This window comes from Haliotis cracherodii, unplaced genomic scaffold (assembly GCF_022045235.1).
Source record: "Haliotis cracherodii isolate W230 unplaced genomic scaffold, xgHalCrac1.p SCAF_11, whole genome shotgun sequence".
Lineage (NCBI taxonomy): Eukaryota > Metazoa > Mollusca > Gastropoda > Lepetellida > Haliotidae > Haliotis > Haliotis cracherodii.
Window position 1 is genome coordinate 8,074,132 of NW_027266266.1, and position 72,089 is coordinate 8,146,220.

The window sequence follows — 72,089 nt, forward strand, 5'->3', positions numbered from 1 at the left end:
TATGTCATCTTCTAAATCGCTTATCTTACTTTCTAATTCTTTTATTTGATTGATTTTGGTTCTTTTAATGAATGAAGAAAATGAAATTGTTTTCCCTCTAACTTTCATTAGGAGGGTTTCAAGAAATAAACTATCATCTATTTTAAGTTTGATGTCTAACTCACTTTGTTCACTTTGTTCACTATCACTATTCTCAGAATATTCTTTTTTAGTTTCTTCTATAAGTGTTTTAACTAAATCTGTATAATCTTTATTTAATAGAAGTGAAGTATTTAATTTCCAATATCCGCGTCCTCTTTCTTGATTAATTGTATTGGAGAAAGATAACGTTATGACTGAACGGTCGCTTTTATATCCGGGTAAAATATTTGTTTCCAATGTCATATTTCTTATATCTTCAGACACCAAAAAGAAGTCCAGCCTAGCTTGTTGTCTTGGGTTTTTCTTCCACCATGTAAACTTCTTTAAGTCTTTATTTAGTTCTCTCCATATATCTATCATATTTAACGATTCTATTTTTTTCCAATACTATCCGTCTTGCTTTAGGGTTATTTATATTTTTATAATTTTCTAAATCAACTGCAGGATTAAGAATAAGGTTCCAATCACCAACAATAACTAATGAATCATTTTCGAAGTCATCAATATTATCAAATAGATTTTTATAGAAATCAGGATCATCACTATTAGGTCCATAGAGATTAGTTAATGTTAGTCTTGTACCTTCTAGAGTTATATCAGCTATTATATAATTGCCATTTTCATCTATTTTAGTGCTATGAATTGTTATGTCCACATTATTATTAAACATTATCGCAACTCCTCTAGCATTGGATTTATATGGTGCAATTATGCTTTGTAGACCCCATTCATTCCTCATAAGAGTAACCTCATTTTTTGAAATGTGAATGTCTTGTAGGCAAACAAGAGATACCTTTCTTTTTCTCCAAATATTCAGTACTTCCTTTCTCTTATTTTTATCTGCTAAACCTCTGCAATTAGCCGAAATCACTTTTATTTTTTTAATATTAGCCATAATCTACTATTACAATTTGTACAGTAATATAATGAACTACAACGGGTACTTCATTTCCATAAACTACAGGGAACATTTCTTTTTTTGCAGAATAAAAAAAGAGAGAGATGAACAAAGAAATATAAAAGCATAAATACTGGTGTTCCATAGTGGACCAAGAGGTCCCCTCCCGTTCTCAGTGACAATTTAAATTATTGCCCAAAAGTGCAAATCTAAAGTATAACCAATACTGGTAGCCTTTTATAGAGTGATCTGAAACAGACCTATATCATATATTTAAATGTTATGTAACATTTCATTATATCTGTGTTGTCGATCTACAAGATAAATTATGTATTACAAATTATCAGGCTCTATATTGGCATAGAGGACATGAATTCAATACAAGAACAAAGAGATACACAAATTCCTCTCTGGTCTAATATTATTAACTTATCATCAGAACAATGCTGAATATAGGGGTAAGCCAAATAATATGAAACTAAAATTAAATATTTTGTGGTCAAAGGATTTCCTTACAAAGCCAACTAAATTCAAATAAGATCTACTTCCAACTGGTCGAGCTTACCCACGTGCATGTGTGACGCAGATCAATATACCGACATTGCACATGTCACGACTTCAACGTGCTATAAGTTTGTATTGATATTTTCTAGTATATCTATATTGAGTAATGTATGATTAACTCGACTATAGCATGTAAAGTTCACATTAATTTTTAGTTAATAACCATACACGTAGGTAAGTCAACACACAGAAAGGATAACACTTACGGCTGTGCAGTTCCGGATAATAACATCCGGTATATGAGCTCCGTGCTCGGTCAGCCTATAAATAGTATCGCACGTGTTATTCTTTATCAACATGCTCAGTTCATGTTGTTGCATCGAGGCTCGCCCTGAAGATATTGACAGTCAGATGTACATCGAATATTGACGATGATTTCAAAGCGTACTAACAGTACTTTTGTTTCATTATAAACATATTACCCATATCATGTAAGTTTTAACATATGACAGTTCAGCGTGTCTTCTGCACTATTTGGGCACAAACTAATCGTCCGGTTTGTCTTTGTCTCGGTACTAAATAATCGCTTCAGCTGATGTTGTCCTCTAATCCGATAGTTGTCCAGGCATCTGCGGAAGAACGTCGGTACTGCAGAGTCAAATCCATTCCCCTCTCTAAGATTCGTGTCTGCACTTTGTGTGATTTCATGAGTTCGAATGCTCGGTTTGCCATCTTTCCCCTCAGCTTTTTAATGATGACTGGCAGGTCTGTGCGGCTACTGGCCTTTATTGACCTCAACACTTGACCACTTTTCAACGCTGCTGTGTATACCCTTTGCCTATCAGATGCAACAACAAATTTGACGACGATAGGCTTCGGCATATCGGGTCTAAACTTATTCGGATCGGTACTTGTTCGAGGTAACCGAAGCACGTTAGCGAACAGGATTTTGTCGGCCTCGTTGACCCCAATACGTGTGAAGAGCTCTTTAGTTGCCTCCTCCGCATCTTTTTCGTCTGCTATACCGTAAAGAAGCAAGTTGTTTTTTCGCGAATACATCTCTTGTACCAGTAGTTTGTGTTCAAATTCCTTCTTCATTTGTGAGAGTTCGCTTTTCAACTTTTCAATTTCAGTTTTATTTTCTTTAATTTGTTCGGCGTTAAAGTCAACCGCCTCTAGAATTTCACCGGTTTTGTTGTCAAGCTCCTTAATGTCATGTTTAATAATGTTCATTTCACCCATTATTTCTTCTGTTTGAGCTTTAAGTGCATCTTTTATGAAATCCTTCATGTCAACACTACTCACAGTCACATCGTGTGTCATGGTGGTCGGGCTTGGGGTCGATGTTTTCTCCGTATTTTCCGCACTGGCTCTTGCTCTGGTCACGATAAAATCATCTAAACCTTTCGATTGAGCTCCTGTATCCTGTTTAGTTTTATTTCCTTTCTTATTACCGGACATTTTCTTAGGATTTCACTGGATTACGGGAGAGCTATTTTTTACCGACCTCTCATGAGCGCAGCGCCACCGGAAGTAATTTTTTTTTGCAAAACTTACCCGGTCTTCTATATTTTGTAAGAATTCACTTGCGCATTGAGCGATTATCTCCTTTAGCTATAGGCGTAGTATGGAGCTTTATCACGCACTGACCTTGCAATGCCCTACATCGTATCTTATTCAAGCAGTATCGCTGAGAGTGAGTGATAACCTCCCTTACCCGAATAGCTCTATTGCGCACTACCATTGCAATGTATCGTATGTTATTCAGGCAGCGAGCAAGAAAGGTTCCAGGGAGGAATTCAGGTCACGCATGTAACGCTCTCAATCTTTCGCCCTTCACACTGCTATTGTAACTTATTGCTCAACACGACTGAATACCAGGCTTCTAACATGTATCACTCTGTTCAATTAACAACACATGTAAAACAACATGGTTGGATATGAGAAATATGTTATTAGTTGTCTTCATAATCACATGTACGGTGGGTATATCAAGTAGTTCACTGTATGTTTGTTTGTTTGTTGTTTAACGCCACACTCTGCAATATTACAGCTATATGACGGCGGTCTGTAAAAAAGTCGAGTCTGGACTAGACAATCCAGGGCTTAATATCATGAGCATCGATCCATGCAATTGGGATCGATGACATGCATCAACCAAGTCAGCGAACTTGACCACCCGATCCCGTTAGTCGCCTTTTACGACAAGCATAGTCACCTTTTAAGGCAAGCGTGGGTTGCTGAAGACCTATTCTACCCCGGAATCTTCACGGGTAATTCACTGTATGTAAAGTATGATTCATACCGTTTCATGCGGCGGTTTATTGTTTTGACAGTTTTTTTAACCTCCGGCAGAGATTATACACCGGTATATGTTTGCTTCTGGATACACAGGCAATCAACAGACTGGTCTGTAATTATTTTCCTAAAACTACGGTTGCATGATGTGTTTGGTTTGAACATTGTAACATTCTCCTAAACATTCTTCAAATCTAAACCGGAAGTAATAAGGAAAAACTTAGTTAACTAAACGGAACCGTACACAAGAGTAATGAGTGAGTGAGTGAGTGAGTGAGTGAGTGAGTGAGTGAGTGAGTGAGTTGGGTTTAACGCCGATTTGAATTTTATTCCACTTGTATCACGGCGTGTCAGCTTGATGTGGGAGGAAAGCTCGATGTGATGCAGGTCTTTAGTGAAACCCACGAGCACGGGTATAGTCCAGACTATATAATCGAGGCGAACCGGGATTCGAACACTGTCATATGTTTCTGGCGTGCCCAAGGGGTACAACTCTGCATAGCGAATTGCAGCGCCTAAGGCGATTGGGTCAACCGTTCCCTCGTACACAACTGTAACAACAAAGATGTTTTAGATGAGATATGTATTGGGAAACATTCCATGAAGAAACAGTGGCAATAATACACTATCACAAAATACAAAATATAAGCACAATAAGCGCTAAACACACAGGTACATTCATCATACAAAGGAGGTACATTATAATAATTTTGTTTTAAAACAAGTGTATTTTTATGATATGAAAACAAAATGAGAGAACTGAGCAAAACTATGGTAATGTTGTACATACAAGGAATTTGTTTACAATTGTAGATATGATAACAGATCTTGGAAATTGATTCTGGATAACTGTTATAAAATATTTTTGTTCCATTTAACAGAGTGTACCAAATTCTTTATTATGAGGATTATTTGTGATTCTCTTTCTTAGTTGTATTTTGTACAAGACAGTGCATAATGTTGTTCATCTTCTAAGACATCACATGTTTCACAGAGACGTTGTTCCTAAGGGATTGGTGTTTTTTGTATATCTACCAGTTTCAGTTTTTAGTTTGTGGTAACTTAAACGAAGTTTTGAGAAATATTACCTATGAGCTTTGTTATTACGATATGTAATATAATTCTCAATATTTATAGGTGAATTGACCAACCTGTATGTTCTTAACTTGCTGTTGGATAAATGGGAATCGTTTAATGAATGCGTGAACGTATTTTTACATTTGAACTAAAGTTCATCTACAGTGGATTAATTACATTTGTTTGTGTTTACTATTTTGTGTTTTATTTAACCCAGCTAACACATTTTTACCAGAAAGATTGATATTTGCTGCCAAAGCATGTTCAAAAATGACATTTGTGGAGTTATCTATATAGGACTTATAATCAATTATTTCATATATCATTGGTACTCATAATTGGTATATACCTAGTTCTACCTGATAGACGCAGTTATTCTTCCCCGCCCTTAAGACGGGGAAGTATACGGGAAACGTTAATTTTGTAGCATGTATGTCGACATCTTGGTTTATTTGAAATTTCAAGCCACGCATTTACGGAAACAAAACGGCTGTCGGCAAATTTGCATCAAGGCTGTAGTATTTTTCAACCGTTTAAGGGTATTCAATGTACAGCCGTAGCTCTGGTCGCTATCATATATTTTGTGTCCCATGGCTCAAATCTATTTGCGTCTGCACAGTGTTCCACTGACCTCGATAATCTGTTGGATGAAGGCACAGCTGTCTACAATCACATAGTTAACACGGAAGACTATGAGGGGTATTTAGGTCATGATCAATTTTATGGCCCCGTCACATGTGCTCCCAATATTGAAGCAGGGAAAACAAATTTCATAGAATCATTTCAACAAGCAATATTGATATCCCAGTCACTTTTGGAAACTTCTGATGATGTCTCTATTGCAATTTTTACGGATTTTGATTCGTATGCATTATTTGACTCTCATCAGCGGAATGGTTTGGGTCAGACTGATCCGAATGGACAAGCAGTTTTACTTCTGTTTAGTAGTATGGATGAATTGTTATGTTACATCTTAACAGTATATCAGGCGACTATTCTTCTCGTTGGAGGCGACTAATGGGATTGGGTGGTTAGGCTTTGGTTGATGCATGGCATCGATCCCAATTGCGTGGATCGATGCTCATGATATTAATCACTGGACTGTCTGGTCAGAACGCCGTCATATAGCTGTAATATTACTGAGTGCAGCTTAAACGACAAACCAATCAAACATCATCATATGAACTCAAACCAGTAATTGTTACAAGTAAACCACATTCCACAACAGTTACGGACACTGGATAAAAAAAACAGTACATAGAAAAAGACCAAGTAACTCAACTCATCATGATCACAATTACTATTCTTTGAAAGAAAGAAATACAAAAAAGAAACTGACCAAAAAACGTAAAACAAGAGACGAGGAATCCCCGTTATTGATTAGTCCCGTTATTGAAATGTTCTCCAACTAGGTGATAATATTTTGAGTATGTGCATCTCTGGTTGTGACAAAAGGACCTTATCTAGTATGACTTTTTTGCCATATGGAGCCCTTAGTATTTTCATTTACATTATTTTAACCAAATGCCAAGTGTAAAAAGAATGTGATCTATTATATGAGTATGTGCATCTGCCAATGTTGTTGGCAGTTTTGATACTATATCCACATGTTTACATTTGTGCCAGAAATTGCTTCCATTTCCTTCGATCTACTTTTTAAATAAAGACACACGTTAGAATTGGTCTTCAGCAACCTATGCTTGCCGTAAGAGGCGGCGAACAGGATTGGGTAGTCAGGCTCGCCGATTTGGTCGATGCATAACTTCATATTCCATTTGCGTAGTTCGGTGCTCTTGGTGTCAATCACTGGATTGTCTGGTCCAGACTCACGCCGTCATATGGCTGGAATACTGCTGTGTGCGGCGTTAAACAAGAAACTAATTTTAAATAGACCTACCCTATACAAATGTATCCACTGTATTGCCCAATACTCAAAATATATATAACAAAAAATCCACAACAGCGTTGTGTTATTTGTGGTTAACATAATTATGCTCCTTCATGCCTTTCAGTAACAGAATAATTATGCGTTTGTGAGGCATCACATATGGCGGGGAACTTTGATGCTCTGCATCAATGTTATCTTGTGTATTTTCTACCCTTGGTTTTCTTTGTGCTGACCATTTAAGACACTGTTTCTTTTATTGTGCTTTCAAAAAATAACTACATTAAAAACAACCAATTTGTACTTTACACCAATCCTCTCCTCCCATAGCTTACACTTCATTCCTCTGCATGTGACATTATATGGTGGGGAACAATTGATGCACTGCAGCAATCTCTAATTGTGTTTAAACATTTAACGTCAAAAACCGGCTCTATGCAAGGCGTCCTGCGGATGCTGTGACCCTAACAGCTTATCATAGGCGGCAAAGATTGGGTTGATCAGTCAACACTGCAGGAACAGGCTGTGCGCCAATGGCGTTATACTATGTTTATAAACAGACGAATCAGCTTTTTTCTACAATCACAGATGGCGGAAAAAGTTGTTGTCGACGTAGCGGCGAACGGTATGCCAGGGCAACAATTATTGACCATGACCTGTACGGGGGCGGTAGTGTCATGGTGTGGGGCGGTATCACACATGACAGGAGAACTGATCTGGTTATTGTGAATAGACATTTGACTGGCCAACATTATGTTGACGAACTCTGTCGTTGTTTCATTCGCTGGAGTTATCGGCATAGAGTTTGTACTGCAAATTGACAGTGCAAGACCACATCGTGCCCAGGTCGTCACCGACTGGATTCGACGGTAAGGCATGCGGACATTGGACATGCCCCCAATGCATCTGTGGGATGTTCTCTGCGGAGAGTGGGCGCCAGAGACTCCGTACCCGCCAACGTGGCCAAGCTTAGGGTAGCTCTTCATGCAGGATGCCGCGCAGTACTAATGTTTTGTTGGTTTGTTGGTTGTTTAACGACGCACTCAGCAATATTCCAGCTATATGACGGCGGTCTGTAAATAATCGAGTCTGGACCAGACAATCCAGTGATTGACAACATGAGCATCGATCCAAGCAATTGGGACCGATGACATGTATCAACCAAGTCAGCGATCCTGACCACCCGATCCCGATAGTCGCCTTTTACGGCAAGCATAGTCGCCTTTTACGGCAAGCATGGATTGCTGAAGACCTATTCTACCCCGGATCTTCACGGGCCAGTACTAAGGACAACCGTCCGCAAGATATTCAACAATATGCTATAAAGGTGATCTGTATATATATATATATCTTCAGCAATCCATGCTTGCCGTAAAAGGCGACTATGCTTGCCGTAAAAGGCGACTATCGGGATCGGGTGGTCAGGATCGCTGACTTGGTTGATGCATGTCATCGGTCCCAATTGCTTGGATCGATGCTCATGTTGTCAATCACTGGATATATATATCTCCCTGCATGGTCGAAACACCAGCTATTGTTCTACACGCCCAAAATTTATTTTACAGACATTCATCGTCATTACACTATCACTATGATTTCAACAGTTCCCTTATGTTTGTCGGTGGCATACATTAACCCCAGGACTCCGTACGGCACACTCTCACGCGCACAGCACAGCGCTTTCGTTATCCCAATATGGAGCGAAATCATGTATCCATATTCTGACTGAAAAAGGTAACTGTGCTTCACATAAAGATAAAAAAAAACATGTCGGGAATCGAACCCGGGTCCTCGGCGTGACGAGCGAACGCTTTGACCAGTAGGCTACCCGACTGCCCCTATGATGTAAATTAATGCCTCTTTCTGTACATGTTCATAAAGTCATCTCCTTGACTTAAAGGTCGTGATTCACAATTTAGAAGTACATGTTAATGTACGGCGCAAAATTTGGATGTTTGCGTGTTTGTTGGGTGAGGTGAGGTGAGGTGAGGTGAAATTGGGTTTAACGTCGCGTCCAAGATTATTGCACTTATATAGCGACATGCATGTGTGAGTGTGTGGCTGCTTGTACTAGTCCGATTTATAGTGCTAGCTCACTATACCATGCCGCAGTTTAACATGAATACCCCACTCAGACACAGTGAACTGACTCCGACCAGGCCTTGTTTTAGCCCCTTAATGCCGAGTGCCAGACAGGGTAACAACAAGTACCATCTTTTAACGTCTTTTGGTATGACGCGGCCGGGGATCGAACCCCGGACCTTCCGCTCTCCGGGCGGACGCTCTACCACTGGACCACGGACGCGGTCTCCTGGCGGTGGGAATTGTTGTCGTTATATACGCAGTAATTACAAGTGGCAGCAACTGAACTACAAGTAAAACATAGCAAGTGCTTTGAACAAAAAACAACAGCAGTGAGTGGAGTTTTCCAGAATGGTTTTGTGGTGGAACTAGAGTTATCTGCCCTTGTAGTGTACATGGAGACTGTAGGACTGGTCGTTTTCTGGATGGGACAGTTTCTAAAGGGTTGGCTGTAACTATTTAAGATCCTCTTAACTAGGACTATGTAACCGTTCAGTGGACCCTGTTCAATTGAAGCACTAACACAATGTGCATATGTATATTCAGACGCGGGGGCACGGGTTTGCCCAGTCGTCTAAGGCGCCGCGATTCGCTGTGCAGAATTGCGTCCCTTGGGCACACCAGAAATCTATGATTGTGGGTTCGAATTCCGGTTCGCCCCGATTTAGTTTCTAGGTTTGTCAGCACCATGCCCGTGCTTGTGAGTTTCACCAAAGTGGTAAACGTCCGAGACCTGCATCACTTCGGGCCTTCCTCCCACATTAAGCTAACACGCCGCGATAAAACTGGAATACTGTTAAAAACGGCGTTAAATCCAACTCATTATTCAGACGCGTCCAACGAATAGCGGAACTGTAGCTTGCAGTCCGCCATCTTCTCCTGGTAGAGCTGATCAAACCACTCGTTCTGGGCCACAGTGAACCAGTTCTTCCAGTCGCCCACTTCACCTGGAAATATGTAACAAATATGCAAGAAGCGTGTCTTTCTGTGAATGAAAGAGCTGAACAATGCTTTAAAACACATGTTATGGGGTTAAACCTTAAGATATCTTACTTTCCACATATTTGTGAAACAAGTTATTTTTGTAAAAAAATATTCCAGGTCCTCCCCAGAATATTCAGTGGCTCGTCCTTATATAAAAAGCGTTCTGTATATTCCCGTCTACCCCACAAGTTTGAAAATAATATTTTCATGAATTATGCGATATAAGCATAAAGCAAATCATAGGCCTTGAAAGTTGATAAACTCTAAATATGTAAAAGTCATACATTGATACGAGGGGCGGTCGGGTAGCCTAGTGGTTAAAGCGTTAGCTCGTCACGCCGAAGACCCGGGTTCGATTCCCGACATGGGTACATTGTGTGAAGCCCATTTCTGGTGACCCCCGCCGTGATATTGCTGGAATATTGCTAAAAGCGGCGTAAAACCATACTCACTCACTCACTCACTCACTCACTACATTGATACGTTAATCCAGACGATACCGTTCCCACTGAAACGTCCGGATTGACGTTCTAAATATTGTCTGGAGGAAGGAGCTTTCAGTCTGAACCCTAACACGGCCCGACATTGAAGTGTATATGAATCAGATACCACAGACGTCAATCTCCCGTTCGGGCATTTCCGTCGAGCAGAGTGACACAGAGGTGGAATGCGGTCGTATATATTTGTTTGTTGATCAACGCCGCACTCAGCAATATTCCCGCTATATGGCGGTCTGTAAATAATCTGAACCAGACAATCCAGTGATTAACATCATGAGCATCGATCTACGCAACTGGAATACGATGACAAGCAACCAAGTCCTCGAGCCTTACCTCCCGATACTGTTAGTCGCCTCTTACGACAAGCATGGGTTGCTGAAGACCTACCCGATCCCGTTAGTCGCCACTTACGACAAGCGTGGGTTGCTGAAGACCTACTCGATCGCGTTAGTCGCCACTTACGACAAGCATGTGTTTCAGAAGACCTACCCGATCCCGTCAGTCGTCACTTACGACAAGCATGGGTTTCAGAAGACCTACCCGATCCCGTTAGTCGCCACTTACGACAAGCATGGGTTGCTGAAGACCTACCCGATCCCGTTAGTCGCCACTTACGACAAGCATGGGTTGCTGAAGACCTACCCGATCCCGTTAGTCGCCACTTACGACAAGCATGGGTTTCAGAAGACCTACCCGATCCCGTTAGTCGCCACTTACGACAAGCATGGGTTTCAGAAGACCTACCCGATCCCGTTAGTCGTCACTTACGACAAGCATGGGTTGCCGAAGACCTACCCGATCCCGTTAGTCGCCACTTACGACAAGCATGGGTTTCAGAAGACCTACCCGATCCCGTTAGTCGTCACTTACGACAAGCATGGGTTTCAGAAGACCTACCCGATCCCGTTAGTCGTCACTTACGACAAGCATGGGTTGCTGAAGACCTACCCGATCCCGTTAGTCGCCACTTACGAAAAGCATGGGTTGCTGAGGACCTACCCGATCCCGTTAGTCGCCACTTACGACAAGCATGGGTTGCCGAAGACCTACCCGATCGCGTTAGTCGCCACTTACGACAAGCATGGGTTTCAGAAGACCTACCCGATCCCGTTAGTCGCCACTTAAGACAAGCATGGGTTTCACAAGACCTACCCGATACCGTTAGACGCCACTTACGACAAGCATGGGTTACTGAGGACCAATTCGGTCGTATGTGTTCACGGGTGACTGAGGAACGTTGTAACCACAAACTGGTGAAGTGTTTTCCCCAAAATAATAAATTGTGTATTTTGTCTCCATCACACACCGGTAGCGGCTTCTCGGGCCGACATCTTGCCTTAAAGATTGATACCATTTTCATTTTCCGACAACGCTCTGTGGCGCTCTTTTGTTTATAACGGGCATCCAGGAGAACCAAGACGTGGTAACTATACTTACAACCATTCTGGTGAAGATAATTCCAAGCTACACATCACTGTTAATTCATGTTTTGTATTTAAATTTCGATTAACCAACATATCTCAACGGTCCCTTGTGCGTTAAGACAATGCTTCACTGTAGTCTTGATAGAAATGTAAATTGACCTTTTCTGTATGCTTTGGCAGCACGTGCGGATGCAGCATTTGCCTTCATGTTGTCAAAGCTGCACGTGCGACACACGTGCTCCAAGTATTCCTCGCTCCTCTCCACGCCAAGGAATACAGACAGTCTCTTCGCCTCCCGCACTGGATTCTTGGTAAGATCAAATAAATATACGTTTAATTTAAAGAATTATGTTTCATTTTAGCATAAGACGTCTTTCTGGCATTAATTATCATATAATCATGGTAAACTGTTCAAAAATCTTCTATTCCCAATCCCGCAAATAATGCGGGGATTTTATTACACTTCAAACAATATTGTCACTATCCGTCTTCTGAATGGAATTTGACACAGGATTTATAAGGTTTGTTTGGTTTTGTTTGTTGTTTAACGTCGCACTCAGCAATATTCCAGCTATATGACGGCGGTCTGTAAATAATCGAGTCTGGACCAGACAATCCAGTGATTAATATCATGAGCATCGATCCACGCCATTGGGATCGATGACATGCATCAACCAAGTCAGCGAGCCTGACCACCCGATCCCGTTAGTCGCCTTTTACGACTAGCATAGTCACTTTTTACGGCAAGCATGGGTTGCTGAAGACCTATTCTACCCCGGATCTTCAAGGGTAGGTTTACACATTGTTCAGTTACGTTGGTTGGTTGGTTGGTTGGTTTGTTGTTTTACGCCGGACTCAGCAATATTCCAGCTATATGACGGCGGTCTGTAAATAATCGAGTCTGGACCAGACAATCCAGTGATTGACATCACGAGCATCGACCTAAACAATTTTGGATACGATGACATGCATAAAAAATGTCAGCGAGCCTGCCCACTCGATCTGGTTAGTCGCCTCGTACGACAAGCATGGGTTGCTGAAGATTAATTCTAACCCGGATCTTCACGTGGGACAAGCATGGGTTGCTGAAGATTAATTCTAACCCGGATCTTCACGGGGGACAAGCATGGGTTGCTGAAGATTAATTCTAACCCGGATCTTCACGGGGGACAAGCATGGGTTGTTGAAGACCAATTCTAACCCGGATCTTCACGGGGGACAAGCATGGGTTGCTGAAGACCAATTCTAACCCGGATCTTCACGGGAGACAAGCATGGGTTGCTGAAGACCAATTCAATCCCGGATCTTCACAGGGGACAAGCATGGGTTGCTGAAGACCAATTCTAACCCGGATCTTCACGGAGGACAAGCATGGGTTGCTGAAGACCAATTCTAACCCGGATCTTCACGGGGGACAAGCATGGGTTGCTGAAGACCAATTCTAACCCGGATCTTCACGGGAGACAAGCATGGGTTGCTGAAGACCAATTCTAACCCGGATCTTCACGGGGGACAAGCATGGGTTGCTGAAGACCAATTCTAACCCGGATCTTCACGGGGGACAAGCATGGGTTGCTGAAGACCAATTCTAACCCGGATCTTCACGGGGGACAAGCATGGGTTGCTGAAGACCAGTTCTAACCCGGATCTTCACGGGGGACAAGCATGGGTTGCTGAAGACCAATTCAATCCCGGATCTACACGGGGGACAAGCATGGGTTGCTGAAGACCAATTCTAACCCGGATCTTCACGGAGGACAAGCATGGGTTGCTGAAGACCAATTTTAACCCGGGTCTTCACGGGGGACAAGCATGGGTTGCTGAAGACAATTCTAACCCGGATCTTCACGGGGGGGGGGGGGGGGGGGCAACTCTCAAAATTGTCAACCACCGCAAGTTAGTTTTATATGTCAATTAAAGAAGGTTTAGTCAGATGTAATATAATTCTGATTGTGTGAAGCCCGTTTAGGACGCGATTGTCTTCGTACAACCAGCGTGTCATATTGGGAGATCTACGATGCTTCGATCAGTAGTGAGTATTGTTTTGCGCCGAATTTGGTAGTATTACAGCTATATCACTGCGGGGGACACCAGAAATGGACTTCACGCTTTGTACCCATGTGGAGAATCGAACCCTGACATTCGGCGTGATGAGCTAATGCCTTTACCACAAGGCTACCGAGTCGGCCCCTTCGATCAGTAAATCAATGGCACAACTAAAGCATGCTTGATTGCTGTCAGACCCAAAGGATATTGATTATTTTTGTGAAACCCCGGGGAAGGTTAGAGCTGCCAGACAAGCATAATCGGCGACTCTCGGATCCTGGTACATCTAAGGGAGGCAACTCGGCACCGTGAATTGTAGCATATTAGGTCAGTAAGTGGTAAGGGTGACAGTCTGACCTCTTTGACGTCTTCATAAAACAGGGTGTGTATCTGAAGGGCCGGGTGCGTCCTTTTCACCTTCTCCCACTCCCGGACAGATTCGAACCACGACCCGTACTGGACTGAAATGTTAGGCGCCGTGTAAAATATATTATGTAATTATGTACACCCTAAGACACAATGCAGAGTCTCCTACGCTACTGGGGCGGTCGGGTAGCCTAGTGGTTAAAGAGTTCGCTCGTCACGCCGAAGACCCAGGTTCGATTCCCGGCATGGGCACAATGTGTGAAGCCAATTTCTGGTGTCCCCCGCCGTGATATTGCTGGAATATTGCTAAAAGCGGCGTAAAACCATAGACACTCACTCACTCCTACGCTACTGTTTGTTTGTTGTTTAACGCCGCACTCAGCAATATTCCAGCTATATGATGGCGGTCTGTAAATAATGGAGCCTGGACCAGACAATCCAGTGATTGACATCACGAGCATCGATACACGCAGTTGGGATACGATGACATACAACTCAGCTAACCTGAACACCCGACCCCGTTAGTCGCCTTTTACGACAAGCACGGGGTCCTTAAGACCAATTCTACCCGGGATCTTCACGGATCCCTATGCTACTGTCGAGTCACCCCCGTGCCCGGGGGACTTTCCAACCCCAGAAAACACACAGTGACTGACGGCGATACTGAATACATCAAAGACAATGATGATTATGTAAGTTACTTTCGACGACGGGGGCGCGGGTGGCCCAGTCGTCTAAGACGCCGCGATTCGCTGTGCAGAGTTGCGTCCCTTGGGCTTGCCAGAAACCTATGATTATGGGTTCGCATGTTTCTAGCTTTGTCAGCACCATATCCGTGCTCGTGGGTTTCACCGAAGTGGTAAACGTCTGAGACCTGCTTCGTTTCGGGATTTCCTCTCACATTAAGCTGTCACGCCGCGATATAACTGGAATACTGTTAAAAGCGGCGTTAAACCCAACTCACATAGTCACTACTTTCGCCAACAAAATACACAAAGCCTGCCTTTAGGTGAGTGAGGATGATTTTACGCCGCTTTTGGCAATATTCCAGCAATGTAATGACGGGGGAGACCAGAAATAGGCTTCACGCCGTGTAACAATGTGGGGAATCGAACCCGGGCCTTCGGCGCGAGGCGCGAACGCTTTAACCCCTAGGCTACCCCACCACCCCAGTGTACCTTAATACGTGTGCGTGAGTATAAAGTGGTTTTACACCGCCTGTCCTAGTTTTCAAGCAATATTATTTCGCGTTCATTGTGAGCAAGTAGGGAATCGAATCCGGTCTCTCTCTCTCTCTCTCTCTCTCTCTCTCTCTCTCTCTCTCTCTCTCTCTCTCTCTCTCTCTCTCTCTCTCTCTCTCTCTCTCGCTCTCTCTGAGAAAATGAAAAATAGTCGATCCCAAATGGGTGGGTGAGTGAGTTGGGTTCAACGGTGCTTTTAACAGTATTCCAGTGATATCACGGCGGGTCAGCTTAATGTGGGAGGAACGCCCGACGTGATGCAGGTCTCAGACGGTTACCACTTCGGTGAAACCCACGAGCACGAGTATGGTGCTGACAACCCTAGAAACATAACCCCTCTCTCTCTCTCTCTCTCTCTCTCTCTCTCTCTCTCTCTCTCTCTCTCTCTCTCGTAAAACCCAACTCACTCACTATTTCACGACCATGCTTTTTCCTAAGGGCGCGTGTCTTATTGAGGGAATTTACACAAATGCCATTTTAATCGGAAAACCCCTCCAAATTCTCTAATACTCCTCGCTTTAAGGCAAGCCGTGTGTACTCACATTTTCCCTGAGCGAAGGGCCGGAGGTAATTCGCCCATTCTCCTTTGTAAGGCACTCGCGCTGACCTATTAAAATTATAGTACGAAACTGCGACGTCCTTCGGGTTCCTCAATATATAGACGACCTTGACCTTCTTGTTAAAGACACTGGGGGGTAAGTGTTGGACTCCCACGTGGGTGTTGAGGAGTCGAGGAGATAGGAGGTCGATGTATCCAGACTCCGGCGACCTCTCCAACATTGTGAGCATCTTGTCTCTGTCATCAGCGTCCAGTCTTCCGGCCAGTACAAGCCGAGTGACCTCCCACATCCAATGACTACCTGTAGGAACAGGGACACCGCCTTTGACGATTCTATTGGTCACATCGACATACATGTAGACTTGCACAAGTCTAAGGCAATAATTATTTGTTTAAATCATAATTCCTAATGTATATAATAATAAGAACAAATTGTCCATCCAAAAATGACTGGCATATTAAAATGTCCGCTTATCTAGACTTAATTAATGGATAGAATTACTACACATCCATGGGCCTATCTTTCAGTACAGCCTTGGAGCAAGGCTAACATATACGCGAAGAGAGATACTTAGTAATCCGTGCTTCTTTTACTAGAAACGATACCGTCCGCATTAACGGGGTTTCGCTGTACACGGCTTGTACGTCATAGCGTGAAGGTTTTATTTTAAAACGACAACGTGTACACATTTTAACGTTACTGGTGTTATATATCCAGGTGAAAATATATCCATGGTTTTATAAGGGAGGTTTGAGCGCCTTAGGTAACAGCCCTGTTACGCCCAGCATTCGCAGTTTGGCGAAACCCATTTCCATTGGTCGGGCTCAGTAAGAACAGGGGTCATAATCGGCACGCACAACCAGCTGATCTTGGCAGCTAAGGGACACAACTCTGCCTCGCCTTAGACGAAGTGGACATCTGTCCTTGCTTTACATCTTCCCGAGGCAAGGGAGTTAACTGGCTACAGAAGTCCAGTTTCCATCCTTGCCGAACTAGGCTGGTATTATGGAGTTATTTTGGCTGGACTAACGAGTCTGTGCATAGTCCAATCAAAATCGCTTAACGAAATCGACATCCGGTTCGTAAACTGTCGCCAAGATTTCGGTCGATTGCGGGATTTGCATACCATGTGTTCCGCCAACTGGGCGTCTACAGATATTTTCCACATCTTTTCGTGTTTTTAATCTAGGTGCTCACCTGATTTGATGCACATCGCGAAGTAGGACCCCTTTTATCACAATATAGATTTTGATTATCGATCAGATCGTCTTCACACGGCGCCGCCATTTTGTTTGAAGCAAATGTAAGCGATATAAGAGGTGGAATCTGATAAGAGGGACATGCTGGGCTCGATCGTAGTTCGACAAGGGTCATCTTCACGAGGCAAGGGAGTTAACTGACTTTAAAAGTCCAGTTTCCACCCTTGCCGAACAAGGCTGGAGTTGCTAGGCTCGATCTTGGCGCCACCAGTGGCTATTACCAATTATGTTCCTTCTAAGCCTCTCCTACTGACCAATCAGATTCCACCTCTCGTATCACTTGCGTTTGCTTCAACAAAAATGGTGGCGCCCAGTCAGGACGATCTAATCAATGATCAAGATCTATATTGTGATAAAACGGGTCTTACATCGCGAAATGCATCAAATCACGTGAGCACCTTGATTAAAAACGTGAACAGGTTTGGAACAAATCGGCTGGCAACTAGTTGGCGGTGCACATGCTTTGTAAATCCTGCAAAAGACCGAAATCTGCCAAATCGGATTTCGATTTCGGAGCGCAATTTTGATTGGACTATGCATAGACTCGTTAGACCAGCCAAAATGTAACTCCATATTACCAGCCTAGTTCGGCAAGGGTGGAAACTCAACTTTTATAGTCAGTTAACTCTCTTGCCTCGGGAAGATGGACAAGGGTAGAAACTGGACTTTAACTGTCAGTTAACACCCTTGCTTCGGGAAGATGTTGCTTTATGTCCGTAGAATAATCACAACCATAAACTGGGGAAATGTCATAATGTTCATCACACATGTAAACGTACCTGACTTGGGGTAGGCACAAAGGATGATATCGCCGTCGCGGATGTCGATGGAACTGATGTTGCGGATGATGTCGGGGTCGAAGTTGGGGAATATGACGCCGTTGTAGTCTACAGCCGTAACAACATCTCCGCCTTCGTCGGGGATTTCAACAACTGACATCTGTGTTATCAATAGGACATAATCATCACGTAATTATCTGTTTACTCATGTTAATCAAATAGGAATTCTTTGTTCTATTCTTAAATCATTCCTTGAGAATCGGGCGAAAGTATCCGCGAATTATACCTTATAGTAATAGTTATACTAAGGGGAACTTAGGGGGTGGGGTGTTACTTTACATGATTACAAATATCTACATTCACTGGCTGATAAGCCACTGCTACCATGACAACAACTCCAAATAGAGGCTGTGCATGGTCACATGATTACAAATATTTACATATTCACTGGTTGATGGCCCAGTCGTCTGAGGCGTCGCGATTCGCTGTGCAGAGTTGCGTCCCTTGGGTTCGCCAGAAAGCTATGATTGTGGGTTCGAATCCCGGTTCGCCCCGATTATGTTTCTAGGTTTGTCAGCACCATACCCATAACATATCGTGGGTTTCACCGAAGTGATAAACGTCTGAGACCTGCAACACTTCGGGCTTTCCTCCCACATTAGACTGACACGCCGCAATATCACTGGAATACTGTTAAAAGCGGCGTTAAACACAACTCACTCACTCACTCAAAAATCTTCTATTCACAATCCTGCAAATAATGCGGGGATTTTATTACACTTCAAACAATATTGTCACTATCCGTCTTCTGAATGGAATTGACACAGGATTTATAAGGTTTGTTTGTTTTTGTTTGTTGTTTAACGCCGCACTCAGCAATATTCCAGCTATATGACGGCGGTCTGTAAATAATCGAGTCTGGACCAGACAATCCAGTTATTGAGTTTTTCTCCATCTGAAATACTGTTCAAAGCCACGTTAAACCCAACTCGCCCGCTCCCTCCCTCGCCTATAGTCGATTTAATGACAAAGGTGATGTCTCTTTAGATAAAGGATATAGCAGGACTCTGAGGTTATGGTCGAGAAAGTAAGACCGAGACAAGAAGGTATCGGCAATGTAAGACCGAGGAGCGAAGCCTCGAGGTACTACATTGCTGATACCCGAGTGGGAAAACAGAGGGTTACAAAACTTAACATGTGATGCAGGTTCGGTTCCCGCCATCAATAATGAAAAAAGTTTCATTTCTTTTCTTCGATTTTAGAATATTGGAAGTTTGAAACACTAATTCCAACTGCGACCCAAATCATCAGGTCTTACCAGCAAAAAGTAAAACCTCAGATTTCTACAGCAACCCATGCTTGTGGTAAGAGGCGACTAACGGGATCGGGTGGTCAGGATCGCTGACTTGGTTAATGCATGTCATCGTATCCCATTTGGGTAGATCGATGCTCATGATGTCAATCACTGGATTGTCTGGTCTAGACTCGATTATTTACAGACCGCCGTCATGTAGCTGGAATATTGCGGCGTTAAACAACAAACATGATCATCATCACGAGATATCTACACAATAGGCAGTAGCTTCATAACTAACCGCCACTCCAGATTACTTGTTAGAAGATGGAGAGCTACAGAAACGAGGGCGGTATGGTTCATAAGTGAAAAGGATCACATTGAAGAGCACTAATATATTGGACGCTTAAATTACGGACAATTGTTATAGCGAAAGTCGATTCAAAGCTAACTGTTGATTGCTCACCTCAGCCTGGTGGTGGTCGTGTCTGGGTCGGATTGCTCCACAACTGAATGGACGCTTGTACCATATATTATCTTGCGACCTTTGACCTGACCTATTATTGTCTGATATCTGGTTTCTGAATCATGGGACTCCGCTCCGCTCACACTCCACGCCACGCCCTTTTCCACGATCGTGAAGTTTGTAACGCTAAGACGTCTACCACCTCTTTGTTGTGATATTTCAAACTAGCACGCTCTTTTTTTGTTTGTTTGTTGTGTAACGCCGCACTCAGCAATATTCCAGCTATATGACGTTGGTCTGTAAATAATCGAGTGTGGACTAGACAATCCAGTGATTGATATCATGAGTATCGATCCACGCAATTGGGATCGATGACATGCATCCACCAAGTCAGCGAGCCTGACCACCCGATCCCGTTAGTCTCCTCTTACAAGCATAGTCACCTTTTACGGCAAGCATGGGTTGCTGAAGCCCTATTCTACCCCGGGTCTTCACGGGTTCGGAGACGATGACATACATCAACCAAGTAAGCGATCCTGCCCACCCGACGCCGTGAGTCGCCTCTTACGACAAGCATAGTCACCTCTTACGGCAATCATGGGTTGCTGCAGACCTTTTCTACCTCGGATGTTCACGGGTTACAAACATGGTATGAAGTGAGTTTAATATCGTGTAAGTACGACATGTTATTCGTTGTCGTTGGGCGTGTCAGTAACCTTTGACGTTGGGTTCGAGTTCCTGTTCGCCCTGACGATGGTGCCAGGTTTGGAAGCAACAGGTCCGTGCTTGTTGGTTCCACTAAAGTGGCAAAGCTAAAAAAACAGCATCACTTTGGACTTTCAACCCAAATCCAGCTGACACGATGTGATAGGTTTGAAGTGCTGTTCAAAGCGGCGTTAACCCCAACACACTAAGACACTCGACACCGTCATCAGTTACAGATGGGTGGACTGTCACTGCTATAAAAAAAACACAAAATGTCTTCCCGTGAAAGGAGCCAAGTATCTTTTTTATTTTTATAATGTTTGTTTACAGTTGAGGGGAAGTGAAATGTACGGTGGCCCATTTGCAAATTAACACGATTTGTCATACAAATATGTGATAAATCATGTATAAAGTAGATATTGAATCGCTGAAAAACGAAAATGTCAAAAACTAAAATGGAAATGTCAAAAACCAAAACGAAAAGGTCAAAAACTAAAATGAAATTGTCAAAAACAAAAACGAAAAAGTCAAAAACTAAAATGAAAATGACAAAAACAAAAACGAAAATGTCAAAAACTAAAATGAAAATACAGAAATGTATTTCCTTCCACCGCGGTGAAAACTTTGTTTTGGACATTTCCATTTTAGTTTTTGACATTTTCGCTTCACATTTCAGCGATTCAATAGCTACTTTATACATGATTTATCACATATTTGTATGACAAATCGTGTTAATTTGCAAATGGGCCATGTTTTCGGTTGTTTTTATACACGATTTATCACATATTTTTATGACAAATTTACGATAAAAGTAAGTGAAATATGAAAATATTGAAAAAAAACAGTCTCCATGCCCCTTATTGGCCACCATAGAAATAAAATGGGGTTTCACGTCCCTTCCAGGATTATTGCAGTTATATACCGACGGAGTGAGTGAGTGAGTGAGTGAGTGAGTTGGGGTTTAACGCCGCTTTTAACAGTATTCCAGTTATATCGCGGCGTGTCAGCTTAATGAGGGAGGAAAGCCCGAAGTGATGCAGGTCTCAGACGTTTACCACTTCGGTGAAACCCACGAGCACGGGTATGGTGCTGACAAACCTAGAAACATAATCGGGGCGAACCGGGATTCGAACCCACAATCATAGGTTTCTGGCGTGTCCAAGGGACGCAACTCTACACAGCGAATCGCTGCGCCTTAGACGACTGGGCCACCCGTGCCCCCATATACCGACGGATGTACGAAGGTGCGTCTGCCTGTACTGGTTCGGACTTGTGACGGTTTTATAATGCTAGCCCACTGAGGTACCATGCCGCAGTTGTACATGGATACCCCACCCAGACACAGTATACCGCGCCGACCCGCCCTTGTTTTATCCCCTCAATACCGAGCGCCAGGCAGGGTAACAACAAGAACCATCTTTTAACTTCTTTTGGTATATGACACGGCGGACCGCCGACCCACCGCGCTGATCCACACGCTCTATCCACTAGACCACATATATGTGGTTAACATAAACAAACAATTTTTCTTCTCTGAAATACTACCACTTTTTCTATCTACAGTAAACTACGTTTATAACGAACACGCTTAAAACAAACTGACGGATATAACGAACTGGTTTTTTTGGTCCCGTCCATTTGCTGTATATATGTTGTAATTATGCGTATAACGAACTACGGTTATGACGAACTAAATTTAGTGGTCCCTTTGAGTTCGTAATAACAGCAGTTTACTGTATGATAGAATGACGATATAATGCCATGGGTAACTGAGGATGTATCAACTCCTGGAAGCTTTAAAACAAGTTTACTTCGAAGTGTATTTAATATCCAGGTGACAGTCTCCCATCTTCTCGGCATATAACATATCAAACCACTCATTTTGGGCCACGGTGAACCAATTTTTCCAGTCGCCAATTTGACCTGAAACAAATAAAACAAGGGTATGAGTGGAGGGTTGTGGATACTTCTCAATTAGTGATAGAGACATTGTTGTATGCTTATCAAGAATTAACAGAAGTGCCCTATCAAATGTTGAGAAGTATATATCACAGCGTGTCAGCTTGATGTAGAGGAAATCCCGATTTGATTGCAAATCGTAGATGTTTGAATAGAGGCCTAAATGAGTTGATATACATTTATCACATTAATGAAATTTCTATTTAAATCAACTTTCTTTAACTATTCGGTTATACGTTACATCCTATACCCAGTGAGCGATTGTGTGTTGTTTTATGCCGCAGTCAGCAATATTCCAGCTTTACCATTGTGGCCAGTGAATAAACCCGTCTGTGCCAGTCTTATCAGTGGTTGATAGCACGACCATCAGTCCTCGCCGTTGGGGCACGGTGACCCATAATCAGTCTGTCATTCCGTCTGTCACCAGTCTGTCATCAGTCTGTCATAATCTGGATGCCCGATCCTCATTCTAGGCGGCTGTTATGTTATGCATGGGTCTGTTTCAGGTACCCAAATGGGGACCTATTCTAACTTGGAATCATCAGGTTGTGTTGCTAGGGACCTATTCTAATCCAGAATCTCCATAAGGACATTAGGTTGTGTTGCTGGGGAACTATTCTAATCCAGAATCTCCACAGGGACGTAAGGTTGTGTTGCTAGGGACCTATTCTAATCCAGAATCTCCACAGGGACATTAGGTTGTGTTGCTGGGGACCTATTCTAATCCAGAATCTCCACAGGGACATTAGGTTGTGTTGCTGGGGACCTATTCTAATCCAGAATCTCCACAGGGTCATTAGGTTGTGTTGCTGGCGACCTATTCTAATCCAGAATCTCCACAGGGACATTAGTTTGTGTTGCTAGGGACCTATTCTAATCCAGAATCTCCACAGGGACATTAGGTTGTGTTGCTGGGGGCCTATTCTAATCCAGAATCTCCACAGGGTCATTAGGTTGTGTTGCTGGGGACCTATTCTAACCCAGAATCTCCACGGGCTCATTAGGTTGTGTTGCTGGGGACCTATTCTTATCCAGAATCTCCACAGGGACATTAGGTTGTGTTGCTGGGGAACTATTCTAATCCAGGATCTCCACAGGGACATAAGGTTGTGTTGCTGGGGGCCTATTCTAACCCGGAATCTCCACAGGGTCATAAGGTTGTGTTGCTGGGGACCTATTCTAACCCGGAATCTCCACAGGGTCATAAGGTTGTGTTGCTGGGGACCTATTCTAATCCAGAATCTCCACAGGGACATTAGGTTGTGTTGCTGGGGACCTATTCTAATCCAGAACCTCCACAGGGACATTAGGTTGTGTTGCTGGGGGCCTATTCTAACCCGGAATCTCCACAGGGTCATAAGGTTGTGTTACTGGGGACCTATTCTAACCCGGAATCTCCACAGGGTCATTAGGTTGTGTTGCTGGGGACCTATTCTAATCCAGAATCTCCACAGGGTCATAAGGTTGTGTTGCTGGGGGCCTATTCTAACCCAGAATCTCCACAGGGTTGTGAAGTTTATCAAAGGGACATTAAGCTGCCACACCATGGCATAACTGACACACAACCAACTCACTAACTCTTCTGTCGGCGACCATGCCTACCTTTTCTATAAACTGATTCCCGGGTGACTTTTGATGTGGCCTTGAGTTTCTTCAGGGAGTCAAACTCGCAATGGTTACACACTTGTGTGACAAAAGCTTCACTTCTTTCAACACCCAGGAATTCACTTAGTCTCTTTGTCTCTCTGAATGTATCCTGTCATAACAAACCAGCAGGACATTTCATAACAGTTGACAATTTTAACATGCTTGTCTCATCGAGCGGCGTGGTAAGAATAAATATTTTTCAGGGTCATACATCGTTTGACAGAATACTGAATTTTCCGCTCCGCTCGGTGATCACGTGACAAAGGACATATTAAAGGACAAAATGGTTACTGTCAAACTGATAGCTGAGTGATCTAGATACATGTATATATGTGTTACAGATTTGTGAATGAAAAATAATTCTCCAAATATTTCACAATATGGACAACCAGTTTGCTCATTCCAGCAATGGGCAGGTAATTGTTCTGCCCAAAGAGTTTCTGTGTTTCTCGCTACCGCTGAGGACATTCCATGACAGGTCACGTCATAACGACCTATCGACCCGTGAAGATCCGGGGTAGAATAGGTCTTCAGCAATGCATGTCGTAAGAGGCGAATAACGGGATCGGGTGCTCAGGCTCGCTGACTTGGTTTTTGCGTCGATCGATGCTCATGGTGTCAATCACTGGATTGTCTGGTCCAGACTCGATTATTTACAGGCCGCTGTCATATAGCTGGAATATTGCTGAGTTCGGCGTTAAACAACAAACAAACAAACAAACAAACAAACAAACAAACAGAACGACCTTTCACGGACTTTGTCCTTTTGACTTCTGTGAATAAGATTTTAAAACTTATTTTCGTCACGGTCCAATGCACGCAATGGGCAGTTGCACTGACTGGGTGTAACATAGGCTCCAATAGTGACGTATATCACAGCGGCATCTCCACAGGTGCACGAAGTCTACATAGCCCGAGGTCCAGCTGGCAACTGACAGGGAACAGAAATGAAGAGGCGTGCAGTCCGGTCTCTAGTCGTTGTTGCCGTATCCCTAGCCAGGGAGCGGTGTCTCTAGCCGGGTTGCAATCTCTCCAGCCATGCTGCAGTGTCCCTTGTCAGGTAGCGTGTCCTGTGTCACGTGATTAGCAACAGTTTGAATCGCTGACGGGCATGGGGACTATATTACTATATTAGGCTTCAGTGGTCATAATCGTGTCAGAGTAAAACGAGTGAGTGAGTGAGTAATTAAAGATCTTCCAGTTATAGCATAACCAATCAAGCGAGTTTACAATGTGAGTGAGTGAGTATGGTTCGACGCCAATTATAGGAACGTATTCCAGCAACATCACTGCGGGGAACACCAAAAATGGGCTGCACACGTGTACCCAATCGATCGTGGATCGATGCTGGTGTTGTAAATTACTGGATTGTCTGGTCCAGTCTCGATTATTTACAGACCGACGTCATACAGCTGGAATATTGTTGAGTGCTGCGTTAAACAACCAACAAACAAATCCTATGCATGTACGGAGTGTGTCTGTGAGTATGGTGTCACGCCGCTTTTAGCAATATTCAAGCAACATCACGGCAAGTGACGCCAGAAATGGCCTTCACACATTGCCACATGTCGGGAATCTTCGGTGTAACGGACGAGCGCTTTAACCACCAGGCTAACCACTACCCTCCTATACACTCATCGGGGGCACGGGTGGCCCAGTCGTCTAAGGCGCCCCAATTCGCTGTGCAGAGTTGCGTCCCTTGGGCACGTCAGAAACCTATGATTGTGGGTTCAAATCCCGGTTCGCCCCGAGTATGTTACTAGGTTTGTCAGCACCGTACCCGTGGTCGTGGGTTTCACCGAAATGGTTCAAGCCTAAGGCTTGCGCCACTTTAGGCTTTCCTCCAACATTAAGCTGACACGCTGTGATAAAACTGGAACACTGTAAAAAATACGCCATTAAACCCACCTCACTCTCTCGCTAAACACAGAGCAGATTCTCACCTGCTTCAAGTTCTCATAATAGATGGTCAGTATGGGGACGTCAGTGGTCTTCTTCACCTCCTCCCAGTCCTTCACGTAGTCAAACCAGGAACCGTAGTCAACTGAAAAAATACACCAGTTCGGAAACTTTTATAGTCAGTTAACTCCCTTGCCTCGGGAAGAAGCCGATATTAGGCTATGGAGGCGAATGGGTCGAGGGTATTTATCAAAATAGAATGGAGATATAATTGATAATAACTCGATAATCGAACATTCAACGTAGAAAGAGATATCTCAAACAGTTTTAAGGAAATATCAAAAGGGCGCCGCAGGTTATCAACACATTTGTTTGTTTGCTTGCCTGCATCAAAAGAAACGAGCGTGAGATCATTTTATCAGCCCTTGGCAATTCATAGGTGTTTTTTTCTTTTACTTACATTTGCCCTCCATAAGGCTCTTCAAGTAATTCGTCCATTGTCCATTGTATTTGAAATGTGGGATGTTGATTACGAAGTTGTAGCAAGACACTGCCAGGTCTTTGGGGTTGCGAATTAGATAGATGATTTTAGGTTTGTTAATGCTCACGTCAACCGGAAGCTGCCGGAAGAGCTGGTGCGAGTTGAGGATTCTGGGAGATGGGAGGTCCTTATAGTCACCCTCATCCGTGAATTCAAGCATGCGCGTCATCTTGCTGACGTCATCACAATCCAGCTTCCCAACCAGTAGTAAGCGAGTCTTCTCCCACAACCAGTTTGTCCCTACAAATGCAAAGGTGAGTGAGTGAGTGAGTGAGTAGCGTGAGTTATAGAATGTAAATGAGCCTTCCTAATACTATTATAGTCAATATTGACAGTAAAGACAAGATATTGTACGGATTACAACATCTTAATGTTATTTTTGGTTTGTTTGTTGTTTAACGCCGCACTCAGCAATATTTCACCTATATGACGGCGGTCTGTAAATAATGGAGTCTGGACCAGGCAATCCAGTGACTGATATCATGAGCATCGATCTACGCAATTGGGATCGATGACATGCATCAACCAAGTCAGCGAGCCTGACAACCAGATCCCATTAGTCGCCTCTTACGACAAGCATAGTCGCCTTCTACGGCAAACATGAGTTGCTGGAGACCTATTCTACCCCGGATTTTCACAGGTCGCTAGCATTATAAACCGACATTAGTCAAGACCCAGACCTTCGGCATGGTGTGCCTTATAAGTATACTGAGTGAGTATGGTTTTACGCCGCCTTTAGCAATATTCCAGCACTATCACGGCGGGGGACACCAGAAATGGGCTTCACACATTGTACCCAAGTGAGGAATCGAACCCGGTTCTTTGGCGTGACGAGCGAACGCTTTGACCACTAGGCTACCCCATCGTTCCTCCTAATAAGAAAGGTATATTTCGTGTTACCTGACTTCGGGTATGCACAAACAAGGACGTCATCAGATCTGACTTTTACGGCTGGCATGTTGAGGACAGCCTTTTTACAGGGGAAATCTGGGTAGATGTACCCGTTATGATTGAACAGTGTCATCTCGTCACCACCCGCGTCGGCCACAGTCACTGACGTCATGGTGTCTCTAATGATGAAGTTGTTGTTGATACAGCAGTCTGTAAGGTAAAACGTGTGTATTAGGGGTGGTCAGGTTCGCTGACTTGGTGATGCATGTCGTCGTATCCAAATTGCATCTATCGATGAATATGATATCAATCACTGAATTGTCTGGTCCAGCCTCGATTATTTACAGATGGCTATCAAAAAGCTGAAATATTGCTGAGTGTGGTCTAAAACAACAAATAAACAAAACCAAAAAATCATTTGAGAAGACTTTTTCAAGCATTTTGTCTTGGCTGCGTTTCTACTATAAACCATGAGCCCACGATAATCAGCTCCTCGCCAACAGGACAAATCAACTTTTTTAAATATATATCTTGATTCAGGAGCGATGAGGTAGCACCGTGGTTAAAGCGTAGGCGCGTCATGTCGATGGCCTGGGTTCGATTCGCTATAACAGTATAATAATGTGTGAAGCTCATTTCCCTCGTCATGATAAACTGCGACACACTATGTGATTTGATCGACAACATTCCTGCCATTTTCTCCCATTTTGATTGAGTGAGTGAGTTGGGTTTAACGCCGCATTTAACAGTATTCCAGTCATATCACGGCGTGTCAGTGATGCAGGTCTCGGACGTTTACCACTTCGGTGAAACCCACGAGCACGGGTATGGTGCTGACAAACTTAGAAACATAATCGGGGCGAACCGGGATTCGAACCCACAATCATAGGTTTCTGGCGTGCCTAAGGGACCCAACTCTGCACAGCGAATCGCTGCGCCTTAGACGACTGGGCCACCCGTGCCCCCATTTTGAAATATTAACCACTCACCAAGGTATTCAAACGTGCGCTGTCCACTTTATGTTATCCTCGTTGCTATCGATAATCAACCAACTCTATCATCCAATTATAGCATCCAAAGATAATAGTTTCAAAAGAAAAGAAATGTTATGAAACAGGAATAGCGGACCTTTTCCACAATGTCACTGTTTGAACTGTAGGCGAGTGGATCCAGCGAGCACGACTTGCACGTGAAGGTTGCGCAAAGATAACATCAACAGTCAGGCCCGTGACAGAAGGCGTGCGCGTGGGTCCTGATGTCGCTTACGTAACATGTGAATCATGTGACAAGTATTGTTTTACGCCGTTTTTAATAATGCTCCAGAAATATCACAGCCGGTGCCCCAGAAATGAGTTTCCTGCCTTGTACCTATGGGAGAATTGAACCAAGACCTTCGCTGTGACGAGCAACACACCCACCCACACACACACACACACACACACACACACACACACACACGCCAAATACTTCAGGATGTTTTCAAGGGTGAATTTAAAGAATTCGGTTATTCAATTTCTTCAGTGAGTGAGTGAGTGAGTGAGTATGGTTTTACGCCGCTTTTACCCGACCGCCCCCCAATATCTTCAGATTTGAATAGCGGATTTACTTTCTTCTTTTTAGATTGGGGAATCTAAATTTACCGTGCAAAATAGTTTCATTCTTATCAAGAGTCCGAATCCAAGTTGTCTGTGGAATCATTACCGCTAAAAAAGATTTTTGAAATAATAAAGCACTCGTGAATATCTATGTTACTTTTGGGGCACGGGTGGCCCAGTAGTCTAAGGCGTCGCGATTCGCTGTGCTGAGTTGCATCCCTTCGGCACACCACTTACCTATGATTGTGGGTTCGAATCCCGGTTCGCCCAGATTATGTTACTAGGTTTGTCAGCACCATTCCCGTACTCGCTGGTTTCACCGAAGTGGTAAACGCCTGAGGCCTGCATCACTTCGGACTTTCCTCCCACATTAAGCTGACACGCCGCGAAATAACTGTAATACTGTTAAAAGTGGAGTTAAACCCAACTCATTCACTTTTCTTTTAGTTTCCTTCTTTATCTCTATCCTGAGGGGCCGCCTCCGTGGTCTAGTGGTAGAGCGTCCGCCCGGAGAGCGGGAGGTCCGGGGTTCGATCCCCGACCGTGTCATACCAAAAGACATTAAAAGATGGTACTTGTTGTTGCCCTGTCTGGCGCTCGGCATTAAGGGGCTAAAACAAGGACTGGTCGGAGTCAGTATACTGTGTGTGAGTGGGGTGTTCATGTTAAACTGCCGCATGGTATCTCAGTGAGCTAGCACTATAAATCGGCATCAGTCTGGACTAGTACAAGCAGCCACACACGTACATGCACGTCGCTATATAAGTGCAATAATCTTGGACGCGACGTTAAACCCCATTTCACCTCACCACCTCTATCCTGAGGGACAAAGTTTTCTTCCCGCACTTATCCATTGACTGCCTGGCGGGGGCACCCCTACGCAGCCTCATGGGGGCGCCTACGTTTTGATCCGCCACCTTTCTGTGAGGGTCTAGAGGATTTTAAGTGATGTATGTCTCATTAAAGATTTCGTTGAAGAAAAACATTTAGCACATGCACGGTAAGAAAATGTAGAGTTTGTAGTGCCAGAGATAGGCAAAGGTTGACGCCACGAAGAGACAAACTTTCTATAATAAGTATATATAAGTAGCAGTGTCAGAGAGAGTTGTGTGGCAGGTAACATACGTCGCATTACCTCTATCGTCAACATATTTTATTTGTCTCTAAGTGATGATGATCATGGTGATGATGGAATGATTTTGAACACGTTGAACAAGGAAAATGTCCACAATATTTCTGATGTCTAAACAATGAACATTCAGAACCAGTAGTCTTTTAACAACAGTCACGGGTGTATACGGGCGTAGTAGTGTATGAAGACACCTTTAGGATATAATTTGGTAATTAAGTTCAATAAAATACAGTCTAACAAACAGAGTTCGATGAAACAGACAAAAACATGACCATCAACGTCGTGAACGGTCAACTGTGTTTTTTTGTTTCTAATCTCCGATTCCTATTTTGCATTACTTTCTTTATCGTGAATTCATAATCTAAACGTTTGACTGTGGTCGACAAGAACCTTAAATTTAGAAAAATAAAATAAAAATAAATAGATGTGACCTACTGTGTTGTCAGAGGACTTGTTTATGTGGGGGGTTTCACACTTCGTGTCAACGACAACGTCCACGTCAGCATGAGGCATTAGTGTCGGTGGGTTCCGTTTTAAAACTTAACTCATCGCATCAAATACCAAGGAACAGTGCTAGCTAAAGTATACTATCATTGCGCATCAAAGGGAAACCACTTTTCACAATGAGTGAATAAATCTATTGAAATTACCGGTCTGTATAGCTGCCCCATACAACCACTTCTTCAGTTCAATGCGATGCGGCTAAGACACACTCGGTTTGAGCAGAACGCTTCCCAGTCAACCTGAGCAGAGGCCCGTGAAGATGGTTGCCCGGGTCAGGGGTCAAACTGTCCGCTCTGCTAACCACCAATTCAAGTCTATCAGGGCACGTCCAGTCCAACAAGTGTGCCGCTGTGAGACCAATAATAATTTTAATAAAGTCTGTTTTGCTCGACTTGCTAGCCTTGAAATTCAGGGTCAAAATAGGTCTTCAGCAACCTATGCTTGCCGTATTAGGCGACTATGATTGCCTAAAAGGACCACCAACGGAATCGGGTGGTCGCTGACTTGGTAGGTGCATGTCATCAGAGACCATATAATATATCTATTATATGGTCTCTGATGTCATCGTATCCAAAATTCGTAGATCGATGTTCATAAATTCAATCACTGGATTGTCTGGTCCAGACTCGAATATTTACAGTCCGCCATCATATAGCTGGAATATTGCTGAGTCGGGTGTTAAACAACAAACAAAGAAATTAACATTAATGGAGTGAGTATGGGTTTACGCCGCTTTTAGCAATATTCCAGCAGTATCACGACGGGGTACACCAGAAATGGGCTTCACACATTGTACCCATGTCGGTAATCGAACCCGGGTCTTCGGCGTGACGAGCGAACGCTTTAACCACTAGCCTACCCGACCGCCCCTAACATTAATGGAAGCATATACATGTTTATTGAATATTTGTTGTGTGTTACTATTTATGTCAGAAGTAGACAGTAGCAATCCCTCGACCTGACCAATATGTTTATCAAAAACATCCATAACCTTTCTGTTAATAAGCAAGGCTATCCCACGGCTATCATTACTGCCACGTGACAGGATGATATCATGACCCCATTGTGATGTCATTACCTTTTTATCTTCTCCAATACTGTGTGTCTCCTGCTACAAAATTATGTCAATTTCCTGATCTTTCAAAAATATTTATATTCCCCTTTTGACTACCCCTCAAACCCCTTGCATTACCAGTTGCTAACTTCAAATGTACCATACTGGGTGGAAAAATAGAAACAGTATACAAAGATAGCACAAATGGGAGTTCTAAAGGTACACTATGGTCTCCAGAAATAAATCTGAATGAGTGAGTTGGGTTTAACGCGTTTTACAGTATTACAGTAATATCACTACTGAAGAGTTGCGTCCCTTGGGCACGCCAGAGACCTATGATTGTGGGTTCGAATCCCGGTTCCCCCGATTATGTTTCTAGGTGTGTCAGCACCATACCCGTACTCATCGAAGTAGTAAGCGTCTGAGACCTGCATCACTTCGGGCTTTCCTCCCACATTAAGCTGACACGCCGTGATATAACTGGAATACTGTTAAAAGTGGCGTTAAACGCTTCACTCACTCACTCAATGCACGCCCGACTCGACGACAAGCAGAAGATGTGAGACGTCTGATCACAAGAAATGGGATTTAACGCCATTCTACTCGGAGGGCCTTAGCTACCTGATCCTTGTTGTAAGGGCGACCTGGTCGCGCTCTAATTTACGGTCGAGGTGATCCCACAAGTGTTCTACAGGTGATAAGTCTGGTGATAGGTGGCAAGGAGGCAAGACTGTGTGGGGCCTTGTGTTATCTTGTTGAAACAGGGTTCGGACTTTCTATTGCAAGAACCGTGGTACAACAGGGTAGAGAGACTGGTCAATGTGACGCTGTCCAGTGATGGTTCCTTCCAAAATCACAAGATCTGTTTTGACAGGGCTACAGATACCGCATTGACAGGGTTACAGATGCCGCATTGACAGGGCTACAGATACCGCATTGACAGGGTTACAGATGCCGCATTGATTGGGCTACAGGTGCTCCATTGACAGGGCTACAGATGCTGCATTGACAGGGCTACAGATGCTGCATTGACAGTGCTACAGATGCTGCATTGACAGGGCTACAGATGCTGCATTGACAGGACTATTGATGCTGCATTGCTATGGCTACAGATGCTGCAATGACAGGGCTATAGATGCTGCAATGACAGGGCCACAGATGCCGCATTGACAGGGCTATAGATGCTGCATTGACAGGGCTACATATGCTGCATTGACAGGGCTACAGATGCCGCATTGGTATGGCTACAGATGCTGCATTGACAAGGCTACAGATGCTTCATTGACAGGGCTACAGATGCTGCATTGACAGGGCTACAGATGCTGCATTGCTATGGCTACAGATGCCGCATTGCTATGGATACAGATGCTGCAATGACAGGGCTACAGATGCCGCATTGCTATGGCTACAGATGCCGCATTGCTATGGATACAGATGCTGCAATGACAGGGCTACAGATGCTGCATTGACAGGGCTACAGATGCTGCATTGACAGGGATACAGATGCTGCATTTACAGGGCTACAGATGCTGCATTGACAGGGATACAGATGCTGCATTGCTATGGTTATAGATGCTGCATTGACAGGGATACAGATGCCGCATTTACAGGGCTACAGATGCCGCATTGACAGTGCTACAGATGCTGCATTGCTATGGTTATAGATGCTGCATTGACAGGGATACAGATGCTGCATTGACAGGGCTACAGATGCTGCATTGACAGGGCTACAGATGCCGCATTGACAGGGCTACAGATGCTGCATTGCTATGGCTACAGATGCCGCATTGCTATGGATACAGATGCTGCAATGACAGGGCTATAGATGCTGCAATGACAGGGCTACAGATGCTGCATTGACAGGGCTACAGATGCTGCATTGGTATGGTTACAGATGCTGCATTGACAGGGATACAGATGCCGCATTGATATGGCTACAGATGCTGCATTGCTATGGCTACAGATGCCGCATTGCTATGGATACAGATGCTGCAATGACAGGGCTATAGATGCTGCAATGACAGGGCTACAGATGCCGCATTGACAGGGCTACAGATGCTGCATTGCTATGGCTACAGATGCCGCATTGCTATGGATACAGATGCTGCAATGACAGGGCTATAGATGCTGCATTGACAGGGCTACAGATGCCGTACTGACAAGGCTACAGATGCCGTATTGACAGGGCTATAGATGCCGCATTGACAGGGCTGATGCTGCCACCTCCAAACGGTTCGACATCTTGAACGCAAAAAAAGTGTCGTTCGTTCTCCATTAGACACAATGTTTTCAATCTGTCCATTAGACACAATCTGCTCTGAAAGGCTGGAATCTCTGCCGTGGACATGACTCTTTTCCAGTCTCTGTTCTACCAGCGTCTCAGTGTTCGAACCCATCCACGCTGGTGTTCTTGTATCAGCATTACGGCTTGTAGTGGTCTGCAAGCTATGATATTGTATCGACGCAGTCTTCTGGACACTGTCCAGCGTCTGACAGGATGACTGTCGCAGTTGATGACGTCATTTGCTCCTTGGTGTATCATTCCACATCTTGTTCTTTCAGTAGTATTGTTGCGTCCCTTGGGCACGCCAGAAACCTATGATTGTGGGTTCGAATCACTGTTCGACCCGATAATGTTTCTATAGTTGTCAGCACAATACCCGTGAAGTGGTAAACGTCTGAGACCTGCATCACTTCGGGCTTTCCTCCCACATAAAGTTGACACGCGGTGATATAACTGGAATACTGTTAAAAACGGCGTTAAACCCAACTCACTAGCTTTTTCTGTAGTACCGTTAATCTTAGCATGTTATTTGTCACTGTCGGTTTGGGTGTGAATGAACAATCGACGTTTCTTTTATACACATATCTATGCAGGTCGGCATGCTGTAAGTGCAACAAATGTTTCGCTCCTAACTCAAGTTCCACTGATCTGGGTACTGCAGCACGTGCATTTCTCAGCGAAGTTGTTTGGGTTGTGTTTGGGCGATTGATTCTCAACCTCTTCGTAACACTATTTGGGGTTTGGACCCAACGTGTCCAAATTTTAGTTTCTTTTTGTTCGTCTGCTTACAAGTTACGCTATTTATGTCCATCATCTACGATCTTAGTAATTGCCAAGTACATACCTCCAGGAGGCGCGAGTACAAACATGTCAAGTTGATCAGTTTTCTGTCAATTTGAAGTAAACTGCACCCTGGACTTTTGCAACATGTTGTGTAGTAAAAATTGGCCCTTCAAACAATGGGGATTATCTTCGAGTTACCTAGACTGATTAAGGTACCTGTATAGTTATTGTGATCTCTCGCTGTTTAATAAGTAAAAACGGATTACGTAGCATTGGAAACAGGTGCTTTCATTCGTGACCAACTCGTGTTATTCCGGGACAAGCCGAATAGCGGTTACGGAAAGAGGCGAGTGGTGACGCATGACGTGCTTTAACACTACAATTCTCGCTTGCAGAATGCATATTTCACAAAATATGTAAATTTACTTAAATATCAATAATAATTATGTAATAATCATTGGATCTGAGAAATAAAGATATCTCAAAAAGTATTTCTGGTCTCGAACTCAAAAGCTGGCTTGCTCAAACAAAACTAACATGTTATTCTAGTTACCTCCCCTGCTCATCTCTGCCGCTTGGGGGCAGTGCTCTTTGTAGTGAAATATGGCTGACCAAAGGGTGGACAAACCAACTACAATGAACAAACGCTTGGTTAAGGTAAATTTGTCACGCCATTCATTCTGTGACTTAGATCCAGGGTGACGAAGAATGAATGGGAAAGTTAAGATGAGGCTAGTTTGTCTTTCCTCCAAGATAGTTGTAGCTGAAAGCCGTTTATGGACAATGTGTATTTCATTCATTGAGTCCTTCCGTTACCGGGTTGAATGGTCGGTAAATATTTCACAAGAGGTGGAAAAGATACGTTCAATTGTTAAAGAATTACACCATCTTCCTTTCCAAATCCTAAGATAATAGAATTTACACTAAAAATACGCATGTTTATCCTTGTAGTTTAATAACGTGAAATCCGAGAGCGAAAGCTATTTTTTGTCGGTGGTATTGTTTAGCATAGAATAGGCCTATAATGATGTTTAGCTTGCAATTGATACTCGTAGGTGTACGAAAAATTAACTTTGTCAGTCAATATCTTTATATTCAGTAGTGGGTTATATTATAACGCAGTGATTAATGATAAGATTGGTATTAGCACAGACTAGTGTGGTAGTTTCATATTGCACACCCTCCTGTTTTTGCATAATCTGTGTAGGGCTGTAAAGGGTGTTCAGTTTAGTACAACAAGAAATATCACATATAGGCCTAGCCCATTAAGCTATCAAGAAGTATATTCTTTTAGCCCCAGGACCTTAGAAGGTGGGCCACCCAACCCGCAAAACGCTATGCAAAATGGCCCTCTAGACATGCTAGAGGACTACCCAGGCAAGCACCCCTTGAAGAATTTCCAAAAATTGAAATGTAGACTTAGAATGGTGCCATCTGGAGCAAGAATTAAAAACCTTTTTTAAACATCTTTCTTGTTGAATTTTAAGCTGGATAACTGAATTTATCATATAATGGGTAGGTATCTCGACAGGATAAAGTCAACGGATAAACATGATAAAAACGATATTCGTTGAGGTCATATGCGGATAGAGATGCAAATATCAAAGGCCAAGTAGCCCTTGACTACATTTAGTGTTTACAAACAAACCTGGCGTCTCCCTTGTCATTCAGTGATCAAGTCAGAATTAACCATCGGGAAGCTGGAGAAACTGCTGGGATAATTGCTATCATTATCAAAAGGATAGTTTTATATCCCTACTATGATGTAGCGAAAGCATTTTACAAGTTTTGACAACTTTGTAGATGTAAATTTGCGAAACACTAGTCTAGTGGATCAGTTTCCATATCTGTGCTTGTAGACATCTGTGGCTTGGAACCTTTTCCCCAAATTAAGGCAGTTGGATTTGGATGAATTATGTCTGAATTGTTTCGTTTTCTTGCTGTGTGTACATCTGACCACACTTCATAATGTTATGACAGGGCAGGCAGACTCTTGTCAACAAATGTGACGTCTCATAGACAAATTATCACGTCGTAGACCGATCAGAATTTTGATAGACATAGGACACTGGTCTACTGTTCGTTTCACAGCCTGGATATTTGTATTACTTGTCAAATAACCTGTTTATCTCATCGATTGATTTATTTGATATTTTGTGTCATCTGCAGTATATGGGTCCCCGACTTGAGCAGTTTCTGTAAAATGTTGCCATTGTCACATGACTTTCCATATAAGGATCAAATACAGTAAACTATGTTTATAAAGAACACTCTTCTAACAAACTTACTGATCATGCTGATATAACAAACATATTTTTTAGTCCCTGGCAATTTGTTTCATATATGCTGTATGTATGCTTATGACGAACTACGGTTATTACGAACTAAAATCAGTGGTTCCTTTGAGTTCGTTATAACCGTAGTTTTCTGTACTGTAGAGTCGTATCTTACTGTGCAAATGATGGAGTCAATGTGTAGCAATTTTAACATTTACGAGAATCTGAAGTATATTTCATGCATGACAAATGAGGTGGAAAAATGGCTCCACCAAATGTATTACCCTTGTGTTAAGTGATTTCTCCAGATTGTTTGATAGGTCACAGCTGATGGCATTAGCTTCAGCATTTAGCATGTTTAGCGGTGGAGTATTTCACTTAATGCGAAAGCTGGTACATGAGCAGCTGCAATCCCACCACCTACCATAAACCATCTAGCAATATAATCAGTTTCTATTAACACGGATAGATTGTCCGTGTTAAATTACTGCATTTGACGATTGAAAAAGGAATCTTCCATCCCCATTTGCCCACCTTGTTGTTCTTTTGTTTCTATTCCCCTGTCCCAAGTCAGAGTCCAGTACTCAGTGATTTTGACACAAAAATCTGCACACACGTCAATGACTTGGACCCAAGAAATGTAATAAGTCAATAGCAATTTTGGGTCAATCAGAGCTCCAGATAAGCTTTTGGTGTTGTGGGTATTTTACCCATGCATGTTAAAATCATTGGGTATCAGTAATTCTATCTGCGTATTCATAATTTCTGTTACCCAATAGTTTTTACAGATGTGTGTATTTAAGTTAAATATTTAAAAACACTAATCATCTAGTCCCTGCAAACTGGTGTCGTGTGGGTTCGAGAGCTTTATAGGACTCAAAAATACCACGATACTTCCACAAGAAAGTGTGATGGCACATGATCATGATGTAACTGTCATCGTGGAGTTTGGCAAGGTTGACGGAATGCCCGTTTATAATTTCAAAATAAGTTGCTGATTTGCTAATTGAATACAGAGGTTACGTCACAATATTTTGATGATACGCACAAGTTTTATTTTTGTAGCGTATCTGTAATGTTCGTTGCATATTTGATACGCTTGGATTATATTTTACTGCGTATTTCTGCATTTCTGATGCGTATTTCACGCAGATACGCAGCTTATCTGGAGCTCTGGTCAATAAGTCTGAAAGTTTAAAAAGACGAACCATAACAACAAATCAATGCAATACCATTCATTCTTGGATGAATATATACATATATGCAGCGTTAGAAATTGGCGCTAGTCCTGTAGTCCTTGCCAAACTGCCCAATGGTAAAGGTATCATAAGGACTATTAGGAGTTTGCCCTTTTTAAGGGTTTTGCTATATGTTATCATTATAAGGACCAGTGGACGAAAACTGTTAGTTTCTAACCCTGATATGATCTGGCCATTGCACTTTGTGATAAGGAAAGAGCTTGAAAAAGTCACTATAGCATCTGACAGTGCGTCTCTATGATACAGTTGATTGGTTTTTTGTTTAATGCCGCACTCAGCAATGTTCCAGCTATATGACGACAGTCTGTAAATAATCGAAAATATCATGAGAATCGATCCACGCAATTGGGATCGATGACATGCATCAAACAAGTCAGGGAGCCTGACCACCCGATCCCGTTAGCATGGTTAGTCGCCTTTTACGACAAGCATAGTCTTTCACAGCAAGTATGGATTGCTGAAGACCTATTCTATCCTGGATCTTCACTGGTCCTCTATGATACAGAAAGTACAGAAAATATGATGCAAAGACACACACTGCTCAGAATTTTAATTGCAAATTTTGATGGCTGTGCTTTGTTCTATTAAATCAAAATGTACGTAGGACTAATTGTTACTATTTACTTTTTAAATTATGACACATGTGATGCCATGTGTAGTCATGGTCGTATTTCTATCTGTCAAAAGTCTGACTAGTTAAGCAAACCATCTTCAAACATGTCAAATTGAAATCTTATCGGTCTATGACTGGTACTGACAGCTAGGGCTGTGTATTGACCTTGATTTTTTATTGTAATATATTGACATACTTTAACCTGTATTGCACATGTTGCAATACATATTGCAATATATTGCCAATTTACATTTTAATGAGTTAATCAAAGTTATGCCCTGTATTAATGTCAGATACCATCAGTCAGCTATACTCTCAGTATAGAGAGCTCCGCGAACAGGCTATCGCTGTGAGGAGCTTAATAGTCGCGATGTGTACACGCTAATTGATGAAAAAATCGTCAGAGGCAAGTTGTATCAGAAGATACTATTTTCCATCTCCATATCGATTAGGAACACATAAATATACTTATTTATATTTGCCCCAATATATTGCTACATTTACCATGTTTACAAATGTATTGCAATACGTACTGCTGAAGATTTGCACTGCAATATACCAGTCTACCGGTAATCATGGTAATACCGCACACCCTTACCGACAGCCATCAGAAACTCTGACAGTACAATTCTACAATATCTTACTGTCTCCTGTATCTACCATGTCTACAGTGTCTGACGCTCTCAGCTGAATAGAGTCTAGGTCCAGTTGTCTCAGGCGCCGCAATTTGAGGTGCAGAGTTGCATCCCTTGGGCACACCAGGAACCTATGATTGTTTGTTCGAATCCCAGTTTGCCCCGATTATGTTTTTAGGTTTGTCAGCTTCATACCCGTGCTCGTGGGTTTCACCAAAGTGGTAACCGTCCAAGACCTGCATCACTTTGGGCTTTCCTCCCACATCAAGCTGACAAGCATGATATAACTGAAATACTGTTAAAAGCGGCGTTAAACCAAACTAAGCTCTCTCACTGAACAGAGTCCATGTATTAACCATGTCAGGACACAGATCAAACAACAAATTTAGGGTAGTAGTAGATTTGAAAGAAAAGGGGAAATCTGCCTGTGTGATAAAGGCATGAATTCCAACAATGTCAGGTAAAGACTGGCATATGGCTGTTATTAAAATGATCTCAGGGCTTCAGATACTTTTTTTAGCTAGTGAGTATTAATTTATCTTGCTTGTTATGAAACACTTTGGGGTTGATAGTTTTCTTTGGGTATTCCATAGGTTTTTGCCATGTTTACTCTCTCGGGTCCACTCTAATGGAAAAGGCGACTATGCTTGTAAAAGGCGACTTACGGGATCGGGTGGTCAGGCTCGCTGACTTGGTTGATGCATGTCATTGATCCCAATTGTGTGGATCGATGCTCATGATATTAATCACTGGTCCAGACACGATTATTTACAGACCGCCGTCATATAGCTGGAATATTGCTGAGTGCGGCTTTAAACAACCAACCAACTCTATTGGATTTTGTAAACCCATGAGTCAGCTTTTTTGAAAAAAATTTTACTTCTCAGGGTTAGAAATTGGCACTAGTCCTATAGTCCTTGCCGATCTGCTCAGTAGTTAAGGCATCATAAGGACTAGTAGATATTTGCCATTTTTAACATGTTTAAGGGTTTTGCTGTATGTTATCATTATAAGGACTAGTGGACCAATAATGTTGGTTTCTACCGCTGCTTTTCTGCTGTTCAGGTGACTTCATATTAGCATAGGTTCGTGTGCTGACCCACATGTTGCTTACATTCATAACAGTGATACATGTCTACGTTATAATGAGCGAGATGTTGCACATGTATGCATTATTCACTGCTGTAGAGTTCACGTATGCATGGTGTCTACTTTCAGTCAGTAACCACAGATCTGTAAAAACGTGTACCAGTTTGCCTCTTTAACCACTTGTCATAACCCCATATCTATAAAATTCTGTTCACTCTTGTAATCTCAGCTAGTCGAAGTCTAATAATGTCATTAAAATGGACATATAATGTTTATAGCCATTGATATTGTTTTAAGGACATTTTTCTAATTCCAATAAGGACATTATAGTTGTTGCTGCTCAGTATGAACAAGTGTGTACATTGTCATTATAATATTCATGATTGGATTAAAATATTATGAAGAATGTCCTCTTTATGCATGTTTTGTGTAAAGTTGGTCGAGTTATTTTTGCGAAATTATGTAAATTGTGTTCAAGGGACTTCTCTCATAATGAAGCTGTCTGCCATTGTGTTCACTGTTCTGCTTTCATGACCACACAAGGTGTGTACGTTGTGCTGGCTAGCAACCAGTTATCACCGAGGACCAGTTATTGCCAATATACATGTGATCTCGACTCATTTTAGGTTTGTCTATTTCCTTTAGAAGGGAGAAATATTTTTACTGACATGATGGGCAAAATTGACTCCTGTAACAATGGTTACAAAATATTAGTTTTTACAGACAGGCAGCCTGTTGATGTCTGTTGGCAGACAATCTCATTAAAATCAGACCTTAGTTCTCGCTACCGCTAACAAACTTCTGAAGACATCCCATTAGGGGTCACGTCAGAACGACCTTTCATCCGACCAGTCAGAGCGCCGCTTTCCAGATTATGAAAGTGACAGTCGGAACGTGATTTCTAATCATGCAACCTCGAAAACTTTTAATATGGGGTATTCCGAACGATAGTTACGGGCTTAACGACTAAATCCTTACAATCTAGATCATCTATTAGCCATTCCAGAATGTTTTTTTTTGTTCAGGTTTCAAATTTGTAATCGAGAATTTGTCAAAATATGTTTCGAAGTGTAGTCGCTAATTTGAAATTAGTGTCGTAAAGCACGAGAAAGCTGTCTTCTGATTGGTCATTCCATTGGTCGGTCAAAGTTCGCACAAGGTCGGTCTGACGTGACCCGTAATGGGATGTCCTCAGATCTTTGTTTAGCGGTAGCAAGAACTAAGATCTGATTTTAATGAGATTGGCTGGCAGACAACATTTCTTATTCATTATCATGATTAAAATATGTGACTGTGATCCCAGAGATTATAAAAGTGTTATTTGAATTACTGTTTGTTTGTTGCTTAAGTACACACTCAGCAATATTCCAGCTATATGACGGCAGTCTGTAAAAAATCAAGTTTGGACCAGACAATCCAGTGATTGACAACATTAGCTTCAATCTATGCAATTGGGATCGATGACATGCATCAACCAAGTCAGCGAACCTGACCACCCGATCCCATTAGTCGCCTCTTACGATAAGCATAGTCACCTTTTACCACAAGCATGTGTTGCTGAAGACCTATTCTACCCCGGATCTTCACGGGTAATTTGAAAAACTGAAGAAGTGTGCGTGACTTCATGGCGTTTACTTTTGTGTGCTTATGCTGTAACTGGTACAGTTAGTCGATGGGAAAGTTCTGTTACCACTGTTTTCATTCTCTCTCCACAGTATGACAAAATTTGACTGAAACATTTTTGACAGACTGAAATAAGTGCATCTTCCTAAGGCAAGCGTGTTAACTGGCTGTAAAAGTCCTGTTTCCACCCTTGCCAAACGAGGCTGGAATTTCTGGGCTCGATCGTTGAGCCATCAGTGGCTATTATGAGATATTTCCCTTCTATGTCCCTCCTATTAACCAATGTGATTCCACCTCTCATATCACTTACATTTGCTTCAAACAAAATGGCTGCGCCCAGGCAAGATGAACAATAATTAAGATGGATATTGTAACAGATCTGACTTTGCAAAGTGCATCAAATCACATGACAACCTTGATTTAAAACAAGAAAAGATTTGGAAAATATCTGTTGATGCCGAGTTGGCGGAACACATCCTTTGCAAATCCTGCAAGTGACAAAATCTGCATGGCAGTTTATGAACCGAATGTTGATTTTGTTATGTGACTTTGATGAGACTATCCATAGACTCGTTAGTTCAGACAAAAGATAACTCCATTATTCCAGCCTAGGTTGGCAAGGGTGGAAACTGAACTTTCATTGTCAGTTTACTCCCTTGCCTTGGGAAGATGAAATAAGTGCACTTGCTCATAGTTTTAAAAAAAATCAAAGTTATTAATATACTTAACTTTAATTTCCGAATGTATCGAAAATAACATAAGAAAAAAGTAATAACTGGTCTGTGTCCATGTCCACTGCCCAGTACATGTAATCTATGAGACAAAATATATGTAACAGTTCAGTGTGGTATATGTGATAGAGAAGTAAATAACACAAAGGTATTTTTTGCTCTCTTTTTATATGTGGCTATAAATATAACTACTTTAACCAGGTAACTATAGTAATGATACACATGTTGCTGTGAGAGCCATTTCACATAATCTGAAGGATAAATCTTTAATTACATCAATATGACCCATGACAGTGACACTGGTTTTCGTAGCCATGTTTTATGTCACAGGTTTATATCTACATGATCTACCATGAAGTTAACACTACAAAATAGAGATAGTCAAACAAAGAGTTCCGTCATCATGGTCAGTGTTCCCGCTGGCTTTTCAAAATGCCAGTCCCAGTAGACTGGCAACTGTAAAAATTACCTATCCCACCCAATTTTTGTCAACTTTGAACAAATAAGAATGGTAGGAATATTACCTGTTTTTAATTCTTTCAACATCAATTTCAGTGCAGTGTACTTTCATGGCTGATAAATTCAGTGAGGTCATTTCTGAAGTAACTTATTTACTAGTAGATCTACATGCCATTCACGTGAAGTTCAGTCACAGTTTTCTAATTTTTCTGAATCTTTTAACTTTGATTCCAGACCAAGTCACTACAAATAGGTATTTAACCTCAAAGCAAAGCAAAATATTATTTCCTTGGACTGAAAAGACAATGGGAAACCTAAATGATAACAGACAAGCTGACTTCATTCGAAAAATATACTTTTTTGACTGTTGACGGTGTTTTGTTCAACAACAAAAATTCATATTATTTGCTGGTCCACAGCAACTGGCAGTCACAAGAATAAGCAGTTCAAGCCTAATTTTACTGGTAAAAAGCTGGTAATTAACGGTAAACGGGAACACTGATGGTGTTGCATTGTTGTTTAATGAACTCTGTCATGGAAAAGATAGAGCCAGTGATGATACCATGGTAGCCAATAAACAATGCTTAGCTGAATGTGATTACAAGTCAGAATGATATTATATAGTGTTACCATGGTTACAAGAAGTATTGAGACGATTGGTCCCTGAATTTGTGTTTTGTATACTGATTAAAAGAATAGGTGGGAGCTGGGTAGGTATTCTGTCTCCAAGACCCTAGAGAATAAATTGAAAAAGGAGTCCAACTCAAGTCTAGAATGATTTGTCAAGTCTAAATTGCCTCAGCTCCTGAAATTAAGGATTGTACTGGGCTCCATTTGGATATTATTATTAATTTTGTTATTTTGTAGATATATATTTTTAAATAAAATAATTTATTTCTGGGTCTAAATGTCAGTCTGGTGGGTAGGTTAGCCTTGTGGCATCTTGTGGTTAAGCGGTGTTTCGTGATCATGATGATTTTGCTGAAAGTGACGTAAAACCAACCTCACTCATTCAAAAGGTTTTTTTTCCATTGCTGTGTTAAATAAAATCAACATTTTTTCGTGGTCATCATTGTCTTATTTTCCAATGTTATTTCAATTTCAAAGAGAACATGTTCAACATGGATGATTATGATTATTATCAAACATCAAAGCAGTATTACTTGGAATGTTCTATGCATGAACATAATGAATAGAACAATATTGATATATTGAGTGTTAATGGGATTTTCTACAGGGTGTCAGCAGGTCGATTGTAATGGAGTGTGTAAACAGTAAATTATCGTCATGGAAATATTCAGTAATGCATTCACTTTTCAGGTTTTTTTTATGAAAATATGTAAAGAACATATTTTTGTTTAAAATGTAGATTTATCCAAGAGATGACTGTCATGTTATATCATCCATTGTAAAGAAAATTGTGTGCCTGTCGTTCACTGTAAATATCAATGTATATGAAATCCAATACTACTTGTATTTTGTTTTTTATTTTTTTCTATCATTATCATTAGGCCTTTGGCGATTCACTGATACCTACGATATCATTTGTACAGTATGGTACAATCAATACTTGAATCGTCAGTTTGTGAGATCTATTATTTATGAATAGAACAGAAACTGATAGTTACCTGCTGAAATGGCAGAAGTAGCATAGCGCAACTTGTTAGCATAGCGCAACTCGTAACACAAGGATGTGGTGATAGAGGACGTACCTGCTATTAAACTATTACATTTAACAACTATATCCCTTCATATAAAACTATTTTGTTCTTGTTTTTTTGTTGTTAACAAGTTTGTTTTTTTGAGACGATAATAAGTAAATGTATGAATCCAGAGGTTTAAGAGGTATATTTCAGTCATTGCATCATTTTTTCCTATTTGTTGGTGTACCATGTTACCAGTGGTATCGTCAGTCTGTATCATGATACGTATTCTATCACACGATACCAGGTGAGATATACTCAGCTCTAATTGTCGTGTTTGTAGCACGGTACACATGGTATAATGCTGTTCATTTTTAAAATACAGGCGGGTGGGGGGCACGGGTTGTCCAGTTGAGTCAGACGCTGCAGTTTGCTGTGCAGAGTTGCGTCCCTTTGGCACACCAGACACCAATGATCATAGATTCGAATCCTGGTCTGTCCCAATTATGTTTGGGCTTTCCTCTCACATTGAGTTGACACGTCGTGATATAACTGAAATACTGTTCAAAGCAGTGTTAAAACCGGTGTTCAGCACAACTCGCTCAATAGGAAATATGATTTTGATTAAAAAATATTGTGTCATTGCATAATGACCCAACTTGAACCAATCAATTACAAAATGGAAATATTATCAAATTTGTTTATTGTTTTTATTTGTTGAACTAAACAAGTTACATGTTGCTATGTTTCAGGAGATGGCTGAACTGCAGAAGAAAATCCCTGACGGTGTTAACAAAGTGATAGTCAATGACCAGAATGTCAATGAGTGGTTTGCCGTGTTAGTTCCGGTAAGAACTCCGTTGTATACGACCATCATCACGTGGTTCCTTCCATTTTCAGGCGGGGCACGGGTGACCCAGTCATCTAAGGCGCCACGATTCGCTGTGCGGAGTTGCGTCCTTTGGGCACGCCAGAAAACGATGATTGTGGTTTCGAATCCCGGTTCGCCCCAATTACGTTTCTAGGTTGGTCAGCACCATACCTGTGCTCGTGGGTTTCACTGAAGTGGTAAACGACCTGCATCACTTCAGGCTTTCCTCCCACATTAAGCTGACACGCCATGATATAACTGGAATACTGTTAAAAGCGGCGTTAAACCCAACTCACTCACTCTATTTTCAGGCGAAATCTAAGCAATTGCGACACAGTGACATGCATCACCCAACAAGCCCCTTACAAATACCCGATATTCCGTCCGCAAGATCTCCCACAATTCTAAAGTTGCTGGTCATGTGACACCTTATATTGACAAAATGGTTTCCATTCTGTAGCAGATGCAGGAAGACCTGTCTGACTCCCAATCTCTGTCACTAACCAGCTGGTTGTCAGGTGATGTAGACTTGTAGAGGTCATCTTGATACACTCCTTGATGACTTTGACAGTAGCTATTATGTCCTGTTGTGTCACTTGATTGCCCAATGGAGTGGAATTCTAGTCTGTAGTAAGAAATCCTGTTGGGATTCGAGCGGTAGAAACTAACATTTTTGACCACTTGTCCTTAAAATGATAACCTGATGACATAAAACAAAACCCTTAAAAATGGCAAATTTCTACTAGTTCTTATGATACCTTAACTATTGTGCAGTTTGGCAAGGACTACAGCGCTTGTGACCATGCTTGTCTTATGAAGAAGAGTCGCCTATGAGAAAGTGGTTACATATATAACATGGCTGATTGCTGTCGTCCTGGGCCAGACTCAATTATTTTTGGCCAGTTTGGATGTTGCTGACTGTGTCATTAAGCAACTTTCACTCCCCAATGTCAGTAAGTTTGTTTGTTGTTCAATGGCTCACTCAGCAATATTCCAGCTATATGACAGCGGTCTGTTAATAATCGAGTCTGGACCAGACAATCCAGTGATTGACATCATGAGCATGGATCCACACAATTGGAATACGATGACATTTATCTACAAAGTCAGCGAGCCTGACCACCCGATCTCGTTAGTCGCCTCTTACAACAAACATAGTGGCTTTTTACGGCAAGGATGGGTTGCTGAAGACCTATTCTACCCCACATCTTCACAGGTCAAAAAGAAAATAAATGCATAAAAAAATAGAGAAAAAAGTCCTTCCTACCTCATAACTTTTTGAGAAAATAGCAAGAGTACTTTGAAGAGCCTCAGCTTTTCCCGACTGCAACAGTGGCGTGATCATGGCTTTGGTTCTGTTTCAGGAGGAACCTCCATATTGCAAGGGCGCCTTCAGGATCGTCATCAACTTCCCTGCAGAGTACCCATTCAAGCCACCAAAGCTGACTTTTAAAACCAAAATCTATCATCCCAATATAGATGAGAAGGGGCAGGTGTGTTTACCAATAATCAGCCCGGAGAACTGGAAGCCCGCTACGAAGACTGAACAAGGTGATTATGTCCTGCTCCTGGTGGTCCAGTGGGTCATTTAGAGACTTAGAACATGGTGGTCCAGTGGGTCATTTAGAGACTTAGAACGTGGTGCTCCAGTGGGTCATTTAGACACTTAGAACATGGTGGTCCAGTGGGTCATTTAGAGACTTAGAACGTGGTAGTCCAGTGAGTCATTTAGAGACTGAGAATGTGGTGCTCCAGTGGGTCATTTAGACACTTAGAACATGTTGGTCCAGTGGGTCATTTAGAGACTTAGAACGTGGTGGTCCAGTGGGTCATTTAGAGACTTAGAACGTGGTGGTCCAGTGGGTCATTTAGAGACTTAGAACATGGTGGTCCAGAGGGTCACTTAGAGACTGAGAGCGTGGTGGTCCAGAGGGTCACTTAGAGACTTAGAACGTGGTGGTCCAGTGGGTAATTTAGAGACTTTGAACGTGGTGGTCCAGTGGGTCACTTAGAGACTGAGAGCGTGGTGGTCCAGTGGGTCATTTAGAGACTGAGAGCGTGGTGGTCCAGTGGGTCATTTAGAGACTGAGAGCGTGGTGGTCCAGTAGGTCATTTAGAGACTTAGAACGTGGCGGTCCAGTGGGTCATTTAGACACTTAGAACATGGTGGTCCAGTGGGTCATTTAGACACTTAGAACATGGTGGTCCAGTGGGTCATTTAAGGCTTAGAATGTGGTGGTCCAGTGGATCATTTAAGGGCTTAGAACATGGTGGTCCAGTGGGTCATTGAGACACTTAGAACATGGTGGTCTAGTGGGTCATTTAGAGACTTAGAACATGGTGGTCCAGTGGGTCATTTAGACACTTAGAACATGTTGGTCCAGTGGGTCATTTAGAGACTTAGAACATGGTGGTCCAGTGGGTCATTTAGACACTTAGAACATGGTGGTCCAGTGGGTCATTTAGAGACATAGAACATGGTGGTCCAGTGGGTCATATAGAGACTAAGAACGTGGTAGTCCAGTGAGTCATTTAAGGGCTAAGAACGTGGTGGTCCAGTGAGTCATTTAAGGGCTTGGAATGTGGTGGTCCAGTTGGTCATTTAAGGCGTAAGAACGTGGTGGTCCAGTGGGTCATTTAAGGGCTTAGAACGTGGTGGTCCCGTGGGTCATTTAAGGCCTAAGAACGTGGTAGTCCAGTGAGTCACTTTAAGGCTAAGAACGTGGTAGTCCAGTGAGTCATTTAAGGGCTAAGAACGTGGTGGTCCAGTGAGTCATTTAAGGGCTTAGAACGTGGTGGTCCAGTGAGTCATTTAAGGGCTAAGAACGTGGTAGTCCAGTGAGTCATTTAAGGGCTTAGAACGTGGTGGTCCAGTGAGTCATTTAAGGGCTTAGAACGTGGTGGTCCAGTGAGTCATTTAAGGGCTAAGAACGTGGTAGTCCAGTGAGTCATTTAAGGGCTTGGATCCTTTCAACCTGCAGCCAGGTAGCCATAACTATAAAAATATATCCAACCAAACATAGATGTGGTGGTCTAGTGGATCTAGAGACCCCATTTTTCTTTGAGAGGTTTTAATCCATTTGCAATATGGCTGCTACAGCAACAAAATCTAAAAACATATTTATCGCCACTTTTGTTCAAGAAGGAAGAAATATATTTATAAATTTTGGGTGGTCTAACTAAACTGTGTTTAATTTTCCAGTGTTAAAATCCTTGGTGAAGATGGTCCAGGAGCCAGAGCCGGAACACCCACTGAGGGCTGATATAGCAGAGGAGTATACTGTCAACAAGAAAGTCTTTCAAAAGAATGCAGAAGAATTCACCAAGAAATACGCAGAAAAACGGCCATCAGATTAAATGTAGTGCTCCTAAGACATGTTTAATATCATCATTGAGGCTGCTCATATGCTAATGTTATGCTCTTGATTCTGGTGACTTGGCCTTAGGAGACAATCATTGCAAAATGCCTTGTTAAAATCCCTTTGTTTTGTTAATTGTGTTTTTGTTAAGAAAATAAAGATAACTTTGAGACATTTTCATTTGATTTGTCAGGTTGAGCTTATTGCCTCCAGGGTGTGGAGTTTGAAAATTATAGTTATGGCTTTAGATGTGGAAGAACACTTGTGTATGCATGAGTGCATGGGAGAATATTAGTTAAGAAAACACGAGACAGGTCTTGTTAAATTATATTGAGTCAAGGATTATATATTACTAAAAATAAGTTAAGGACAAGTCGATTCTTTCATGTTACTATAGCCATGACAGATTAACTATAGTAATATGAAAGAATAAGGTGGCCCTTAACCTTTTTTGAGTAGTATATTTATTTGAGGCACAATTTCAGTGTATCCAGTTATATGTAAACTCTTCAACATGTTCAATGCCAGGGGTTTTGTCACCTGTTTGGGGTTGAACACTTTCACAATGTTCATGATTGATTTTTTTGCTTTTGTCTGATTCCTGTTCCTATGGAAACCGTTGAAAAATTATTCACTTTTTTTAAAACGGATAACGGTAATATTTCCAATATATAATGCAACCTTATGTCACTGTTCATGTCTTGATTTCAGAAATGGCTGTTTGTTCCGTTGTGCATTAAAATATGTCCCTTGCTTATTTTTGTGAGATGCTATTTTTTCTTTTTTACCAACTGATATATAACAGTGCAACATATCTGAATAGTCAGTCAGCAATCTCTCAGCAACATGTCCCATTTGATAAGGATATCCTGTTGGTGGGGTGAGATTTGATAGCTTCATGCATCCCTTCTCTGAAGAGGAACATGGGTCATCATTACAGTTTGCTGTGCATCATTGCTTCTATTAACTATGCTAGAATGTGCTCGTCATTCACATGCTCGTGGGTTTTCCCATGTGGTAGCCATGATAACATGGAAAGACTTTTCAGCATACCTTACTTCTCAGTGTTAACTTAATTTGAATTGCATTCTGCGCATGTTTCCAGTGCTGTACAGCCATAGGTCACACACACACAACTGGGGCGGTCGGGTAGCCTAGTGGTTAAAGCGTTCGCTCTTCACGCCGAAGACCTGGGTTCCAACATGGGTACAATGTGTGAAGCCCATTTCTGGTGTCCCCGCTGCGATATTGCTGGTATATTGCTAAAAGCGGTGTAAAACCATACTCACTCACTCAGTATACAAAGATACAAAAACTACCTGGCAGCCAGGGCTATAGAACTACACCGTTCTAAGACCAATCTGGCATGCGTATTTCACAATAGTGACAAAGAGGAAATCAGTAACAGTTAATATGCGTTTGTTTATTGTAAGTCACCTCAGTGGCTTAATCTCAGAACAGGAATGCAAATCTGTCGCTGATCAAACCTAATGTCTTGATTACTAATGTGTTTGTGGGTTGCCTGTGCTCTCTACACTATGAACATGACTAGCAATATATACTATTTAATAACAGTTAAGGACCAACTGATACTTCATGGGTGGTTAACTGTAATTGAGTAGTACCAGACACCTATGATTGTGGGTTCGAATCCTTGTTCGCCCCGATTGTTTCTAGGTTTGTCAGCACCATACCCGTGCTTGTGGGTTTCACCGAAGTGGTAAACGTCTGAGACCTGCATCACTTCAGGCTTTCCTCCCACATTAAGTTGACACGCCGCGATATAACTGGAATACTGTTAAAAGCAGCGTTAAACCCAACTCACTCACTCACACACTATTGAGTAGTATATTTCTTTGCAATTAGCATTGTACTGTATTAGCACCTACGTTCATTTTTGGTATTTGATTGAACCCAACCAAAAGGCACTCATAATACGTGTGTTAATCAATATCTCGTGACCGGTGCTGACACTGGAGAAGAACTTTGAAACAAACTATTAACTAATATAAATGTTTAATCGGAAACAGACTTGTCAACACTATTGGACACCCACATTATGTTTTTTTCTAAAAAATTAACATTACTATCCTGGAAAGATTTTTTTCGGTTACGTTCTTCTTTTCTTTTACAAGCCTCTGTTTATGAATGAGCGGATGCAAAGGGTGTTTTTTGCAATGGTGTGGAATGTATCTCCAAGAGCATAGCATTGGCGCATTAGATCAGCTGCAGTTTCATCCTGCCAAATTGGAACGACACAATATCAAGACAGGGTGTCCTCTGTATAATATTTTGTACATTGTTTTCATATTTCTTGAAGCTTTGTATTGTCATCTTCTTTTGAAAGTTTCCAAGTAGGATTTCTAAAACATTTGTTGAGGAGGAGGGGGAGATTAATGATCTCACTGCAGTTTCAGGGACTAAATGGTTACATGGCACTCATCTTTGTCTGGGCATTTTAAAAAAAATATTTTGGTACTTCCTTGGAAATTTTCACCCCCTGTGACATTCGTTGTGAACCAAACCTATCTATCAGTTTCTATGAACATGGATGAACTATCTCTAGTTTTTTTCCAGTCTTGATGTTGGATAAGAGATCTGTAAAAATAGTTCACCGTTTTCCTCATTTCAACTTTCACCTGATTTATCAGTGATGCATCCTCTGATCTATGTCTCTACTCCTATGGTAATATTTCAAGTGAGAGTTGTAGTCATGACAACGGTTGACATCATCTCTGTCAATGTCATATTTTAAAACTTAAGCTTTGAGATGAATAAGATTCAGGTATTGTATTTAAAGATGTACGTTCTCTTTATACTGTGTACTAAATGTATCACAGCACTTGTAAAACAAGTGTTTGGCTTGTCTATTTTAAGATGTTGGTTCTTTGAATTCATGTAGGATTTCTGCTTTGGAGAGAGAGCAAATATTTAAGTGATAAATATTGAGACTGGCAAGAATGGATGCACTGATCAAGTCTTATGTCATCGTTTTGTTCATTTCTGCAATAAATATTTATCAAGTAACAGTGGTAAGTAGTATTTTTTGTTTACTGATGCTTAGAAGATGGTGCAGTATGTCAAACCTGATGACACAATATAGGATGTGTGTCAAGTGTGATGACACAATATAGACCACCATGATGGTGTGTGTCATGACACAATATAGACCACCCTGATGGTGTGTGTCAGGTCTTAAGACACACTATAGACCACCATGATGGTGTGTGTCAGGTCTGATGACACAATATAGACCACCATGATGGGGGGTGTCATGACACAATATAGACCACCATGATGGTGTGTGTCATGACACAATATAGACCACCAGGATGGTGTGTGTCAGGTCTTAAGACACAATATGGACCACCATGATGGTGTGTCAGGTCTGATGACACAATATAGACCACTATGATGGTGTGTCAGGTCTGATGACACAATATAGACCACTATGATGGTGTGTCAGGTCTGATGACACAATATAGACCACCATGATGGTGTGTCAGGTCTGATGACACAATATAAACCACTATGATGGTGTGTCAGGTCTGATGACACAATATAGACCACCATGATGGTGTGTGTCATGACACAATATAGACCACCATGATGGTGTGTGTCATGACACAATATAGACCACCATGATGGTGTGTGTCATGACACAATATAGACCACCATGATGGTGTGTGTCAGGTCTGATGACACAATATAGGCCACCATGATGGTGTGTGTCAGGTCTGATGACACAATATAGGCCACCATGATGGTGTGTGTCATGACACAATATAGACCACCATGATGGTGTGTGTCATGACACAATATAGACCACCATGATGGTGTGTGTCATGACACAATATAGACCACCATGATGGTGTGTGTCAGGTCTGATGACACAATATAGACCACCATGGTGGTGTGTGTCAGGTCTGATGACACAATATAGGCCACCATGGTGGTGCGTGTCCGGTCTGATGACACAATATAGACCACCATGATGGTAAAATAGACCACCATGATGGTGTGTGTCATGACACAATATAGACCACCATGATGGGGTGTGTCATGACAATGTAGACCACCATGATGGGGTGTTTCATGACAATATAGACCACCATGATGGTGTGTGACATGACACAATATGGACCACCATGATGGTGTGTGTCAGGTCTGATGACACAATATAGGCCACCATTATGGTGTGTGTCATGACACAATATAGACCAACATGATGGGTGTATGGCAGGTCTTTTGACACAATATAGACCACCATGATGGTGTGTGTCATGACACAATATAGACCACCCTGATGGGGTGTGTCATGACACAATATAGACCACCATGATGGTGTGTGTTGGGTCTGATGACACAATATAGACCACCATGATGGTAAGTGTCATGACACAATATAGACCACCATGATGGTGTGTGTCAGGTCTGATGACACAATATAGGCCACCATGGTGGTGTGTGTCAGGTCTGATGACACAATATAGACCACCATGGTGGTGTGTGTCAGGACTGATGACACAATATAGGCCACCATGATGGTTTGTGTCAGGTCTGATGACACAATATAGGCCACCATGATGGTGCGTGTCAGGTCTGATGACACAATATAGACCACCATGATGGTTTGTGTCAGGTCTGATGACACAATATAGGCCACCATGATGGTGTGTGTCAGGTCTGATGACACAATATAGACCACCATGGTGGTGTGTGTCAGGTCTGATGACACAATATAGGCCACCATGGTGGTGCGTGTCCGGTCTGATGACACAATATAGGCCACCTTGGTGGTGTGTGTCAGGTCTGATGACACAATATGGACCACCATGATGGTGTGTGTCATGACACAATATAGACCACCATGATGGTGTGTGTCAGGTCTGATGACACAATATAGGCCACCATGATGGTGTGTGTCAGATCTGATGACACAATATCGGCCACCATGGTGGTGTGTGTCAGGTCTGATGACACAATATAGGCCACCATGGTGGTGTGTGTCAGGTCTGATTACACAATATAGACCACCATGATGGTGTGTGTCAGGTCTGATGACACAATATAGGCCACCATGGTGGTGTGTGTCAGGTCTGATTACACAATATAGACCACCATGATGGTGTGTGTCAGGTCTGATGACACAATATAGGCCACCATGATGGTGTGTGTCAGGTCTGATGACACAATATAGACCACCATGATGGTGTGTGTCAGGTCTGATGACACAATATAGGCCACCATGGTGGTGTGTGTCAGGTCTGATGACACAATATAGACCACCATGGTGATGTGTGTCAGGTCTGATGACACAATATAGGCCACCTTGGTGGTGTGTGTCAGGTCTGATGACACAATATAGACCACCATGATGGTGTGTGTCAGGTCTGATGACACAATATAGGCCACAATCTAATTCTCCAGCTCATTGGTCGCGTGGACAATCGAGTTGTGGTAAACATCTCAGACCTGCATCACTTCGGGGTTTAACGTCGCATCGAAGATTATGGTACTTACATAGTAACATGAATGCACGTGTGTGTGTGTGTGTGTGCGTGCGTGCGTGCGTGTGCGCGTGCGTGCGTGCGTGCGTGTTATAGTGCTAGCCCATTCAGACACCATGCTGCAGTTCAACACGAATAGCCCACTCAGACACAGTACACTGACACCGAGACGACCAGTCCTTGTTTTAGCCCCTTAATGCCGAGCGCCAGACAGTGTAACAACAAGTACCATCTTTAAACGTCTTTTGGTAAGCCGCGGCCGTGGATCGAACCCCGGACCTTGTGCTCTCCGGGTGGACGCTCTACCATTGGGCGGTCTTCTCCCACATTAAGGTAACTGGAATACAGTTCAAAGCGCCTTTACACCCAACTGTTTAACTTTGAAATTTGAAAGTTAGGTGGTGAAGTTTGAAGCCGAATCGTTTAAGAAAGATGACATATTAGTGACTCTATAACCCACGCATCCCCACTTACAAATGGCGGTGAGACCTACAGGATTTCACAGATCCGCACAGAGATATCTATCGGTTTAATGAGACCGGATAGAGACACTCGTATTTGGTTTCACTCTGAGGTAAAGTTTGTTTCTGTGAAAACCCATACCAACCTGAAAGATTGTATTAAAGTCCAAGTGAGAGTTGGTTAGGGCTATCAATTGATCTGGAAGAAGCCGTGAGGCTGAGGTATTTCTTGTTGCCTTTTTTTCATGAATACACGCCTTATTTGTTTCTGGAAAGGAAAGATAGATGGTTTTATCACCAGTGCAGAACGCTCACTTCAATAACATTTTACGATCTGCAGCAAAACAAATCTCTTTAGATTTATTATTCTGGCGTTGGGAAGGAAATCGGAATTTATCAGATGTGGGAGCAACCGGACGGAGAATTTCCGGTCGAGACCGGGATTACGGGTTTATTTCTAACACCACTTGCACAAAGCGATCTTAGCGCTACGACTTTCAAACGTCTATGTTAAAGTATGGGAGTTACGATCATTGTAGTGCTAAGATCGCTTTGTGCAAGGGAACCCAGTGTTGCAAGTAAACATCCTTTGGCGTTGCATGTTGCCACTCAATCTAAAGATATTTTGTGCTGAAAATAAAAGTAAGATAATATATTTACCCTTGCCTTGGCGCAGGACTACGTACGTTGGGGATTCAAGGTTACAATTGCTCCCCATCAACCGATGCTGGTCGTACGTGGCGACTGTATGACCTCGGTGACCTCGTTGATTGCGTGTCATCGTACCCTTACGGCATGGTCGTTCCTCACAATATCAATCATTGGTTTGTCTAGTCCAGATTCGATTATTTACAGGCTGGTTCATATAGCTAACAAACAAACAAACAGAATAGAATAGAATGTTTATTGCTTTGGAGATTATGCATTACAAGTTTAAAATGTGATTATACGCATATTGACACAAACTGATAAACACAGATTGGTTTGCCGTCATCACTCAAAACCGTCAGTTTCGGAACAGTTGACAAAATTGAACGGCTTTTCGCCTTTCATAAAAGAGATCTTGGATTCAACCTGACTGAATAAATTTCAGAGCATCATGTCTGTACAGACTTCATGGAAGCCCTCTACTTTACATGCATACACTAAAACTGGTGCTCAAAGGCTTTACAATAGCGACATGGGGAGGTTTCCCAGTGGTGTGAATGGCCTTGTGGCACGTATTTGTGCAAAAACCTTCAAATTTATATTAGTTAATTCTTATAGTAATCAACGACTACCTATATTTACTTTCAATGTCGTCATGTACTTTAATCAAGCACCTGGGAGTGGATACACTGTCCGTATTTCGTGAAATGGAACATGTTTTTGTTTAACTGGTCTAGTACCCAGGAGATATTATAAAATCACTCAAACGAATCTAATATCGGTATGAAGAACTGTATTTTGAAATTTGAAAATAAATTTTCTGCGTTCGGATCCATTACCATTGTTCTAGATGATGTTAATTGAAGTCCCAGGTTCAACCCCATTTCCGTGCTGGCTTCACAAAGAGTGAGTGAGTGAGTTGGGTTTGACGCCGCTTTTAACAGATACGGAGTTTGGTGTTGTCAGACGTCTTCCGCACCCAGATCTGAAACCAACAGGGATGCACATAAAAAAGGCTGCCTTAAGTTGTGGAGGAATGATGCTACAGGGAGTGAGAGAGTGAGTTTGGTTTAATGCCGCTTTTAACAGTATTCCAGTTATATCACGGCATGTCAGCTTAATGTGGGAGGAAAGCCCGAAGTGATGCAGGTCTCAGACGTTTACAACTTCGGTGAAACCCACGAGCACGGGTATGGTGCTGACAAACCTAGAAACATAATTGTGGCGAACCCGTGCCTCCGCTTCACAAAGAGGATCGGCGATATGTTGTAACCGTTGTGGCATGAATCGTGTATGGTATCATGTGCCATATCTATTTTGCTTCTGGTTAAGGATAAGTAAGTTAATAAAAGTCCATACGGACTCCACGTTTAATTATGATTTTACGGACTCTATTGCATATATTGTTAAACAAACATCATTGTTGACGTAATACAGACATCATTGTTGACGTAATACAGACGTCATTGTTGACGTAATACAAACATCATTGTTGACGTAATACAAACATCATTGTTGACGTAATACAGACATTATTGTTGCCGTAATACAAACATCATTGTTGACGTTATACAGACACTATTGTTGACGTAATACAGACATCATTGTTGACGTATTTAGGACCTCATTGTTGACGTTATACAGACACTATTGTTGACGTAATACAAACATCATTGTTGACGTAATACAGGCATCATTGTTGATGTAATATAAACACCCTTGTTGACGTAACAAAGACATCAATGTTGACGTACATAGGACCTCATTGTTTACGTAATACAGACATCATTCTTCACGTAATATAGCCATCATTGTTGACGTAATACAGACATTATTGTTGACGTAATACAGATATCATTGCTGACGTAATACCGATATCATTGTTGTCGTAAAACATACGGCCTTGTGATTTTTTTGGGTTGGTTTGTTGTTTAACGCCGCACTCGGCAATATTCAAGCTATCTGTCTGGACCAGACAATCCAGTGATTAATATCATGAGCATCGATCCACGCAATTGGGATCGATGACATGTATCAACCAAGTCAGCGAGCCTGACCACCCGATCCCGTAAGTCGCCTCTTACGACAAGCATAGTCGCCTTTTACGGCAAGCATGAGTTGCTGAAGAACTATTCTACCCCGGATCTTCACGGGTCCATTGTTTACGTAATACAGACATCATTGCTGACATAATACAGATATCATTGTTGACGTAATACAGATATTATTCTTGACGTAATACAGGTTTTACGAAAGCAATTGTCATGTTTTTAAAATGTTGACTGATATTCGTTATATGATATGTATAAGAGGAGACTTAATCAATTAATAATTCACATATGTCATCATAAATATTTAAAAGAAAATTCACGTATAGTAGTGTATTTTATGTCATACCTGATCGTGTATTATATATTTTAACAATGGTCATACCTTGTAATGTATATGTAATATGAATTATGTAACACTAAAGAAAGTTTAATCTTCAGGATCTCCGACGATTAGCTCAACAGAAGACGATGGGGCTTTAATCAATAATTACTCTCTATATATAGGCCTTTCTCTGAACTTTCTTTACATTCTATTTCTGGTCTACACGTGGGCACTTTTATTTCCCCGGGGCAACTACATCATTGTGAACAGAGTGAGCGAGATGTGCACCATCCATGCACTGTAGTACCGGTGTCCATATAGGTCATGTCCCGTTATACATAGCGTGTTGTATAACTGTATTCGATATATATGTAACCTATGTTATATTGTGTGTAAGTCTTTGGTATGTAGTACACAACGTTTGAGTACATCGCAATTAAATACATCTGGTGAGTTTGTATTCATGTTCATGTATTCCTAATCCTTAAGACATTCTACACACCTCCCATCATAATGTCTATCGATATGATGATTATGATGATGATGACGACGACGATGACGGCAATAAATAAATGAGTGAATAAGCAAATAAATGAGTGAATAAATAAATAAATAAATAAATAAATAAATAAATAAATAAATAAATAAAACGCATCACGGCAGCCCCTGAATGTGCTGGATTGACTACAAGAAAGCATATGATTCTGTCCCTCAAGAATGGGTTCTGAAGTTTCCGCAGTGCATTGGCCTACTTGAGCGACTACTTGTCTTATTTAAGTCTTTAATGAGTTGCTGGTCAACTCAACTTGAGACGCATACGCAAGAGAAGGTCCAGACTTCGGAATCTATTCCAGTTTCAGGGTGATTCGTTCAGCCCTTTGCTTTTTTGTTTTACATGGAATCCTTTAAGTTTCTTATTCGATAGTGAGGAGGGATACCATCCTGGACCTCTGCAGCACAGATCCCCGGAGCCCCTTTCTCATCTCCTTTACATGAATGACATTGAACTCCTTGCCCAAGGGAATCCAATTTAAACGATCAGGTTCTCCTTGTCCAGTTTTTCTCGAGGGAAATTTGTATGACATCTGTATGCAATACCTTCAGCCTAAAACATGGCAAGGTCGTTCAAGGTCATCTTCCCGAGGCAAGTGAGTTAACTGACTATAAAAGTCCAGAAACTGGACTTTTAAAGTCAGTTAACTCTCTTGCCTCGGGAAGATGGTACAAGGTGGATCCGTGGGGTTACAAGGGGAGGAGTCATTGAGCATCTTTTGGAAGATGAGGCCAGAGAGACAAGCTCCAGAAACCCCATATCAAAGACAAATTTCAGACAGAGTAAAAATCACGTCTAAAAGTCTGGAGTTCTGAACTTAATGTTAGAAATAAAGTTAAAGCCAGAAATACGTATGCTGTGCCTGTCTTTTCTTATTCTTTTAGTGTTATTGAATGGACGAAACAAGAAAATCAAAGCATTGTACCCTCGCTTAAAGAATCACGTCGGACAATAGATCCCACCACCCTCGCTCTTCCCTTAATTGTTTATATTTATAAATCATATCGGGAGGGCGTGATTTGGTTAACGTGGAGGCTCTTCGTGGAAGAATTTGCTTGTGCACTTTTGCACACATTTATTTGTCTGATGATCCTCTTGCGAAGCATGTCAAGACTCATGATGAAAACAAGGCATTCCACAGTTTTCTTAAACAAGCCAAGGATGTGAAGATTCCGGGGTAGAATAGGTCTTCAGCAACCCATACTTGCCGTAAAAGGTGTCTATGCTTGTCGTAAAAGGCGACTAACGGGATCGGGTGGTCAGGCTCGCTGACTTGGTTGATGTATGTCATCAATTCCAATTGCGTGGATCGATGCTCATGATATTAATCACTGGATTGTCTGGTCCAGACTCGATTATTTACAGACCCCCGTCATATAGCTTGAATATTGCTGAGTGCGGCGTTAAACAACCAACCAACCAACCAACCCACTGGAAACCGTCAATGTAAATATGAAATGTAGATATGCAATGAATTTAATTATCCGTGAAGATTCGGGTTAGAACAGGTCTCCAGCAACCCATGCTTGCCATAAAAGGTGACTATGCTTGTCGTAAGAGGCGACTAACGGGATCGGGTGGTCATGCTCGCTGACTTGGTTGAAGCATGTCATCGTATCCCAATTGCGTGGATCGATGCTTATGATATCAATCAGTGGATTGTCTGGTCCAGACTCGATTATTTACAGACCGCCGTCATATAGCTGGAATATTGCTGAGTGCAGCGTTAAGCAACAAACAACGCAAATAAAATAAGGAAACTTCATCTTTCTTTAATACTCCAACTCATTGTTGCAATCATTGCCTCGTGAATAATACATACTCCCCCGCTGCATTGACGTGTACTTGCAGTGACCTTCAAATACTGCAAGACAGACTTGTATTAGTCCCAAGTCACATCATACGTCCCTCATCTTCAGCCCAGGTTGTACATTTTACGTACCGCATTTCCTCAATTAAACTCCGGACCTCCAATACACCTGGGTATCGATTAAACGCCGGGTCTCGATTCACAAACCGCGTTTTTATTCTGGGAATTCTCCCCGTTGTTATCTTCGTGATTAAACACCGGGGGTTAAGAGTGTCTGACAGGAATACACTCCGTGTCGTTTAATCGAGGAAATACGGTACATGTTCATGACCGATGCTATCCCTGTCGCTCTTTTAGAGCGCGTGGGTATTGTTGACATGAATAAATCAATGAGATTTAATCTCCATGTAGATAGTCACCGTTCCTCGTGGAGCTTGTGGTCGGATTAACACACTAGGTTAACCCCTCGGCAATCAATACAGATCGATTAGATATAGGTGCTTGCAATAGGTGTTGACGGTTGTCATTGGCAACGAGATTGACAGGCGCGAAAGCGTAAGACGTAACCATGACGCGAGTGCACTGACAACGCTAACACAAAGAGGTTGTATTTGTACGTCATTTCAATAGGAAATAATGTATAAGTGTTTTGGAAGGTGACAACTGATGCTTAAGACAATAGATGTATGTTGCAAGATTGTCAAGTCCCATATGTTTACAACCGATATAACGATCATATGATCATAGCATTAGTGAGTTGAGTTGAGTTGGGTTTAACGCCGCTTTTAACAGTGTTCCAGTCACATCACGGCCTGTCAGTTTAATATAGGAGGAAAGCCCCAAGTGATGCAGGTATGGTGCTGATAAACCTAGAAACATAATCGGGGCGAACCGGGATTTGAACCCTCAATCATAACTCTGCACCGCGAATTGCGGCGCCTTAGACGACTGGACCACCCGTGACACCCTGATCATCAAAAGGTGATCCTTGAGTAGTATATAGGTACAGTTAGCCTTTAAAAATCGCTCCATCCAGAAACGATCACGTTTGTTAACAACAAACCTACAAAGGGAGGTGCAGATTTGAGTGATTACTCAGTTAAACCAAACTAAGGTTAACATATATTTTCTCTAAACTTTTGCATAACGACCTATATTTGCATCAGCTTTATTTGTTAACATGCATGGTTTAGAACGTCCATTGAATTCATGACTCAGAAGCAACTGAAAGAACAGCAGCATGACGTCACCATAACTATAATTCTGAATCCTAGACCTTGTAGTTTCTTAAAGAAATGATTCATAGAGAATATTCCCCATTAGATTTTCTAAAATTTTCATATTAACTCCACGAATACATATCAGCGACTTGCTGTGAAAGGGTTCGCTCGTCACTCAGACCCGGTACTATTCCCCACATGGATACAATGTGTGCAGACTATTTCTGTCCCGCTGTGATATTGCTGAAGCGGCGTAAAACCATACTCGCTCACTCACTATGATGTTCGACATCCTTCTAAAGCTTCAGGCTGATCCATCAGTCATTTTGGGAGAAAGAAGTGTCTGTCTGACCATCAATAATGGAGTCATCTGGATGACGTTGGTTGGTTGGTTGGTTGGTTGTTTAACGCCGCACTCAGCAATATTCCAGCTATATGACGGCGGTCTGTAAATAATCGAGTCCGGACCAGACAACCCAGTGATTGATATCATGAGCATCGATCCACGCAATTGTGATCGATGACATGCATCAACCAAGTCAGCAAGCCTAAACACCCGATCCCGTTAGTTGCCTTTTACAACAAGCATAGTCGCCTTGTACGCAAGCATGGGTTGCTGAAGACCTATTCTACCCCGGTATCTTCATGCGTTGTCCCCACTGTGATATTGCTGAAGCGGCGTAAAACCATACTCGCTCACTCACTTTGATGTTCGACATGCTTCTAAAGCTTCAGGCTGATCCATCAGTCATTTTGGGGAGAAAGAAATGTCTGTGTGACCATTAATAATGGAGTCATCTGGATGACGAGAGGCTAAAGTAATTATATATATATATATATATATATATATATATATATATATATATATATATATATATATCGGAAAACAGAAGTAAATATAACAATAAATAATTTATTTCAACATGATATTGTCAAAATGTTGTCCACCATAAGTCCAACATAAGTAGAATGTGAACGACACAAACACAAACCACATGATTTGTGACGCCTTCCCGAGGCAAGGGAGTTAACTGACTATAAACTGGACTTTTCTCGTCAGTTACCTCCCTTGCCTTAGGAAGAGGGGTTCAAGAAGGGACATGGGTACGGAGACAGGCGCCACTCACTGCTTGTGTCTCACACAACCAATCATAGTACAGATTGCATTAGACATGTTCCAATTGTACATAACATTGAAAGACCTGATACACTTTCAAAATCTATCTTTTTATGTGTGCTTTAACATGACAGATATACCCTATTTCAGGTAAATGCATATCTTTATCTTATGAGCAAATACATTTACAGTAATTGATGGGTTTGGTTGTTTTCCTGGTTTCATGGAAAGTATTTTAGTGTGTGTGTGTGTGTGTGTGTGAGTGTGAAGCCTGCCTCATGTATCGACATGATCCACATCACCTTACTTAATTTTTGCTGTGTTTGAATGAAATTACCCACGTTCCATGCGCCCCAATCACAATAAAATAATATCTTAGTGTCCACTACTGCTACACAAAGATCTTATTTTGTTGAGTGTATGTGGCGGGGCTAACACCAGAATGTTGCTATCAACCAGTGTGTGTTGAACTTACATGATTGGCTATTCTAGGCTCGTCCTAACAGTGCAATGCAAGCAGATTAAGCATAGTGATTAGTGGGTAGCAATGTATTACTGGTCCAAAGCTATATCAAGCCAGGTTTTTGCAAAACTTACATATTACCCATGAAATTCAATACAGAACTAAAACTCAAACCAATTCATAGGCAATTCATAGGCTATCACATATCGCACCATCACATGTATTTGTTTGTTTGTTGTTTAACGCCGCACTCGGCAATATTCCAGCTATATGACGGTGGTCTGTAAATAATCGAGTCTGGATAACACAATCCAGTGATTGATATCATGAACATCGATCCATGCAACTGGGATGCGATGACATGCATCAACCAAGTCAGCGAGCCTGACCACCCGAGCCCTTTAGTCGCAGCTTACGACTAGCATACGTTGCATCTAACCTGGATCTTCACAGGTCAGATCAGATGTAAATTTGTGGTGCATCAATACTCTGGTTAATCGTGACACTAACCAGGGATGGAAAGTGACAGTTTTTGTCCACTAGTCCTTATAATGAAACTATAATAGCGAAACCCTTAAAACAGGCTAATTTCTACTTGTCCTTATGATACCTTAACTCTTGGGCAATTTGGCTAGGACTATAGGACTAGTGCCAATTTCTAACGCTGCTAATGCGAAGGCATGGCAAGAACTACTTGTGTTGCCCAGGCAACAGGACTCAACTTGGTCTCCAGGGCAACAGGTTTATCCTTGTACAGCAATGTGTAATGTTATAACTAGGTTAGACATAAACATACAGACCCTGACCTTGCCCGAAACATTACAAAAAATGAAGCCTGCAATTCTTCGTTGGTTTGTTTGTTTTTTAACGCCGCACTCAGCAATATGCCAGCTATATGACATCAGTCTGTAAATAATCGAGTCTGGACCAGACAATCCAGTGATTAATGTAATGAGCATCGATCCACGCAACTGGGATACGATGACATGCATCAACCAAGTCAGCGAGCCTGACCACCCGATCCCGTTAGTCGCCTTTTACTACAAGCATTGTGGCCTTTTACGGCAAGCATGGGTTACTGAAGATCTATTCTACCCCGGATCTTCACGGGGCTGCAATTCTTCGAGATTCAGACTTAATGAATATATGATATACAACCATAGCACATCAAGTCAAACTTCATACACAAAGAACACACTTAATTCGCCAAAAACATATATCGGTAGTGTTGTACAACAAAATTCACTGGATGCACTTGGAAATAGAATGAGTCATAGCTCCAAGCAATTTCAAAGAAATTTTATGTACAGAAGCCTTTGCATAAAATAACAGTAACTATAATGGCAGCATATACGATGTATTTGTTGTTTTACTAATAACTATTTCATCTTAATGACAGTGGCATTACTGGTGTTTATCACCGAGTTAATTGGCTAATAGTTTTGAAAAATTATGTCAGTCAAGTTTATGCTAACCGGTAAAGAAATGCATCAAGAGACCAAATGGTAAAAAGCGTTTTGACAAAATCATGTTAAAATTATGCACATTTCTGGTTCAAAGAGATAAAAATGTTTGTCACTGAAATCTTGTTGAAATAATTTGTTGAAAATCAAACATGCCATGTTTAATCATAATGCATATCGTGTCACGATAAGGTCTCATATTTTTTTAGTTGGTCTACCAGTTTACAAGACTGAACTGACAAAAAAAATGAAATTAAAAAAATAATAAAATGACTTTTTTCTGTAATGAGGTGAAACGGAAAAAAACATGAGATTTCACCATAACTGTACCTAAGAAATGGTGTATAAACGATATAAAAATCTTTTAACTAACGAAAAAACCAAACCCATTATCTTTTTGTATCATGTTGCAATCATACTTTCGTGATGCTGTCACAATGCTGAAAGTTGGGAAAAATTTTATTTAAATTCTGAGCACCTACAACTAATAAAGAATTAAAGGCCATAGCCTACCCAACGTAGCCCATAACCTGAGTCATGATCAATAATTCGAGCTGTTTTTGCATGAAAGTCTCTATGCTCAATATAGCCGCCATAACAAGGGGCTAATACCTCAAACTCACAAAAGAGTGTTATACAATCAGATTCAGTATTTTGTTTCATGGCAGACATTGAGGTAATGCTAACCAAAACTTCTTAGATATTACATTTTGAAAATTTATTCAAGAATAAAAATATGAATCAATACAGGATATCATTGGTTGGTTGGTTGGTTTGTTAAACGCCACACACAGCAATATTCCAGCTATATGACGGCAGTCTGTAAATAATCGAGTCTGGACCAGTGATTAATATCATGAGCATCAACCAAGTCAGCAAGCCTGACCACCCGATCCCGTTAGTCACCGCTTACGACAAGCATAGTCGCCTTTTACGGCAAGCATGGGTTGCTGAAGACCTACTCTACCCCGGATCTTCAGGAATATCATGTCGGGTGTGAAGTTGCCGCGCAGTGCATCGGTTAATAGTACCACCATCAACACTTGGAACTGCCTGAAGCTTTCCGTGCTGCCTTCTGGGTTCCATAAACACCAAGAAACATAAGCTATATATTTTAAAGAGAATCTCATCCTAGCTTCTATCGACATGAAACGTATCAACACTAGTCAAGAAAAGTTTAAAACATAGAGGCTTGCTGAGGTGTTTTAAATAATCATCACGACTGTTGATATAAAAAATACACAGTGAAATTCTATTTACCATCCAACTTTTTCAGTTTCTAATCAGTAGTAGGGTACAGGTATGACTTGTGTGTAAAAACTACAGCTAACCAGCTTCAGTGGCAGAGATATTAGTGATGTCAAGTGATTGTGACATCAAGGTCACAATGGTCTATGTGAACAAAGTTGAAAGATTTCGTAAGATTACAAAAAAGTGTTTTAGCAGGAATTTGTTTTGCCTATTATTTTGACTTGTCTCTAAAACTTATCATGAGTCGATCATAATGAGTGAGTGAGTGAGTATGGTTTTACGCCGCTTTTAGCAATATTCCAGCAATATACTGGCGGGGGACACCAGAAATGGGCTTCACACACTGTACTCATGAGTCAATCATAACCATGGCAACCCCTGACTATATGATCTCATAGTGAGAGTTTTGACATGTTGGAAGGACAGTCTGCATGATCATATTAATACTGCATACACTATGAACATTCCATACGTTTCTACTGAACAAAAATTACTGTGTTTATGAAATAATGGCATACTTATTCTGATTTGACTGTTACCTCAGCATCTTCAATCATAAATATTCCAAGACTACCAGTAACCCTGGTAACAGTTCTGAATGTCCCCGACACAAACACAATCAACATGATCAATGAAATACATACAAATAACATCATTAAAAAGATACATTAACATCATATATACTTCCATCTCGCATAAACATCAAAACAACATCATCACCGATCATCCATTCTCAACTTTCATAACAAGTTCCTTTTATTCCCTACTTCCCAGAATTTCATTAACTATTTAAGGGACCTGTCATTTCTTAGAGGGGATGGGGAGGGCCCATTGTTTCATGACCCTCCTCAAATGAGTGTACACTCAAGTCACGTTAATCCGACCCTTGTTAATCCGACAATTGGCTTTATCGGACACAAATGATGGGAACCGATTAAATCAGTGCTATTTCAACAGTCTCGCACCCCGACACACCTAATTTGCAACGAATTGCTGAAATAACTCATTAATCAGTCTCGTTATCCGACACAGTGATCAACGCACTCCGTGATCATCTGCCCGCGAGTACACAGCCCCGTGTTTTGATGCGAGACGAGTTGGGGAGTATCTGCATATTTCAACGGCTGCAGAGATAAACTTGCTTAACAATAAACAATTACTGCATGCTTTAAATAAACATTGCGGTACTAGCTTCAAATTGGTGACTTCCATTCCAGACCACGCTTTAAAAAGTATTTTGAATGAGTCATACAGTCTGTAACAGTAGTTTTGTGTTAAGCTTTTGAGGTTGCATGATTAGAAAACATATTCCGCTAACAATGTTACACAACAATATGAATATTCCTTTTTTATTACAACATGTTTGAATAGGTATCTATCGTGTGGTTGTCCAATTTTCGATCACGGACATGGATACCACCTAATTTTGTTTATCCGACATACTTACTAACGGGACTTGACTGTATTATTTTTTATGGCCCTCCCCTACAGAAAGTCATGTTTCCCTCTGACACACCCACCCCTATAGTAAATGACTGGTCCCTGATCATAAACTGTCATCATGTTTTCAAATTCCATCGAACTGAAACCTTTCCACATCGTCCACTGTAAGTTTTCAAGCACCTGCAGTGAATATTGTATAGTCCTTGAATAGTCCTTTTTCTCTCTTGCAATCATGATAATGATGATGGATTCAGAAGCCATCCCTGTGGGACACCAACAGTGTAGGTCGTACAGATCACGGATTGAATTGGCTGAAAAACATTCAGCCGCACAGCTCGGCCTCTGGCGATTACAAATGACCCTGTTCAATGTTAAGACTGAAAATCTTAATATTGCATCGTTCTTTAGAGTCAGTGAGTCGGTAAACAGTTTGGGATAGTCATGGAAGATCTATGGCCTCTCAGTTTCCATCTCCCTCTTGACCTTGTTCCTGAGCCCCCACCCTCTGACCTTGCCCCCATTCAAACCCACCAGGGCGATCTTCAGGTAAAGGGTTGTAATTGGGATCCTCAGGGGCTGCATCGAATATGTATTTTCTGAAAGACAGAGAGAGGGTGAGTGACTTGGGTTTAATGCCACTTTGAGAAGTATTTCTGTTATAGAACAATGTCTGCTTAATGGGGCAGTAAGCCCAAAGTGAGTGAATGAGTGAGTTTAATGCTGCTTTGAATTGTAAAAACAATTTAGCTGGGCGAATATTCGTCATTATGACAGGCATCGCTTGTAAACATAACAGTCAGTCGGCAGTTTCAACTCCATGCACGGTTGAGTCCACCTAGCACAGTGGGGAGCTGTGAGAGTGATAAAATAGAGAGCTCCGCGAACGGGCTTCCGCTGTGAGGAGATGGTAGATTGACATAGAAAGGGAAGTAACTCTGACATGTCTTTCAAAGAAAGCCTAAACAAAAGTCAGTGAGCACGACTTTATTTCAAGTTAATAATTCACCCTACCCTGCATACTCCAAAGGACATTCCTAAAACACAACAAATAGACAAATACTACTGCAGATTTAAAAAGAAAAGTAGTTTTTCAACAACTTACAAGATACTTGGTGTTTTGAGCAACTTAAATCCCCCCTGTTGCTGTGGAAACACATCTTCAAGGAAGTAGTAGACATGGCCTATAGCTATACCTGGAATCAAGACACACATGTTAGACACGCATTCGAAAAACAGGAACACAAGGTGCACTGAGATTCTTATCTTCAAAATATTTCAACAGCCTCCTGCCCTGTGAGTGAGTGTTTACATGTCTTTCAACAATATTCTCAGCATGCCACTACACAAGACATAAACAAAGGCTTGCTTCACACATTGCTGTGTTTCAAAATTAGGTATGAAAGGTGGTCTGTAAATAATTGAGTCTGGACCAGACAACCCAGTGATTGATATCATGAGCATCGATCCAGTCAGTTGGGATCGATGACATGCATCAACCAAGTTAACTAGCCTGACCACCCGATCCCATTAGTCGTCTCTTACAAGCATAGTCGCCTTTTACGGCAAGCATGGGTTGCTGAAGACCTATTCTACCCCGGATCTTCACGGCAAGCATGGGTTGCTGAAGACCTATTCTACCCCAGATCTTCACGGCAAGCATGGGTTGCTGAAGAACTATTCTACCCCAGATCTTCACGGCAAGCATGGGTTGCTGAAGACCTATTCTACCCCGGATCTTCGTGGCGAGCATGGGTTGCTGAAGACCTATTCTACCCCGGATCTTCACGGCAAGCATGGGTTGCTGAAGACCTATTCTACCCCGGATCTTCACTGGTCGAAGGAAGCCAGAGCCCCTTTTAATTTTTGAACCCTGCATGGTACCCATGTGGACTTTTTATCAAAGTCTTGTTTCCACCCTTGCCACATCAAGCCCACTTTCCTGTTCTAAATATGATTGGACTATCGCACATATCGATAGTCCAATCAGAGAATGTTTCACAAAATCAACATCAACGTCTAGTACACCTTTGTATGAAAGTGATTTACCACTGTCAGACTTTGTTGACACGAATATGTTTTTTTATTTTAAACCCCCCAACGAATGCCTATGTTTTTGTGTCAGGGATGAAATCGTGAATGTTTTTGTTATCTGGTCGACTTGGTCGTCACCTGTGGTAGTTGCCATCTTTGAGAAACTATACGAGATAAGAACAGCGCTCTGATTGGATATCACGTTTTCATGACAAGGGGCACAACTCATGATCAACACGAGGTGGCACCAGGGTTGAGCCAAGAAAAGTGGCCTAGATGAGGCAAGGGTAGAAACTAGGCTTGGATATAAGCTAGTGGACAAGCTTGCCCCGGGAAGATGACCACCTGGACTGCCTGATCATTTCTCTCTCCGAAACAAGGCAGTTTGGAGGTACCAAAGAAAATCCAAAACAGGATATTTGTTTATAAACATGATGAATACAGCCTTGTTGAACATTTGTTCAGACTCTGAGTTACTATCTGCTTTGAACGTGTAAAATGAAAAAACAGCAAAATGGTTGTTACCTTAATCATGTTTAGGTCCTAAAACCATGGTAATTAATGAATTTTTTCTATACCGTATTTGACGTAATAAGCTCCCAGGGCACTCTCAAAATTATTAATTGGGGGCTCTTATGAGAATATTATTTTGGTAAAAAAAAACAGTTGAAAGATCGTAAATTTCGTGGTTTATGCTGACAGCCTGAACTGTTTATATACGACAGATATATTTTTCCAGAATTTAAATGCCCATAATTAAGGGTGCATATAACACAAGAGTGTGTATTATACACGAATAAATAAGTCTTGTGTACATTGATCAATCGGAAGGGGGCTAATTGGGATTGTTCACTAGCCAATAAATAAGCAATTAGCGCTGTGGGCTCTTATTAGAGCAGGGCGTTTATAAAGTCGAATACGGTATTACAAAAAAATCTTATTGATGTCCATTAAATGATAAACGACTTTAACATAAAATAACTGCAGAAAATAATAACATAATTCAAAGGAAAATGTTAAAAATGAAATTTAATTTAAAAATTTAAAAATGTACTTACCATGCTTACAGAGTTCATAAGAACTGAAGAAAATTACAACATAACTTTAAGTGAAATGTGAATACTGATGTCTGACTAAATGTACTTACCCATAAGATCAACTATTATAGAGTTGCCTAGCAACAAAGAGAAACCAAGAAGCACCCATGGTAAATATGGTGCTTGAAAGTTCATGAGCCCAAAAAAGTTCATTCTTATGTAGGGGTTTCTTCGGCTCCACACATACACCAGCATTATCGTGAAAGCACTTCCCAGGAACACTAGATTTACAAACAATGCAATGATCTGAAACAGGGTCAAGGAGATATATCTTTGCAAAGTTTCAGCTTACTTTTGTCCTTGTACTTTCAGAGATGTTAACATGGTTAAAAATGCAGGAAAAAATATATAAACAGGAATATGTGAAGGTCAAATTTTGCTGCTTGATCAAAATACAAAACATTATAAATGGAGTATGTGTTCTTGTGTATATAAAGTTTCATAATGGTACATGCAGAAATGACTAAGTAATGAGCAAAAGTGACAATTTCAAAATGACAGTTGCGGTGGCCATGATTAAAATTGTGAGCATGTTTTAGCGAGACCATAGCTGGGGACGGACAACAGACAAGATGCCATGACATAAGCTCACATGACTTTCAGTCAGCATGGTCAGCTAAAAATTAACATAAATCATAAAAATGTCCCATTGCCATTGTCTCAAAATTACTGACTGCCCTGGGAGGCATGTAAAATTGGAATGGTAAAAAAACAAGAAAAAGATAAAACCTAACTTATATCTATGTAAATGTCCATGTCTCTACTGCTCAACAAAAACTTGAAAGGATACAGTCATTAAAAGACCTCCAAAGAGAAACATGAAGAAGAAGTCGGCCGTGCGGCCTCTGAAGGAACCCTCTTCCAACATCCGACAATAACGATATGCAAATATCATGTTGAACAGGAAGTTGAACCCAATGGGACCGAAGTAGAGAAAGTTGGTGATCAGGCGCCATAACTGCAAGAGACAAATGTACCATGGTTACATAAACATTATAAACAGAAATAGCCATTAACATGCTGACATCATAAATTAATGAACAAATCATAAACAACAGTCTGTAACTTAAACCACTAGACCAATGCCCGAGTCTAGTAAAATTCCATTCAGTCTCACAAACTTAGTTAAGAATAGTCCATATAATCATTACACTAAACGCTACTGCAAATGATGCTTGGAGCCTTATTCAGGCTAGATGACACAATAGTCTTTGAAAAAGACTGTTAACATACATTTAATAGTGAGTGAGTGAGTTGGGTTTAACGCCGCTTTTAACAGTATTCCAGTTATAT

The 72,089-nt window shown here is 41.7% G+C and overlaps 3 protein-coding genes across 3 annotated transcripts in view; 1 reads left to right on the forward strand and 2 right to left on the reverse strand.

The window, feature by feature from the left end:
• Nucleotides 1–9,707: 9,707 nt before the first annotated feature.
• On the reverse strand, nt 9,708–27,618 carry LOC139456062 (uncharacterized). Its single transcript, XM_071237569.1, has 10 exons — nt 27,456–27,618; nt 26,475–26,795; nt 26,059–26,159; nt 24,071–24,224; nt 22,321–22,432; nt 18,041–18,217; nt 15,989–16,302; nt 14,197–14,300; nt 11,953–12,100; nt 9,708–9,832 (listed from the first exon to the last, which is right to left on the reverse strand). Exons 1-10 carry the CDS (start codon nt 27,616–27,618, stop codon nt 9,708–9,710), a joined length of 1,719 nt encoding a protein of 572 aa, XP_071093670.1.
• Nucleotides 27,619–35,377: 7,759 nt separating this feature from the next.
• Nucleotides 35,378–52,385, forward strand: LOC139456174 (ubiquitin-conjugating enzyme E2 L3-like). The gene is made up of 4 exons (XM_071237733.1): nt 35,378–35,455; nt 45,879–45,974; nt 47,362–47,548; nt 49,200–52,385. The coding sequence occupies exons 1-4, from the start codon at nt 35,402–35,404 to the stop codon at nt 49,352–49,354; spliced, it is 492 nt and encodes a 163-aa protein (XP_071093834.1). The 5' UTR covers nt 35,378–35,401; the 3' UTR covers nt 49,355–52,385.
• A 13,976-nt stretch (nt 52,386–66,361) lies between these two features.
• LOC139455347 (derlin-2-like) overlaps nt 66,362–72,089 on the reverse strand; it is an 8,752-nt gene continuing 3,024 nt past the window's right edge. Inside the window, exons 3-6 of the mRNA XM_071236901.1 lie at nt 71,587–71,754; nt 70,847–71,042; nt 68,771–68,861; nt 66,362–68,264 (exon numbers count right to left, since the gene is read on the reverse strand). Coding sequence (XP_071093002.1) covers nt 68,129–68,264; nt 68,771–68,861; nt 70,847–71,042; nt 71,587–71,754 — 591 coding nt within the window. The 3' untranslated portion in view covers nt 66,362–68,128. The remainder of the gene's footprint in view (nt 68,265–68,770; nt 68,862–70,846; nt 71,043–71,586; nt 71,755–72,089) is intronic.

Coding starts and splice junctions, on each gene's coding strand:
- LOC139456174 (XM_071237733.1), top strand. CDS start 35,402: ATGGCTGACCAAAGGGTGGACAAACCAACTACAATGAACAAACGCTTG. Junction 45,975..47,361: donor GGTTTGCCGTGTTAGTTCCG/GTAAGAACTCCG, acceptor GTTCTGTTTCAG/GAGGAACCTCCATATTGCAA. Junction 47,549..49,199: donor CGCTACGAAGACTGAACAAG/GTGATTATGTCC, acceptor TTAATTTTCCAG/TGTTAAAATCCTTGGTGAAG.
- LOC139456062 (XM_071237569.1), bottom strand. CDS start 27,618: ATGACGTCAGTGACTGTGGCCGACGCGGGTGGTGACGAGATGACACTG. Junction 26,160..26,474: donor GAGCCTTATGGAGGGCAAAT/GTAAGTAAAAGA, acceptor GTATTTTTTCAG/TTGACTACGGTTCCTGGTTT. Junction 24,225..26,058: donor ATTATGAGAACTTGAAGCAG/GTGAGAATCTGC, acceptor TTGTTATGACAG/GATACATTCAGAGAGACAAA.